The sequence below is a fragment of the Misgurnus anguillicaudatus genome, chromosome 4 (genome assembly GCF_027580225.2).
Source record: "Misgurnus anguillicaudatus chromosome 4, ASM2758022v2, whole genome shotgun sequence".
Taxonomy (NCBI): domain Eukaryota; kingdom Metazoa; phylum Chordata; class Actinopteri; order Cypriniformes; family Cobitidae; genus Misgurnus; species Misgurnus anguillicaudatus.
The window spans coordinates 31020624-31072149 of NC_073340.2; the positions used below are offsets into that span (position 1 = coordinate 31020624).

Consider the following 51526-nt stretch of genomic DNA (forward strand, 5'->3'; position numbering starts at 1 on the left):
TTGAAGAGACCGAGAAACAATTATATATGATAACATTGCAAAAGCAACAAATCTAATTCTGGCAAGATGGACTTTTGCACAGTACTGTATATAAATTAAAGTTTGTTTTATGTTATAGAATTAAGGAACCTAACGTTTTTTATGTGTTTTTGTAAATGTAGACTTGTTCCAGATAGGCTATATTTTATATTTACGTACAGTATAGGTACATATAATCATTTAGAGCACTTTTAAAAATGTGTTTGTTTTGATGTAGCAAGGCTGTGAACTGTGTAATGTGTTTAACCTTATTGTTTAATATTTTTCATAGCACATTTGATATAAGAGGATGAACTTTACACATAGAGTATGGATGTTCCATTTCACTTAATGCATCGACTTTTCAATTTTTCATCAGTTCCTTTCTCCACTCTGAGCGCTGACCCCTGCTACGACTATATCTATCTGGACGATCCTTGGAGAGCTATTGACTTTTCATATAACCAGCATCCATCATGTGATTATAATGTGAACTGGGATGGATGGTACAGGCTTTTCCTTAACGGACAGGATGCTCACATGCCAGAGTCATGTGTTAGCAATGGGATGTGTGGATCTTATTATCCAATGTGGCTCAATGGTCGTCACCCACAGATTGAAGATGGAGTGGTCAGCCGGGGAGTTTGTAGTCCCACATTGTATGACTGCTGTGGTTATAGCTCTTATCCCATAAATGTCAAAGCTTGTCCTGGAAATTTTTATGTTTATGAGTTTGTCAGTCCACCGTACTGTGGAACATATTGTGCAGGTAGACTCCTTTCCTCTTACACACCTTGTACATGTATATTTTAGGGTGTCTTTGAATATTATTGATGTGTAATATAAGTATGTTCCTGATACCAGATGTTTTAGGTCTTAACCCTTCATCAGAGCCCACAACAGTGCCACAAACACCACAAATCTTCACAGGTAAAGTATAATACTTTCTCTCGTGCCATAAAAACTCTGAATCTTTGTATATGATTTTCCTGTTTAATCTTCTTGTACATAAGGATGTAGTACATGGGTGGGTCCAAAACATTTACTAGAGTAGATGCCATTTCCTAGTATTCTGCTATTTTTTGATTAAATGATTGCATTTATAGCCTAAAAACTTTGCATAATTGGCTCACGGGGGTGTATTGGGCAAAAGTAGTGAAAACAAGAAATTAAGTTTAATGGAATTGATTTGAGGAAGCAGCAGCGTGGAAGTCAAGGCTGGAGCTAAAACACGGGTTTAATTTATCATGGTATTCCTATATTGGAATGGACTTGACTGACAGCATTTTGACAAATGAATAGACATACAGTATGCGGTAAATTAGATAAAAAGTGACTGGGTCCAATGTCATTGGTCTTAAAAAGTGTGTGGTTTTCAGTGTTGTGGGTAACGCATTATAAGTAACGTGCATTACGTAATAATATTACTTTTCTGAAGTAACGAGTAAAGTAACGCATTACTTTATAAATTTACACGTTAATATTTTAGTTACTTTTTAAAAAAATTACTGAATTAAACTGAACATATTAACGTAGAATTACGCATTCTGTGCGCATGAGCGTGAACAGTTTGAGTCAGAAATGGAGATGGCAGGCCATAGCTTGACATTTTTGCGATCATAAAAAACACCTGCAAGGCCTGAAAGAGATCAAGCCTCAGCCAAGAAAAAGTCATGCAAAAGTAACTTAAAAGTAATGTAAGCATTACTTTCCATGAAAAGTAATTAAGTAACGCAATTAGTTACTTTTTTGGGGAGTGTGGTGATAGTTGTAATTCAGGATACGTCCTGTAGGTGGCAACACTGTGTTTGATATGTTAAGATATATATATCTAAGGGAGATCAGATGAATAACTAGACACACGTGAAGTAGTGAAATAATAAAGAGGCTACACGCCAGTTCATTACATTAAACTCTAGTGTGCTTATGACTAAACACAACAGGGAGTAACTTAATATTGTAATGCATTACTTTTAAAAATAACTTTCCCCAACACTTGTGGTTCTTATCCGCCCATATAAATTATTGGTAACGCTTTGGAGTAAGGTTGTATTTGTTTACATTAGCAAATGCATTCGCTAACATGAAATAACAATAAGCAAGTTTTCCAGCATTTATTTAACTGAATCTCCACTTCCGAGAAGAATTGAATTTCATGAAGCAGATGTATGATATTGAAAAATTTATTTTCCAACAGAGATTTTCCTCATTGATCCTTGTGATAGCTACACCGTGTTGGATGAGCCGTGGAGAGCCACCAGCCATAGATATGCTGCCAATTTAATGTGTGACGCTTATGTCAGCTGGTCCGGCTGGTATCGTCTCTTCATTCGTGGTCAGAGCGTTCAGATGCCAGACACGTGTGTTGATGAATTAAGCTGTGGTACTCATGCACCTATGTGGTTGAACGGACCACACCCAACAGTTGAGGATGGCGTGGTCACTCGAGAAGTCTGTAGTCACTGGAACAACAACTGCTGTTATTTCTCATTCAATACTATTAGAGTAAAAGCCTGCCCAGGAAATTATTATGTCTATGAGTTTGTCAGCCCAAATTTCTGCTATGGGGCATATTGTGCAGGTAAATACATTGTTGTATGTCCTAATATACATTTCATTAAATACATTTATAGTCCAATCTTGCCCAATCGAAGTTGCCCAAAAATTACCCCTCTCTCTCTCTCTCCATCTCCCCTCTCTCTCTCTTTCTCTTTCTCTCTCATTGTTTTTACTTTTATATATCTGTCTGCAAAAAATTGCTATAAGACATTTTTATTTTTTTCATTTGTATGAATATTTTGTTTTGTTTTTAAGAGGACAGGAACATCATCATTCCTACTGTCAGTCCAACAACAACTGGTAATGTAACATTATGTCCTGTATTGATAACAAAATGGCAATGAGAAATGTAGTTGTATACACACTGACATTTATCTTAACACCTTAAGAAAGTATAGGGCAGTTTTCAGACAAGGATTGGATTAATCCAGGACTAGGCCTTTGTTATATGAAGTAGTTTCTTACAAACATACATTACAAAAAACAATACTGGTGTGCATCTTTAGACAAAACAATGGCACTGTTTTTTTTAAGATAGATGTTCAGATAAGACAACTCAAACATGCTTATTAGGCTTATGCAATGAAATTAATTTTTACGTTTAGTACACATGCATTTAATAGTTATTTGTACCGCCACTATGTTTCTAAAATAAAATGAATTTTTATGTTTAGTAATCAATACACAACCCCCCCCCCAAAAAAAAAAAACAAACAAAACAAAATGGAAACCGACCCTACAAACAAAAAGCGCTTCATTGTTTTTTTGGTCCTGTATCAGCACTGTTGATGCCTTTTATCAAGTCAATGTCTGAAACTGTTTTGTATTATAATTTGCAAATGTGAATTTTGACCCAATCAACTATGTCAGTGATGATTATTGGAAAATTATCCATTGACAACCTGGCTGGAATTGATCTTGTTTGATGTTTTCCAAACTGACTCTCTCATCGCTGACCCCTGCTATACGTATACATTGCTGGATGACCCTTGGAGAGCCAGTGGACAATATAACTATCAGTACATGTGTGATTCCCTTGTCAACTGGTCCGGCTGGTATCGTCTCCTTATCAACGGTCAGAGCGCTCAGATGCCAGAAACATGTGTTGATGTGTTCAGCTGTGGCACTTTTGCTCCACTTTGGCTAAATGGTCCTCATCCAAGAGTCGAGGATGGTGTGGTAAGCCGACACGTCTGCGGTAACTGGGAAAATGAGTGCTGCCATTTTGAATTCTATCCTATGAAAGTAAAGGCCTGCCCAGGCGATTATTATGTCTATGAGTTTGTCAGCCCAACTTACTGCTATACAGCATACTGTGCAGGTAAATGCATTTGCCTAATGGTTTGTCTAAGGCAGTGTTTCCACATCCTGGTCGTTGAATTCTCCCTTCTTGGAAGTTTTTTGATGTCTCTTTATTTAAGACACCTGATTCAACTCATTCACTTGTTAGGAAGACATTCTGGAAGGAAGCTGATAAGGTGTTTTATAAAAAGAGATAACTTTCTGGGGGGGAGGGGTACTTGAGAACCAGGATTGGGAAGCACTGGACTAAGTTATATTTGTTTATTTTTTTTAATTAACTAGTCTTAATTAAATTTTTTAGTTCTCAGGGACAGTAACTATACGCTTGGCACCCCACAGATCCCCACAACTGGTAAGTTATGAGTTGTGTCCTTTATTTGTTATGCTAATTTTAGGCTGAATGCATAAGCAGACATGTAGTCATGGAGCTACTGATATGGAAATCTACAGCACTACTGATATAAAATATTATAACCTTATATTTTAAGGTAAATGATTGCATTGCAACAATGATTGAATTGGCCTCAAATACACTTAATAGGTTAATGGAGGGGTCTGAAATTGTCATCGTTGGTGCAGGTCCACTGTGAGAGACATAATAAAAAAATCCAGAATCACGTATGATTTTTTTAACTATTTATTTTTATGATACAGCTGCAAATAAGTATTTGAACACATGTCTATCAGCCAGAATTCTGACCCTCAAAGATGTGTAAGTCTGCCTTTAAAATGTCCACCTCCACTCCATTTATTATCCTAAATTAGATGCACCTGTTTGAGGTTGTTAGCTGCATAAAGACACCTGTCCACCCCATACAATCAGTAAGAATCCAACTACTAACATGGCCAAGACCAAAGAGCTGCCCAAAGACACTAGAGATACAATTGTACACCTTCACAAGGCTGGAAAGGGCTACAGGAAAATTGCCAAGCAGCTTGGTGAAAAAAGGTCCACTGTTGGAGCAATCATTAGAAAGTGGAAGAAGCTAAACATGACTGTCAATCTCCCTCGGACTGGGGCTCCATACAAGATCTCACCTTGTGGGGTCTCAATGATCCTAATAAAGGTGAGAAATCAGCCCAGAACTACACGGAAAGAGCTGGTCAATGACCTGAAAAGAGCTGGGACCACCATTTCCAAGGTTACTGTTGGTAATAAGACGTCATGGTTTGAAATCATGCATTGCACGGAAAGTTCCCCTGCTTAAACCAGCACATGTCCAAGCCCGTCTTAAGTTTGCCAATGAACATTTGGATGATCCAGAGGAGTCATGGGAGAAAGTCATGTGGTCAGATGAGACCAAAATAGAACTTTTTGGTCATAATTCGGCCGTCGCTCAGTGGTTCCTGTAGGTTGTCTACAAACCGGAAAGTTGGTGGTTCAATCCCCGGCTCCACCGGACCAAGTGTCGAGGTGTCCTTGAGCAAGACACCCAACCCCAACTGCTCCCGAAGAGCTGGCTGGTGCCTTGCATGGCTGACACCCCCGTCGGTGTATAAATGAGTGAGTGAATGGGTGAATGTGAGGCAAATTGTAAAGCGCTTTGGATGGCCATAGGTCTGTTAAAAGTGCTATATAAATGCAGTCCATTTACCATTACCATTTACCATAATTCCACTAAACGTGTTTGGAGGAAGAAGAATGATGAGTACCATCCCAAGAACACCATCCCTACTATGAAGCATGGGAGTGGTAGCATCATGCTTTGGGTGTGTTTTTCTGCACATGTAACAGGGTGACGGCACTGTATTAAGGAGAGGATGACCGGGGCCATGTATTGCGAGATTTTGGGGAACAACCTCCTTCCCTCAGTTAGAGCATTAGAGATGGGTCGAGGCTGGGTCCTTCAACATTATAATGACCCGAAGCACACAGCCAGGATAACCAAGGAGTGGCTCTGTAAGAAGCATATCAAGGTTCTGGCATGGTCTAGCCAGTCTCCAGACCTAAACCCAATAGAGAATCTTTGGAGGCAGCTCAAACTCAAAATAACATGCTTAATACACTTTTACCACAAAAGCATGGTTAATTTTCCTAATGATAAACAGGGCAAAATTTAGTCTGTACATTTCATAGACGTCTAACTATAGAAAAAAAGTTACCAAATTTATTTGGTTTATTGGCTAAAAGTAGGTTACCAATTGGAGGACTATATTGGTTCAATTGAATAGACTGTGAAATGAGGGGTATTGCTTGATTAGGTATGCATAACCCAAATATTAATGTTGACTCTATAATCTGTAAAACACTTTTACTAACCCTTAATTGTTGTCTCCATTGATTCTGTTATCTTAGCACCTACAACTCCTATTCCCGATCCATGCTATAATTACAACACTCTTGATGACTCCTGGAGAGACATCACTCAATACCAAAACCCAAGCTATGGACAAAATGACTACCTTGTTGACTGGAGTGGGTGGTATCGAATGTTTTTGAACAGACAAAGTGCTCAGATGTCCGAGTGGTGTGTGACCTACACCTCGGGATGTGGAGGCGATACTGGACTTTATCTCAGTGGTTCTCATCCACGACTTGAAGATGGAGAGGTGACGCTTGAAGTCTTAGGAACATATATGTGGTACCCTAACATGTGTGGCCAATATAGATCCAATCCCATTCAAGTCAAAGCTTGCCCTGGAGATTATTATGTCTATAAACTTGTCAAACCTGATGTGTTAATCCCTCGGCCAGCATACTGTGCAGGTATGGTTTTGCTTTGACTTGTAGAAGTCTGACCCTGAACAAATTACATAGATATTATGTACACTCTTAAAAATAAAGGTTACTCACAAAGCCATAGAAGAATGATTTTTGGATGGTTTCATAAAAAATCTTTAACATCTGTTGCACAAAAGGTTTTGATTATCACAGTTGTGGGCTTATAACCCAAAGGTTGCTGGTTTGATTCTTATAGATGGCAGGTAGCGACTGTGGTGTTAGAGCCTTTAATTTAATGGTTCTTTGAGGAACCAGAAATGTTTCTTCTATGGCATTGCTGTGAAGAACCTTTTAAGCACATTTATGTTTAAAATGTTAATTTACAATTCCATTAGATCAAGTGTCAGTATTAAACAATGTTTCTCTCCATGGCAGTTGCTTTCAACAGCATTAGCAATGATCCTTGTTACAACTATGAATCTCTGGATCGTCCCTGGAGAGCCTCAAATGAAATTGGATTGGCAATTTGTGACGAGTCTTTCTCCTGGAATGGCTGGTACAGACTTTACAACAATGGAATGAACATTCGGATGCAAGAGAACTGTGTTAGTGCATACAGCTGTAATACTCAAGTTAGTCTGTGGCTTAATGGTCCTCACCCTCAGATAGAGGATGGAGTGGTGACACGAGAGGTCTGTGGAGATGTAGGGAATGGCTGTTGTAGTTACAAGTCAACGCCCATCAGAGTCAAAGCCTGCTCAGGAGATTATTATGTCTATGAAATTGCAAAGCCACAGAGATTTTGCTCAGGATATTGTACAGGTGGGTTTTTTATTTGTCGTTGTTATTAAATGCTTTCTAATTTTGTTTCTATTTAAATGTTGTTTAAAATTATTTTTTAGATCCAAACACAGTATCCCCGACGGTTTCCCCAACTCCAACAGGTGCCTTTACAGGATCTTTGAGTAGGTTTCCACAGTAAAAACACTTAAATCAATCACAGTTGGTAACAATTGCATGACAAATCGGCAAAACAATCAACACATTTCTTTTGTGCAGTTATAAGAATGACAAAAAAATGACATGCATTGGTGACCTGAAAATCTCCTACTATTGCATTACTGATTCAGGCAACTTCTTTCTCAACAGCTACAGTTAACACGGATTACGACGCCTGCTATAATTACAACATTCTCGACCACTACTGGAGAAGCGCACTCAATATCTGGCAACTGTATGGACAGATATCTGGAAATGATGACACAGTTGTTGAATGGGATGGGTGGTATCGACTCCTTCTTAATGGATCCAATGCTCAGATGCCTGAATGGTGCGCAACTTTAATGTCATGTGGAGGTTTCAGTTCTTTGTGGCTTGGTGGTCCTCATCCTCAGCTAGAAGATGGAGTTGTTACTCGTGAAGTCTATGGTACTCAAAATGACCAGTGTAGTTACTACAGATCCAACCCAATCCAAGTTAAAGCTTGTCCTGAAAATTATTACGTCTACAAGTTTGTAAAGCCAAGGCAGTCAATCCCATTGCCTGTATACTGTGCAGGTACAAAATTTTTTACTAAATATGTTTTGTGACCTCTCGCGTTACACACTAATTGGCTTTACAAATTCAAATTTTTTTCAATTTGTCATTAGTTCCTTCTAACACTCAGAATTACGACCCATGCTATGACTATACCAGTCTGGATGACCCTTGGAGATCGACCAGCTTTTCTGATGTCAATGGAAATTGTGATTATAGTGTGAACTGGAATGGCTGGTACAGGCTTTCCATCAATGGACAAAATGCTCACATGCCAGAGTCATGTGTTAGCAGTGGCATGTGTGGATCTAATAACCCCTTGTGGCTCAATGGTCCTCACCCACAGCTGGAAGATGGAGTGGTCAGGCGGGAAGTCTGTGGTTCCACATGGAATGATTGCTGTGGATACAAATCTGTTCCCATACAAGTCAAAGCTTGTCCAGGAAATTATTATGTTTATGAGTTTGTAAAGCCCCTGTATTGTGCAAGTTATTGTGCAGGTATACTATTTTCCTTTTTATATAATTTGTCAATTTACATAATTGAAAAATATTGCTGATCTTTTTTTAATCATTTTCTGACTCCAGATGACCCAAGCTTTCACATGACATCTACAACAACGTTGACAACAGTTCCCATCATTGGTAAAGTATTATACTGTTTCTCTTTCCATTTCATCTTTTTTTGGCAAATTAGTTAGAATGGATTTACACCAGTCAGTGTTTGTGTACCAGGCAAAACATTATTTTGTGCACAAGTCTTTGAACATTTCCAGCAATTGTCATGTCTAAATGAAGAGATACCAAATCTTTGCTAAGTTAAACTATTTAAAACTAGCTATAGGACATTTTAAACTATAGGACATATAGTAGAGCTTAACTCTTTTTTATCTTTCCATAACAGCAGTTCCTTCCTTAGACCCCTGCAACAACTACAATGTTTTGGATGAGCCATGGAGAGCCACCAGCAATTACGTCAACTATTTTGATATGGCCAATGTAAGGTGTGACACTTATGTCAGCTGGTCCGGCTGGTATCGTCTCTTCATTCATGGTCAGAGCGTTCAGATGCCAGACACATGTGTTGATGAATTAAGCTGTGGTACTCATGCACCTCTGTGGTTGAACGGACCACACCCAAGAGTTGAGGATGGCGTGGTCACTCGAGAAGTCTGTAATCACTGGAACAACAACTGCTGTTATTTCGCAACCAATACTATTAGAGTGAAAGCCTGCCCAGGAAATTATTATGTCTATGAGTTTGTCAGACCAACTTTCTGCTATGGGGCATATTGTGCAGGTAAATACACTTTTGTATGTAAACTCTGTGCCCTTGTTGATGTTTAATAGTAAACACCATCTTCACAATATACAGCATCCATCCAATCCTATTAAAGGAAAGCTTGTCTAGTCAACTATTATGCCTATGCTATTATGTCTATGCCAGCATAATGTGCAGATAAGCAGATTTGCATGTGCATTACTTCACTTTGTATATTCAGTATCTGCGTCTGTGTTGATTAATATTTAGTTTTTTTTGCAGATGATAGCACCATTGAGACAACTGTCAGCCCATCCACCATCCCAACTGGTAATGTGGTGTGGCTTTTTCGGCTAAATTAATAAATGTAATGTATGTGTCATAAACAGGAAAGTTTGAGTATTTGTGTTTAGTAAAGAAAGTGTATGCAATGTGCACACCACATTTTAATGCACTGTAAAGCCAGGGTCACACTACAGAATCAAATCTTTATGCTTCATTAATTGTCATTAATGAAACATTAATGAGTCATTAATTGTTATTAATTGCATTTGGCACTACAGAACAGTTTAAACTGGTAGTTCAGTATGATACATTTTGTGCCAATCTGTAAGCTAAAAACCATAAATTACTTTTTTTTAAGCAGTGACATCCAGTGACCCATGCTCTAATTATAATATGCTTGATGACTATTGGAGAGACATACACCAAACCCAATCCAATAACTTGGGAAATGATGACCGGCTGGTTGAGTGGAATGGCTGGTATCGTCTGTTTATAAATGGACAAAGTGCTCAGATGTCTGAGGTGTGTACAACTTACACAGGATGTGGGGGTGATACTGGACTTTATCTTAGTGATTCTCATCCACGAATTGAGGATGGAGAGGTGACGCGTGAAGCCGTGGGAACTTTTATCTGGTCCTTTTACATGTGCGGCGCCTACAGCACACATCCCATTCAAGTCAAAGCGTGCCCTGGAGATTATTATGTCTATAAATTTGTCAAACCTGATATGTCCATCCCTCGACCCTCATACTGTGCAGGTACAGATGTGTGTATAAATAACATGGTTATGTAAACATTACATCAAATTTAACTAACAAACACTTCTTTGTAACAGTGGCGTTCAACAGCATTGACAATGATCCTTGTTACAACTACGAATCTTTGGATCGTCCCTGGAGAGCCTCAAATGAAGCAGGATTGTACATTTGTGATGGGACTTTCTCCTGGAATGGCTGGTACAGACTTTACCACAATGGAATGAACATCAGAATGGCAGAGAGCTGTGTTAGTTCTGGGGGCTGTAACACACAATACAGTCTGTGGCTCAATGGTCCTCACCCTCAAATTGAGGATGGAGTGGTGACCCGAGAGGTCTGTGGGGACTCAATGGTAGAGTGCTGCTTATATTCGTTTATACCCATCAGAGTCAAAGCCTGCCCAGGAGATTACTATGTCTATGAATTGCCACAGCCACATCAAGACTACTGTACAGGATATTGCACAGGTACGGTTAATTTAAATATTGTAAATGTTCGAAATACTTGAAATAGTGTTTTAAATTTTGTTCTTTGTTTGTAGATATCAACACTATATCTGCGGTAGTTTCCCCTACAACTCCAACTTCAATTAATGGATCTATCACAACATTGAGTAAGTTTATGCTGGCAGAATAATTTTTGATATTGGTTAACTCATTTCCCGCCAGGCTTTTTTTTTAAAGTTGCCCCCCAGCATACAAACAAACAAACAAACAAACAAAAAAACAAACAAACAAATGTTTTTTGAGAAAAAGTTTCCAGGATTTTTCTCCATATAGTAGTTTATAGTTTCAGTGCAAATTAAAATTGCAGCTTTATTTTGAACTAAATTATGGGATGGGATGAGACAGAAAACCATTGTAAATGAAACCGAACAGGAGTGATATGCCTGTGATTTATTGCAACCTGGCAATGGTTTTAGTAGGTTGGCCGCTGTTCGAATTGAGGGGGCTGGGGTCGTCTTACCATCTATAAAGCACAAAAATATACATTTGGGGGGTTTCCTTGTTTTGGGTAAAATTAGATTACAACATGAATTTAAAATTATCATGTTGCGCTGTCACAAAGTGAATCTGTCCATTATTTGACCCAATTTCAAACTAAACTAATCCAAAAGATTTCTGTCTGAAATAAGCATAAACTCTCAAATGCGCCTCAAGCTGTTTTCTGGAGAGGTTGACAGATTGTTAGATTAAAGATTAAGTTCGGCATTAGGGGCTTTTAAAAAATTCTTCTCAAACTATTATTTTACACTAATTCGAGGGGTAAAAATGGTTAGGGTTTGAATTAGAGGTAATTTAGGGTTTCTTTGATTAAAACTTTGATCTAGGACCAACAAAAAATGTTGATCCATGATCACATCTTGTGAAAATCCTGTATAAAAAGTGTCTAAAATACAAAAAAGTTGTATTTTCTTTTTTAATCGTTTATTGTTTGTTTGTACGTTTTACTGATGTTCATTCTGATCAACTTTTACTTTTTTGATATTAATTTTATGTCAAATGTTTTCTTATCTCAGAAGCAACAACAACAACAATGACAACAACAACAACAACAACAGCAGCAGCAGCAGCAGCAACAACAACAATAACAAGTAAATTGACTTGTTCTTAAGAGCATAATCTTAGGGTGGTGGAGCATGCTTAAGACTCTGGGGTTAACTGCGGCGTGGACATACAGATATGATTTATGATTTATATCATTTAAAACGTTAAAGTGTCTAGTTTTTTTCTGTCCACTCTCAATAAAAACAGAATGTTGTGCTTTTCACAAAATTAAGAAAATAAACATGATGCGCGTTTTGTTCTCTCTCCCTCAGTGAAGTCCTTTCAGAAACGAGTCAGAAAAATTAACTGTAACTTAATGAATACTTGTCATAGAAACAAAAGATAAATATCTACATAATGCTTGGAATGTCTGCTTTTAAATGATGTAAGTGTGATCGAAAGCAAATATTCTCATACAGTTTACACTGAAGGAGTAGAGGGACCGTCTTTCTCCTGTTACCTGTTTATCTGTAATGAGATGAGATCGCCTCACCCCCGCACCATTGAAGTGAACGAGCAGAGACATCCATACGCATAACTTGTGCCTCCTGTAGTCAATGGATACGCAATTCACAATCCAGTCTCTCCATTCATTGTTGTTTCATCTGAGTGCACCAAACATGACATCTAAATCCTTATTTACTTGCGTATGTGTGTCACTATCTCCAGACGCAAGTGTTTTCTTTGTTCTTCTGTCAAACAGTTCACGCGACGGGAACGCACATACACAAACACACGAGTCAGGAAATTTGACGCGCTTTTTTGTATTCTTATAAAATACATAATTGCAAACAGTACAATTCTTATTTACTTGCGTCTAAGCTTATATCTCCGCACAGCAAGTTTATTAAACACAGGATCGCTCGCATGTGCACATTCACTGCTTTAGATCAACACATGAGGGATTAATGGCAGTGGTGGCAGGTGTAAACAAACATTGATAAGTTTAACATGCTTGTCTCTTGTTGTGTTTCTACTATAATGATTACAAAAACACAAATAAGAGTCCAGACAACGATAAGCAGTTCCTCTTTTAAACTTTTACTGTACAAAAGTAAACCTCTCGCTGGCCAACCAAACACTAACCCTGTGTTCATTTTTTCGATGGCCAAACAGTACCTTTACCATGATTAGGCTACTATGGTTTTTAAAAGGTAACTTATACTTGTAAAATTAATAGAAAAAAAAATATAGATATATATATATATATATATATATATATATATATATATATATATATATATATATATATATATATATATATATATATATATATATATATATATATATATATATATATATATATAATGTGTGTGTGTATTTACATTATATTGGAAATTTTTGTTTTTGTTGTTTACTTCCCAAGTAAACCTTATCATGGTTTTACTACAGAGAAAATTACATTCCTGTTGAACATTCCTACAAGGCTCATTATGTGGCTCATTATGTGGCTCATTATTCAACTCTTTTGTTCCTCAGCTGTCAATCACCGATTATTCAGGAGCTTTCCCGCCTCCACACATACGGCCTATCCCAAGCAAAAGTGTCTTAGAAATTGTAAATCAATATATTGTTTTATGTGAATGAGTAGGCCGAATGATTTTCACATCATTTGATGAAGAAAAAACTCCAGACTACTAGATCCTGTTTTAAAAAGTCTTGGGAAAACATGTTTAGAATGAGTTTTGTGGACTTATATCAGTGACTTAAAAATTTAGCTTTTTCAAAAACCACACATAAACATTTTTCTCTCAAAAATACAAACATGTACATACATGTTGATTATATGATATTGTAGCCCAGTTAGTGATGAACACAGTGTTATGAGACTTTTGCCATTAATATGTTTTTAAGCAACTGAAAAAAGCACAAATGTCAGTGCAGGTCAAAACTTACCCAGGGCTCTAAAAACCCCTTATATCCCAGAGGGTTAAACAGACAATCTGAATATTATTTCCTGAACAGACTGTCCTTTATAAAAAATACAATTTTTAGCTTAAAATTCACATATAAAGATAATACCCCATACTGCATAAATATATATATACAGTACTGTGTAAAAGTTTTAGGCCACCATCACCAGCTTTGTTGTTTTAGCAAAGTTTTCATGTCCATCCATATTTATTTTTTACTCTTTTTTAAGATACAAACAGAAATACAGGAATTATGTAAACAAAATTAAAAACAAAACAATTTTCAGAACTAAATGTCTTCTTCAGGCATCAGTCAGTGTGTGACCTCTCTTGGCACGAAACACATCTTGAGCTTTTTTTGGGAGATTGAAGTCCTGAAGTCATTTGATTAGAATTAGAAATTAGGATTTAATTTGCCTGCTATTGCTCAAAAAAGTTTTATTTTCTTTTTTATCAATTTCCAATTACACAGATTACAATCCGTGCTATAACTACAACATTCTAGACGACAATTGGAGAAGTGCACTTATGTATTCAAATGGAAATGCATCTGGACATGATGACACACGTGTTGAATGGCACGGCTGGTATCGACTCTTTCTTGATGGATCCGATGCTCAGATACCTGAGTGGTGTGCAGGATACATGTCATGTGGAGGTTTCAGTTCTCTGTGGCTTGGTGGTCCTCATCCTCAGCTAGAAGATGGAGTTGTTACCCGTGACGTTTTTGGCAGTCGGTATGACCAGTGTGGTTACTACAGATCCAACCCCATCCAAGTCAAAGCTTGTCCTGAAAATTATTATGTCTACAAACTCAGAAAGCCATATCTATCGATACCTGTCCCTTCATATTGTGCAGGTACAATTTCTTGCAATCTTGCTATACTGTAACTATTTACAGATATAAAATATGATGTCTGATACAAAATGTATCAGCATTCTTTGGAGGTTTCAATTGTCATTTTTTTATAAGCATATTTTATATCTTTCCCATAACAGTTTCTATCTCGACTCCGAGCATTGACCCCTGCTACAACTACACAGGTCTGGATGAGCCTTGGAGAGCCACCAACAATCCTTATTATAATAATTACTTTGGTGTAATGTGCGATTATAATGTGAACTGGAATGGATGGTACAGACTTTTCATCAATGGCCAGAATACTCAGATGCCAGAGTCATGTGTAAATTATGGCATGTGTGGCACTTATTACCCACTTTGGCTCAATGGTCCTCACCCTCAGGTGGAAGATGGAGTGGTCACTCGACAAGTGTGTGGTTCCTCACCATATGACTGCTGTGCTTACAACTCTTATCCCATACAAGTCAAAGCGTGTCCAGGAAATTATTATGTTTATCAGTTTGTCAGTCCGCTGAGTTGCTCAGCATATTGTGCAGGTTTGTACGTTTTACTGATGTTCATTCTGATCAACTTTGTACTTTTTTGATATTGATTTTATGTAAAATGTTTTCTTATCTCAGACGCTACAAACTTCATCCAGACAACAACACCTACAACAACAACAACAACCACAACAACAACCACAACAACCACAACAACAAGTAAATTTACTTTTTAAATTTAAATTTCAATTCAGTTTTATGTATATAGCGCTTTTCACAATTGTTTAATTGTTTCAAAGCAGCTTTACATTAATAGATGCAGGAAAAAACACAGAAAAATCATAAAACATAAACATCAGAATACAGTGGTTAAGATTAACCATACTAGTGAGCGTAGTAACGTATGTAAGAGAGTGTGAAGTTAAGCCAATGTCAGCAGACTCCCCAGGGGTTGAAAAAAAACCCCTAGGAGAAAAACCCTGTGGGCGAAAAGTCCCAGGAGGGGAAAATGTTAGGGTGGTGGAGCATGCTTAAACAGCCAATCAAAATATTATACAGACTGTCCTTTATGAAAAAAACGAAACTATTTTTAGTTTTAGCGATTGACTGGGCCATTCAAGCAACTTGATTTTCTTTCTTTGAAACCACTTAATTGTTTCCTTGGCCTTGTGTTTGTCCACCCTCTTTTCATTTTCAGCTTTCTGGTAGATGGCAGCAGATTTTTATCCAGAATGTCCCGATATATTTTTCCATTCAGCCTGCCTTCAATAATATGAAGTCTTCCAGTACTCATTGCTGAAAAGCAGCCCCAAACCATGATGCTTCCACCCCCAAACTTAACTGTTGGTATGGTGTTCTTGGGGTCTTGGGCAGTGCCATTTCTTCTCCAAACATGGTGTGTAGAATGGCTGCTCAAATGTTCAATTTTGCTTTCATCTGACCATACTATAGTCTACCAATAATCCACATGCTAAGTTCTCCAAATGCTCTTTCGCACACTTTAACAGAGCCTCAACATGCATTTTGTTCAGCAATGGAGTCTTGCGTGGTGAGCGTGCATGGATGCCATGGCGGTTCAGTGCAATGCTTATAGTTTTCTTTGAAACAACAGTACCTGCTGATGCAAGGTCTTCCTGAAGTTCTGCCCGAGTGGTTCTTGGCTCTTAGAGAACTCTCCTGTTTATTCTTTGGACTCCTCGGACAGGGATCTTATGTGGAGCACCTGATCGTGGCCGGTTTATAGTGAAGTGATGCTCTTTCCAATTCCGGATAATGGCCCCCACAGTGCTCACAGGAACATTCAGGATTCTCAAAATGCGCCTATAACTATTCCCCCATTCAACGACAGGATTACAAAGATCTTGAGAGAGTTATTAGACCCATCATGAAGTCTTTCCTGTGTGCCTCCTGGGTAATTAGAAGAGTTTATAGGCCATCAATTAGGATTAAAGCAGCTGATATTAATTAGTACTGATAGGGGGCAGGGTTTCTCTCTCAATACTGACAGATTTCAGGTGATCTCCTGGCTTTCTATGCCATTTTGCACCTTGTTATCTTCATTTGTTTAATACTTATTCCCTGTGTCATTTCACTTTATTTATTATGACTCAACTTGTATACTTAAATGTTCTGATTTTTTGTACGAATTCAATATTTGGCTTAATGGCTAAATCTGGTGGAAATTTTGTGTCAATAGCCCACTTAGAAATCCTCTTACTGATAAAATGCTGAGATGCCCAAGGAATTTGTATTTTTTTGCTGTATGGGACACACAGCAAAATAAATCACACGCATGTTGATCTGAGGGAGTGACCCCCCCATTGCACCCTAATTCTGACTCATTTTCTGTTGTTTTAGCTGTGAGAGATCCCTGCTTTGAACTCAACTGTACTGAGGATGAGTGGTGTGGAGAACAGAATGGTGTTTACGGCTGTTTCTGTAAAGGAGATCACCCCACATCTGACCCTGGCAATTTCGGTTTGTTTTACTTTATTATAAACCTATAACAAACATGTAATGCATTAACTGTTTCTATTTAATCGATGTCAATAATCTGTTTATCCGTTTTACTCCTCAGATGTCTATGAGACTTGTGAAAGCAGCTCTGGGTTCGTGTCTTTGTCTCGTTGTCAGCTCTTTGAAGCTGGTTTTCCAACTGATCTCTTACACCTGAATGACCCCAGCTGTAAAGGAACTGTCCAGAATGGCAGACTTGAGTTCAGTTTTGATAACAAAGAACACATCTGTGGTACAAGTCTTGTGGTAAGATTCACCAAGTACTCTACTATGGAAAAATTACCAGTCTTACCTACCAGCATGGAGCCTGCGTGCTGCCATTTTAGATCCTTCAAAGCTTACAATGTTGTTTACATTTAACCATGACTTATTGATCTCTAAATATTCTAAAAGAAACTGATTGTTTTCTTTCACAAACGTTTTTGGTTTATTGCTTTGAGAAAAACAGTAGCTGCATTTCCATTACAGATTTGCATAAAACTTTAGCATTATTTCCTAAATGTCGAAAAAAAAACTATTATAAAAATGATGGCGTTTTCATTAACCTATTCGACTTTTTCCTCTTGCAATTATCGTTCCAAACATCACGCCAACTGATATAGGTTTACTATTGCTGCGTCCGAATCCACCTACTTCAATACTATAGTAGGTGAAAAGCAGTAGGCGAGGCGAGTAGTATGTCTGAATTCATAGTACTCCAAAAACAGTAGACGAAATGTCCCCGGATGACATACTCCTTTCGGTTAGATTTGGAAGTGTGCTTATAACGGACACTTCACTATCCCATGATGCCCCGGGAGAGGAGTTATCCAACAAAGAAGAAGAGGCATGCGGCTGTTTTTGCACTGGAATGACATGACGTGATGACAACGTATGTCACGTGATGTATGAACATGGCAGATGTAGTATGTCTGAATCTCATTCATGCTACCAGAATTCATACTATATACAGTACATACTGTTTTAACGGTCAGTAAGTAGGTACTTTATCTCATTCAGTACGTACTGTACAGTATGCGGTTTCGGACACCGCCTATCACATCCACCGCACTAGGTATGGTTTTTAACCAAAGGAGACGTAAAACGCAAAGTCAATTTGCTTTAAAGGATAACAGAAATGCAGCTAGCGTCAGTCAATGCATTCCCTGGGAATCAAACCCAGGACTCGTGTATGGCTAGTGTTATGCTCAACCAATACAAAAAGCAAAGCAAAATATCTGTGCTCCACAGGCCAATGGTACTCACTTCATCTATGAGAATTTTATCACGGGACAGCCAGGCCCATCTGAAGGTGTCATCAGCAGAGAGAGAGGTCTGAAGCTGTCTTTCAGCTGTATCTACCACCAAACCCAAACAGTCTCCATGGACATCAACCCTCTGGAGAGGTAGTGCGCACTTAATTTAACTATTTCCCTGCCATGGACGAGTAATTCGTCACTTAAGAGAAAACATTTGCGTGAAAAAAAAACGTGTTCCTGATGAGTTTTTATGTTAATCTGTAATACCGCGATTATCCACTAAATGGTGCACTTACCCAATTTATATAAAAAATGAAGCAAAAAGTTATTTATTGATTTTACACTCTGTGTATGTTTTGATAATCATTCTGAATCTGATCTCTAACAAAATTTCTTCATAAAAATGCAATTATTTCAGTGTTTTGCTAAAAAATTACTATATTGATTTATTTAACTCATCTTTATTATGAACCATTTTGACAGCCGAATACACAGAACATTTCAGGGTGAAGGGACGTATCAGGTCAGGATGGTTCCTTATCTGGATGCTGAATTCTCAGTTCCCTTCAATGGAAGTGTGGGTGTGCTGGTGAATGAGGAGGTTTTTGTTGAAGTTGGTGTTTATGGAGTTGACAGTGATCAGTTTGCCTCAGTGATTGACGGATGTTGGGCTACACCTGTGAATGATCCTCTGTCATCTCTCCGTTGGGATCTCATCACTGAAGAGTAAGACAATGATTTGTGTTTTGTAAAAGGTCATCATTTCTATGATATGTTTTGATATGTTGGTTATCAATATTCTCAGGTGTCCCAATCCACATGACAACACAGTGAAGCTTCTGCAGAACGGCCTCTCTACATCCAGCCGTTTCTCCTTCAGGATGTTCGTCTTTACTGCAGACTCCAATAAGGTTTACTTGCACTGTAAAGTTCACCTTTGTCTCCGGACCAACAATGACTGCTCAGCTGTAAGTTCACAAATCCTCCTACCGTTTAATTAATGAAATGTTTATTTGGTCATAACATCTCCTAAAGATGTACTATAATTTCGAACAAAAGGTCAGGTACAGAGATGTATTTTTGTGTTGCAGGGATGCAGCATGGTTTCTTGTTTGGCTTCTTTTTAGTTAACAGTATTATTGTGTAGGCTAAGTTTGGAGATGACATAGACTTCAGACTTCAATGTGTTAAATTGCAAAAAATCAGATCAGATGCATAAAATTTAATGACATTGTATTCAGATGATCTATTTAAATCTTTAGCACTGTTACCCTGGACATCACATGAGAGGGCACAGATCTGTTGACTTTCATGACACTGCCTCCATATCTATGGGTCCACTGGTCTGGTCTAAAGGAAACTCAGGTAAACATTTATGCTGAGTCCCAATTCGCCTACTTATATTACGACCTAAAAGTATGTACTGTTTTTGTGAGGAAAACGTACATACTTTTGAGTGTGTAGCAAAAAAGTATGCACGTTCTGGGACATACTTCGATGACGTCATGCAACGTGAACGAAAACGTGGTTGCCTAGTTAGGCACACCATGACTGTTAACAATATTTCATTCATTCTTATAACTTATGTCCAATATAATTTTATTTACTATTCCCATTTTTTTTCCGCATCGTTTTTTCACAATACATTTTACAATGTGTTCTACCAAGTTGAGGGGTGAAGCAGAGTGTCATTAGACCCAAACGCAGGTCGTCAGGGAGGCAGCTGGTTCTGACGTTCATGTCAATGTGTGTAACGAAAGCTATTTATTTTTAAGTCAAAATAGTTTATAGTATAACTATTGTTTAACGTATTTTATACTTAATTTTATACTTATGTATATAACTCAAAAAAACCCAGATGAAAATGAACCATGCTTTTACTATAGTAAAAGTGTAGTAACCATATTTCTTTCGTTGGACTAATAAAGTATTACTACAAATATGCAAGAAGGTCAGTGAGGTTGCTACTCCCTCTCGCACGCAATGGGTTGTGGGCAATATTAGCCCTTAGTGTGTGCATTGATCTGCACTTCGAATTCTAACCGGAAATAGTAGACCATCCGGGTATCTTTGGGATACTCATTTCAACATACTACAATTTGGGACGTACTAATTTTAGTTTCGAATACTATTTAGGACGGATAGTATTCGAATTGGGACTCAGCATTAGTTTATGTTATGACTGTGTCTGATGCTTTTATCAAAGCAAAGGTCAGTGCTTTCATGTTTTACATTCTTATCTGTATTGTGTTCACTGGGAATTAAAACCATGACATGTATGCCTCTACAGAAATTCTTCATTCTTTTTCTATTATTCTCCATGCACATTATTATGGTACACTGTAAAAAATAGCTGTACAGTAATTATGCAGCTGGTTGCCAGTAACTTACTGTAGAAGATAAAGACTAAAAATGATTAATGTTCATTTAACTTTGAACAAACTGTTGCCAGTAAATACCATAAATGTAAAATCTACAGTAAGTTACTGGCAACCAGCTGCCAGTACTACTGTAATTTCTACAGAATCTTTTTAGAGTGTACAGATTATGCAGATTTTAAAGAAATATTTATTTCTGTTTTACACATTTGTCATGTGTTTTCTTTTCACAGATATTTTCGCCCCATGAACCAATGAAAAGATCTCGGATTATGTTACTGATTATTTTGTTTAGTTTTGAGTGCCTTCTTTATCTTCTAGCAGAATTTGACAAAGAAAGACAGAATTATAATTATTTTCTGCTTTAAATGCATATGCATTTTTGGTTACTCATATCTGTTGATATTAATAATATATAAAGAATTAATAACCTAATTAAACTTTTTGTTTAATTGATTTGCATTGATAATGTTATTGATAATGGGCTTTACGGAAAGTCCTGGGTCATAATTTGTTTAGTATGGTGATATAAGATTATTGTTTTTATTTTTTCCAACTTGTAACACTTTCTTTTCAAACACTTTGTCAAATAAAATAACTTACTATCATTATTAATACTTACGTTTTTGTAAAAGGAGCAGGATTGGTCTATAATAATGTACAATATTGGTTGATACTGATGGTAGTAATGGAAATTATTAATGCTTTTGCCATTTTCATATAGTCACCATTAAACACCTGTGATTTTTTTAAACCTTTTTTATTGAACAATTTACAGTAATATAAATACTACAGCAGTGCATCCAAATAAAAACTCGCCGAAAAACAAAACAAAAAAATCACAAAATTAGATAATTTAAAAGAAAAAATAAAGACATTGTTGCTGGGTGGGAAATAATATATAAAAAGCTGAAAATAATGACATGCCTTTAGATGCCCTTAAATACTCTAAAGCATGTAAACATTAGTGAATTGGCGAACGCAAACCTTACTAAATCGCATTGCGTGATTCATTTAACCTTCATAAACACAGATTTTCCTGTTTACATAATAATTCCGTTGGGGGTAAAATGACCCCAGAAATTGAAAGGGTGCTAACAAAAATATATACATTTTTAATGATACAAATAATATAATGTTTTCCATCCATACATTAATGCTGCGTGTTGGGAGATACAAACTAATTTTATACCCGTTTACCACTAAAGTAATCAACTACACCATTAGCTTGCATGTAAATTTGCACCTAAATTTTCATCTTAATTTGATTTAAATAGTTTGAAGATATTGATCTAGATGTTATGTGTTGAATTCAGCCATCTGCTGTTTAGAAAAAAAAAACATAAAAGAATTACAATTTAGGAAATAAATCATTTTGACCAGCAGAGGTCCATAGAGACCTATTCATTTCACTGGATGTGGCCAACTGCTCACATCACTACTTTAGTGATACATTTTGTGCAGTCTCTAGTAATGAGCTGAAGATTTAAACCAGGTTTTTCTAATGAGGGAGACATGCAAAATGTGCAGTACCAGTGGTCCTCCAGGACAGGTTTGAAAACCCCTGCATTAGAGCACACCACTTTACATAAGGGTTAAAGGATTAGTCAATTCAAAAAAAAAAATCCAGATCATTTACTCACCACCATGTCATCCAAAATGTTGATGTCTTTCTTTGTTCAGTCGAGAAGAAATTATGTTTTTTTTTTAGGAAAACATTCCAGGATTTTTCTCATTTTAATGGACTTTAATAGAACCCAACACTTAATACTTAAATCAACACTTAACAGTTTTTTTCATCTGAGTTTCAAAGGACTCTAAATGATCCCAAACGAGGAATGAAGGTCTTCAGCAGGAACTGGTACTCTCTCTCATGATCTCTCACTGTTTTCCTTCACATTTGAAGGTTTCCCAGTGATACAGGCATAAGGAGGCAATGGGAAGTTGCTATAAAACGGGAGGGTTTTGTTGTGACAGAGTCGTCAAAACTCTGTAGCAAAGAATATAGAAGAACAAGAGGGGAAACTCTGATTCGTTTTTGGCAACAGCTATTTGGAATGAAAATTCTCACAGCCAATTCATTGAATTGAATTTAATACCTAATTACATAAAATACATAATTACGTAAAAATTACATAAAAATTGTGTACTTTTACTTTTCTTTAGTAAAAGTACTAAAGTACTTTTTAAGTAAAAGTAAAAAAGTAGATGTTTAATGTACTTAAATGTTAAATATAAACCAAAAACTTGAAATTATGAAATGTAGTGGAGTAAAAATTATGATAATATGCTTTGGAATATAAGTTTTCCAAAGAAAAACACTGATAAAATACAGATACTTAAAAAATTACTTCATGTAGAAAGTAAAATATTTTAGAAAAATTAGGGGAGTTATGATTATTCCTCATTAGAAATGAATGCAAGGGAGCGCACTGGAGACCCATCCAAGATGGCGGCCGCGTGATACGTCAGCTCCAATAGGCAGCTTAGTCTACGAGGTTTCTACGTATATAATGTCTATGCTCAGAGTCATGAGTGTTTATTCCATTGCTAGGGTGCTCATATTTGGTTGCTGTGGACCTGCCTTAATACCACTTGGCATCCACTAGTGATTACCCTCCGAGTCACAAATAAAACGGTCCAACCCCCGTGTTTCTATGATGTTCTGATGCAGAGATATAACGATTTGTTTATTCCGTTGCTAGGGTGCTCATATTTGGTTGCTAGGGGCGTGGCTTGGGAGTGGCCAATGATGTGGCAAGTGATTACACTCCGAGTCACAAGTAACCCCTGTGTCTCTATGATGTTCTGATGCTGAGATATAACTGTTTGAATTTTATGTTGCTACGGTGCTCAAAAGTGGTTGCTAGGGGCGTGGCTTAATACCTATGTAATAATCCTGAGAGACTGATTGGATGCCTGAGTAAAATGAGCCCACCCCCATGTCTTTATGACACCCCCTTTCGGAAATCCTTCATCCGATCGCTTATAAAAGATATAGCACCCATCCCGTCAATAAGCCGGTCGATTTGAGCCCTCTTTCGTGCGACTACAGCAAACCGTGCAGGACGAGTTACGCGCCGAAATAAGAATAATAATATCCCTGAGCAATAGCAATAGTGATGCTTTGCATAAATGCAAGCACCAATAATGAATTTAGTGCTTTAGTGACAGAGAAATACCAGACATCGTTGCAGACTGACTGAGAATGTAACCGTGTCTTGAAAAAAAATATTTTTGAATTCTTTTTGATTCTTTTTGCAATATCACTCTTGTAGTTGTGAGATATGGCTATATGCATCAGCATTGCGACCTCACGCCTCTAGCCTAATCACAGCCTTCCTGGTATACAATTACATGACTGCTCTAGTGATACTGAGTTCTTATACACTTATACAACTGTTTAATGCACAAGTTTGTAGATAAATCAAAAACATTAAAAGCCTCTTTTGTATGAAACTACTTCCTTTCTCCATGGCCTTGAAGCCCATGATGACAGGTAACTATTTCAGCCATTTTTTGAATGTCATAACTTACTGCGCAGGGGTGAGCATGTTTACAGCACATGATGGAACCAGGAAGAACACGAGACTGCAGGCAGCTGAAAAATGATCTCTCAGATATGCGTGAAAAACAAATTGGTTTAGCTGTGCTAATAGCTGGTAGCATAAAGTGTCAAAAAAGTGTCTCCAAAATTGTCACCAATTTTATGTAAAAAATACTCCGCAATGGTGTTGAAAGACGAATTTGCATTGCTTGCCTTAAAGCATATTAAAAACACTACACAGACATAAAAACATATACCAACTTAACGGTACAACACATTTGGATTTTAATTAATTGATCTGCTGTGAGCATACTGAGGTGTGTATGTATTTTAGTAAGCTGCCATTGTATTTACAGTTTTCATCAGGCAAAAAAGTGACTCAATTATCGTTAAAGGCATATTAATTTTCTTAAAAGAAAAATCCAGATAATTTACTCACCACCATGTCATCCAAAATGTTGATGTCTTTCTTTGTTCAGTCGAGGAGAAATTATGTTTTTTGAGGAAAACATTGCAGGATTTTTCTCATTTTAATGGACTTTAATAAACACCAACAATTAATACTTAACTCAACACTTAACAGTTTTTTCAACGGAGTTTCAAAGGACTATAAATGATCCCAAACGAGGCATAAGGGTCTTATCTAGCAAAACGATTGTCATTTTTGACAAGAAAAATAACAAATATACACTTTTAAACCACAACTTCTCGTCTAAATCCAGTCGTGATGCGCTAGCTTGACCATACGCAATACGTCATCACGTCAAGAGGTCACAGAGGACAAACGCAAAACTCCGCCCCAGTGTTTACAAGTCTTGAGAAAGAGGACTGTTCCTACGTTGTTGTATGTCAACTGATACTAATTAATGTCTTTGTGTCAGTTTATTGTTTAAAATGGTCCGCAAATGTGCGTTTTATATATGTAACACGTGACCTCCCTACGTCACTATGCATTTACGTTAGGTCGCGCTGGACCGGACCTAGACGAGACGTTGTGGTTTAAAAGAGCATATTTTTATTTTTCTTGTCAAAAATGACAATCGTTTTGCTAGATAAGACCCTTATGCCTCGTTTGGGATCATTTATAGTCCTTTGAAACTCCGTTGAAAAGAACTGTTATGTGTTGAGTAAAGTATTAATTGTTGGTGTCTATCAAAGTCCATTAAAATGAGAAAAATCCTGCAATGTTTTCTTCAAAAAACATAATTTCTTCTCGACATCAACATTTTGGATGACATGGTGGTGAGTAAATTATCTGGATTTTTCTTTTAAGAAAATTGAATATTCCTTTAACACTTTTTATTGTAATAGGTTGTAGTTAACATTAGCAACTAACATGAACAAACAATGATCAATATAGTTTTTTAGCATGTATAAATTCCTGTTAATGTTATATGTCAATATAGCTGTTCATGTTCGGTCATGGTGCATTAATTAATTTAAACAGTTGCTTGATGCTTGATTTTATAAATGTATTAGTAAGTGCCAAAATTAACATGAACTAAGATTAATAAATGGCATAGAAGTATTGTTCATTGTTTGTTCATGTAAGGTAATACATAGCTAAGACAAATGCAACCTTACTGTAAAGTGTTACCAAATAATCTTGAATTACCTGTTACTTCAGTTATGATTAATCTACATTGTGTTGTCATGCTGTTAAAAGCTGCTTGGCAGCATGTGACTCCTGTTCTGGTAAAAAGAGACTTGCTAAGTGCTTTAATGTTTTTTAAATGACAAGTGTCAGATTTCTGTTCATCAATTAATGACCAATGCATGAATGAACAATGCTGTTGTATTTACATTATATAAACTAATAAATGCTGTAAAATATGTTGCTTATTGTCATGTTAGCTAATTAATGTTGCTCATCATGCCAAAAACAAAAAACAAAAAAAAAACAATTGGCAAAAGAGCATTTATGTTTGAAGCCCCAATAGATTGGAATAATTAACATGCAGACATTAAATCTATTAAATAATTTTGGTTGTTTAAAGGATCTTTAGCATCTTAACACATGCTACCATTGAAACGGTCACTGTTATTATCTTATATATTTTTTTTTTTTTATTATTACTGGTATTAGATTTGATGTTTATTTTTAATTGTATTTTGTTGATTTATTACTGATTATTTGTGTACCTTGATGGGGTAATGTTTGTCTTTGTTTGTTTTGTTGCTTGCTTGTTTGTTGTTTGTAACTGTAATTTTAAATTAAATGATTGTAAATGTTTGTAAATGTAATTGTGTACATTTGTAACTGGTTATGTAACTTTGAATGTTAAGACCCCCTCAAAAGTGAAATGGTACATCTCAAGGGGTTTATCCAAACGATGTTAATGAATGAGAGCTGGTATTACCGTGTTAATGTGTGGTATCTAAGGCTGTTCAAGGAAGTAAACTTACTTAATTCCAGGGATGTCAGACACATTCAGGACTGTGTACGCGTGAAAAAATTCACTTTTTGTAAAGAGGTACTTCTGTTCCCGTAAAGATCCTCCCACATTATTTAAAGAAAAAAACAAAGAAACATCTAAGACCCAAAAAAATCAGCATCACTTTTTATTCTGGAGAAACAGCTGAAGAGAGATCTCTGTGAGGTTGCTCTGCAGGGTTTGTATCTCAGGTAAAGTCTTGGGTATAGTTTTGTATTAGTTTATCTCATACATGCTTTTGTTGTTTAATATTTTTCAAAATAAAATTATAAGATTACTTGAAATAAGTGAACTAATGTAAATGTGCAGTGCAGGCAGTAAAAACTGTACTTTATACATACTGGGGTGGTAAAAAATGTCTTATGAATTTATTTTTAATTATATTTCTTTTTGTAATATATTTAATTTGTAGTAGTTTTCACAACTTTAATTTATCTATCCATATAATTTTTATTAATTGCTTACTGATTATTTTTTATATGTAGAATGTGAACAAAGTAATGAAAAAGAGAAAATAAATTGCAAACTTTGTTTTTACAGATCGGTTTGAGATCTTCAGAAGAAATCTGAAACAATGAGGTTTCTAATCTCATTGTGTGTGCCGCTACTGTTGCTGATTTATGGTGAGAAGAATATACTGTATCACATTTTAAAACAAGACATTGTTGAATGTGAAATGACTGAATGTTGCTATTAAAATTAATGCTTGGATTTTACATTTTTAACAGGTGAAACAACCAATGGGCAAACATCAGGTACAGTAGGCTAATCGTTCTTCTTACTTTGACGTAATTTATTATTATTTGATTTGATATCATTTGAATTTGATTAGATTTTGTTATCAAATTGGATAAAAATACATTTCCTACAAAGATTGTAGCTCAAATGTGAAAGCATATTTACCACATACCATACCTGGACGAATTCTGGAAAGGCTGAATGTGAAACAGATTAACCTAGATTGTTATCAACGTGTTAAACAGGTTTAACATCTATATGCCCATTGTTTCTGCGTTCTGGATGCTTTTACTTTTCAGTCGCACAATCACACGCAAGTTTGTTGTGGCAGTGTGAACATGAACCTGTTTATGGGTTTCAGACATGTGATTTGTATTGTTGTGCCGCTGTCTTTAGAACCCACTCTGTGCAAAACGCATTCGTGATGAATCTACAACCACAATTAAACAAACCATTTAAGACGCATGAGAACTGAATATTTGGTTTATTGATAAAATTGCACTAAAATAAATATGAAAGCATGATTTATATTTTTTATTTTGCAACAGATCTGCATGCAACCATACTAGATACAAATGCATAAAAGTACAGAATAACTTGCATGTATTTTATAATCAATGTTTAATTAATTGTATAATATTTTCCCTTATTTCTATAACGTCTCATTCTACTTGTTGTTCTAAAATATATTTTCTAAAAAAATGTCTGTATACTCCCTCTGCAATATGAGCCAGTTTTAACTACCATTAGGTAGCCCGACTGGAAACATTAAACAGGTTATTTGATATGTTTGTGTTTATGTAGAAAACATATTTTATACAAAACTATATACATTTACATATTAAATTAAAAGTTTGGGTTATGTTCTAGAATTGAGAACCCTAAAGTCTTATTGTTAATGTAGTTGTAACACATATATTATTTTAGGGCACTTTTATGAATGTCTTTATTTTAATGTAGGGAAGCTGTATGAACTGTATTTGTTTAACTTTACTGTATTGTTTAATATTTTTAATTTTCAATGCACTTGATATTCAATAATAGAGAATGAACTTTAGAGTATGGATGTGCCATTTCACTTAATGCATCGACTTTTCAATCTTTCATCAGCTCCTTCCACCACTATTACTGACCCCTGCTACGACTATATCTATCTGGACGATCCTTGGAGAGCCATTGACTTTTCATATAACCAGTATCCATCATGTGATTATAATGTGAACTGGTATGGCTGGTACAGGCTTTTCCTTAACGGACAGGATGCTCACATGCCAGAGTCATGTGTTAGCAATGGCATGTGTGGATCTTATTATCCAATGTGGCTCAATGGTCGTCACCCACAGATTGAAGATGGAGTGGTCACCCGGGACGTTTGTAGTCCCACATGGAATGACTGCTGTGGTTACAGCTCTTATTCCATAAATGTCAAAGCTTGTCCTGGAAATTTTTATGTTTATGAGTTTGTCAGTCCATTGTACTGTGGAACATATTGTGCAGGTAGACTCCTTTCCTCTTACACACTTTGTACATCACTTTATTTATACATGTAGGGCGTCTTTAAAAATGACTGATGTGTAATATAAGTATTTTCCTGATACCAGATGTTTTAGGTCTTAACCCTTCATCAGAGCCTATAACAGTGCCACAAACACTACCACAAATCTTCACAGGTAAACAATAATACTTTCTCTCGTGCCATTAAAACTCTGAATCTGAATTTCCTGTTTAATCTTCTTGTACATAAGGATGTAGTACATGGGTGTCGGAAGCAAAAAAATGTGGGTGGGTCTATTCGAATGGACTTGACTGACAGCATTTTGACAAATGAAGAGACATATGAGCTTAATTAGATAAAAAGTGACTGGGTCCAATGTAATTGGTCTTAAAAAGTGTGTGGTTCTCAGTGTTGGGGGTTACGCATTATAAGTAACGTGCATTACGTAATAATATTACTTTTCTGAAGTAACGAGTAAAGTAACGCATTACTTTATAAATTTACACGTTAATATTTACACGTTATATTTTTAAAAAAAGTAACTTTTTAGCTTAATGAATTCAATTTAAACATAAAATAATGTACTGAATTAAACTGAACATATTAAGGTAGAATTACGCATTCTGAACAGTTTGAGTCAAAAAACGGAGATGGCAGGCCAGAGCTTGACATTTTTGCGATCATAAAAAACACCTGCGAGGCCTGAAAGAGATCAAGCCTTAGCCAAGTAAGATAAAGTAATGCAAAAGTAACTTAAAAGTAACGTAAGCATTACTTTCCATGAAAAGTAATTAAGTAACGCAATTAGTTACTTTTTTGGGGAGTAACTTAATATTGTAATGCATTACTTTTAAAAATAACTTTCCCCAACACTTGTGGTTCTTATCCGCCCATGTAAATTATTGGTAACGCTTTGGAGTAAGATTGTATTTGTTTACATTAGCTAATGCATTCGCTAACATGAAATAACAATAAGCAAGTTTTCCAGCATTTATTTAACTGAATCTCCACTTCCGAGAAGAAGCGAATTTCATGAAGCAGATTTATGATATTGAAAAACTTATTTTCCAACAGACAATTTCCTCATTGATCCTTGTGATAGCTACACCGTGTTGGATGAACCATGGAGAGCCACCAGCCATAGATATGCTGCCAATTTAATGTGTGACGCTTCTGTCAGCTGGTCCGGCTGGTATCGTCTCTTCATTCGTGGTCAGAGCGTTCAGATGCCAGACACGTGTGTTGATGAATTAAGCTGTGGTACTCATGCACCTATGTGGTTAAATGGTCAACATCCGAGAGTTGAAGATGGCGTGGTCACTCGAGAAGTCTGTAATCACTGGAACAACAACTGCTGTTATTTCTCACCCAATAATATTAGAGTGAAAGCCTGCCCAGGAAATTATTATGTCTATGAGTTTGTCAGCCCAAATTTCTGCTATGGGACATATTGTGCAGGTAAATACATTGTTGTATGTCCTAATATATATTTCATTAAATACATAGTCTAATCTTTTTAAAGTTGCCCAAAAAATTACCCCCCCCCATTCTCTCTCTCTCTCTCTCTCTCTCTCTCTCTCTCTCTCTCTCATTGTTTTTACTTTTATATATCTGTCTGCCTGCATGTTGGCATGCCGTACATGCAAATACGTTTAATACATTTGCTATACAAGTTAATTGTTATTTTGTTTATTTGTATGATTTTTTTGTTTTGTTTTTAAGAGGACAGGAACATCACCATTCCTACTGTCAGTCCAACGACAACTGGTAATGTAACATTATGTCCTGTATTGATAACAAAATGGCAATGAGAAATGTAGTTGTATACACACTGCCATTTATCTTAACATCTTAAGAAAGTATAGGGCAGTTTTCCAGACAAGGATTGGATTAATCCAGGACTAGGCCTTTGCTATATGAAGTAGTTTCTTACAAACATAAATTACAAAAAACAATACTGGTGTGCATCTTTAAAAAAAAACAATGGCACTGATTTTTTTAAGACAGATTTTCAGTTAAGACAACTCAAACATGCATTTTAGTCTTATGCAATGAAATGAATTTTTACGTTTAGTACACATGCATTTGATAGTTATTTGATAGTAGTAAAAATATGGTTACTGATGTAAAACCATGGTTTTGCTTATAGTAATCAATACTGCCCTACAAAGCGAAAGCGCAGTAACTACGCATTTGGTCAAAATTGAGTTAAGGGTTAAAATGGGCTTTGTGAGATCTGTTGTGTCTTGTGACAAAGTCTCCTGGTTAAATTTTGTCCCATTTCAGAGAAATGTGTGTGCCAAAATTGCAGTAACATGTTTGACTGGCTGGTGTAAAAAACTTTAAAGCCATTTTTCTCAGTTTCAGTGTTTGCGTAGATACTGCACTTAGCCTTTGGAGGGCAGAATACACACACAAAAAACCCGAAACCGCCCTTATGTTTCTAAAAGAAAATGAATTTTTATGCTTAGTACGCATGCATTGATAGTTACACCAAAAATGTTTACAAATTTGAGCCATCAGTTTATTAAGATATTCGGCAGAAGTTTTATCCCATTGAATGTTTATCACTAACAGTACCAAACAAAAAGCGCTCCATTGTTATTTTGGTCCTGTATCAGCACTGTTGATGCCTTTTATCAAGTCAATGTCTGAAACTGTTTTGTATTATAATTTGCTAACGTGAATTTTGACCCAATCAACTACAGTGTCAACCTGGCTGGAATTGATCTTGTTTAATGTTTTCCAAACTGACTCTCTCATCGCTGACCCCTGCTATACGTATACAATGCTTGATGACCCTTGGAGAGCCATTGGACAAATTTACTATCAGTACATGTGTGATTCCCTTGTCAACTGGTCCGGCTGGTATCGTCTCTTTATCAACGGTCAGAGCGCTCAGATGCCAGAAACATGTGTTGATGTGTTCAGCTGTGGCACTTTTGCTCCACTTTGGCTAAATGGTCCTCATCCAAGAGTCGAGGATGGTGTGGTAAGCCGACACGTCTGCGGTAACTGGGACAACGAGTGCTGCCATTTTGAATTCTATCCTATGAAAGTAAAGGCCTGCCCAGGCGATTATTATGTCTACAAGTTTGTCAGCCCAACTTACTGCTATACAGCATACTGTGCAGGTAGATACATTTGCCTAATGGTTTGTCTAAGGCAGTGTTTCCCAATCCTGATCCTCGAGTACCCCCTTCTATAATGTTTTTGATGCCTTTATTTAAGACACCTAATTTAACTCATTCACTTGTTATGAAGACATTCTGGAAGGAAGAAGATAATGTGTTTTACAAAAAGAGATAACTGGGATGGGGGTACTTGAGAACCAGGATTGGGAAGCACTGGACTAAGTTATATTTGTTTATTTTTTTAAATTAACTAGTATTAATCAAAAATTTTTAGTTCTCAGGGACAGTAACTATACGCTTGGCACCCCACAGATCCCCACAACTGGTAAGTTATGAGTTGTGTCCTTTATTTGTTATGCTAATTATAGTCTGAATGAATAAGCAGACATGTAGTCATGGAGCTACTGATATGGAAACCTACAGCACCACTGATATAAAATATTATAACCTTATATTTTAAGGTAAATGATTGCATTGCAACAATGATTGAATTGACCTCAAATTAACTTAATGGGTTAATGGAGGGGTCTGAAATTGTCAACGTAGGTGCAGGTCCACTGTGAGAGACAGTGAAATCCAGAAAAATCCAGAAATCACAATGTATGGTTTTTTAACTATTTATTTGTATGATACAGTTGCAAATAAGTATTTGAACACCTGTCTATCAGCTAGAATTATGACCCTCAAAGACATGTTAGTCTGCCTTTAAAATGTCCACCTCCACTCCATTTATTATCCTAAATTAGATGCACCTGTTTGAGGTCGTTAGCTGCATAAAGACACGTGTCCACCCCATACAATCAGTAAGAATCCAACTACTAACATGGCCAAGACCAAAGGGCTGTCCAAAGACACTAGAGACAAAATTGTACACCTCCACACTCTTACGAAAATGAACCATGGTTTTACTACAGTTAAAACCAAAAAAACATGGTTACTGTAGTAAAACCAGGGTAACCACAAAATAACCATGGTTTTGACTACCATGGTTTTCAAAAACCATAGTTAAACCATGGCTAGTGTAGTAAAACCATGGTTTTGCTCATAGTAATCAATACATCAAAAATTTTTCGTAAGGGCAAGGCTGGAAAGGGCTACAGGGAAATTGCCAAGCAGCTTGGTGAAAAAAGGTCCACTTTTGGAGCAATCATTAGAAAATGGAAGAAGCTAAACATGACTGTCAATATCCCTCGGACTGGGTCTCCATGCAAGATCTCACCTCGTGGGGTCTCAATGATCCTAAGAAAGGTGAGAAATCAGACCAGAACTACACAGGAGGAGCTGTTCAATTACCTGAAAAGAGCTGGGACCACTGTTTCCAAGGTTACTGTTGGTAATACACTAAGACATCATGGTTTGAAATCATGCACGGAAGGTTCCCCTGCTTAAACCAGCACATGCCCAGGCCCATCTTAAGTTTGCCAATGACCATTTGGATGATCCAGAGGAGTCATGGGAGAAAGTCATGTGGTCAGATATAACGTTTTGGTCATAAATCCACTAAACGTATTTGGAGGAAGAAGAATGATGAGTACCATCCCAAGAACACCATCCCTACTGTGAAGCATGGAGGTGGTAGCATCATGCTTTGGGGGTGTTTTTCTGCACATGGGACAGGGCGACGGCACTGTATTAAGGAGAGGATGACCTGGGCCATGTATTGCGAGATTTTGGGGAACAACCTCCTTCCCTCAGTTACAGCATTAAAGATGGGTCTAGGCTAGGTCTTCCAACATGACAATGACTCGAAGCAGACAGCCAGGATAACCAAGGAGTGGCTCTGTAAGAAGCATATCAAGGTTCTGGCGTGGTCTAGCCAGTCTCCAGACCTAAACCCAATAGAGAATATTTGGAGGGAGCTCAAACTCTGTGTTTCTCAGCAACAGGCTAGAAACCTGACTGATCTAGAAAAGATCTGTGTGGAGGAGTGGGCCAAAATCCCTCCTGCAGTGTGTGCAAGCCTGGTGAAAAACTACAGGAAACGTTTGACTTCTGTAATTACAAACAAAGACTAACATTGACTTTCTCAGGTGTTCAAATACTTATTTGCAGCTGTATCATTCAAATAAATAGTTAAAAAATCCTACATTGTGATTTCTAGATTTTTTATGTCTCTCACAGTGGACTTGCACCTACGATGACAATTTCAGACCCCTCCATGATTTCTAAGTGGGAGAACTTGCAAAATAGCAGGGTGTTTAAATACTTATTTTCCTCACTGTATATATATGTATTGCTTATAGTAATCAATACACCAAATATAACATGCTTAATACACTTTTACCACAAAAGCATGGTTAATTTTCCTAATGATAAACAGGGCAAAAATTAGTCTGTACATTTCATAGACTTCTAACTATAGACAAAAAAGTTACCACATTTTTTTTGGGTTATTGGCTAAAGTAGGTTACCAATTGGATGACTATATTGGTTCAATTCAATAGACTGTGAAATGAGGGGTATTGGTTGATTAGGTATGCATAACCCAAATATTAATGTTGACTCTATAATCTGTAAAACACTTTTACTAACCCTTAATTGTTGTCTCCGTTGATTCTGTTCTCTTAGCACCTACAACTCCCATTCCTGATCCATGCTATAATTATAACACTCTTGATGACTCCTGGAGAGACATCACTCAATACCAAAACCCAAGCTATGGACAAAATGACTACCTTGTTGACTGGAGTGGGTGGTATCGAATGTTTTTGAACGGACAAAGTGCCCAGATGTCCGAGTGGTGTGTGACCTACACCTCGGGATGTGGAGGTGATACTGGACTTTATCTCAGTGGTTCTCATCCACGACTTGAAGATGGAGAGGTGACGCTTGAAGTCTTGGGAACATATATGTGGTACCCTTACATGTGTGGCCAATATAGATCCAATCCCATTCAAGTCAAAGCTTGTCCTGGAGATTATTATGTCTATAAACTTGTCAAACCTGATGTGTTAATCCCTCGGCCCGCATACTGTGCAGGTATGGTTTTACTTTGACTTGTAGAAATCTGACCCTGAACAAATTACATGGATATAATAAACATAAAATTGGGAAACGCTGTTCTATGGCATCGCTGTGAAGAATCTTTTAAGCACCTTTATGTTTAAATTGTTAATTTACAATTCCATTAGATCAAGTGTCAGCATTAAACAATATTTCTCTCCATGGCAGTTGCTTTCAACAGCATTAGCAATGATCCTTGTTACAACTATAAATCGTTGGACCGTCCCTGGAGAGCCTCAAATGAAAGTGGATTGGCAATTTGTGATGAGTCTTTCTCCTGGAATGGCTGGTACAGACTTTACAACAATGGGATGAACATTCGGATGCAAGAGAACTGTGTTAGTGCATACAGCTGTAATACTCAAGTTAGTCTGTGGCTTAATGGTCCTCACCCTCAGATAGAGGATGGAGTGGTGACACGAGAGGTCTGTGGAGATGTAGGGAATGGCTGTTGTAGTTACAAGTCAACGCCCATCAGAGTCAAAGCCTGCCCAGGAGATTATTATGTCTATGAAATTGCAAAGCCACAGAGATTTTGCTCAGGATATTGTACAGGTAGTGTTTTGTTGTCGTTGTTGTTATTAAAAGCATTCAAATTTAGTATCTATTTCAATGTTGTTTAAAATTATTTTTTAGATCCAAACACAGTATCCCCGACGGTTTCCCCAACTCCACCAGGTGCCTTTACAGGATCTCAGAGTAGGTTTCCACAGTAAAAACACTTGCATGACAAATCGGCAAACAATCAACAAATTATTTTAAGAATAACAAAAAAAAATGACATGCATTGGCGTACCCAGTTGTACATGACCTTGAAATTCTTCTACCATTGCATTACTGATTCAGGCAACTTCTTTCTCAACAGCTACAGTTAACACGGATTACGACGCCTGCTATAACTACAACATTCTCGACAACTACTGGAGAAGCGCACTCAATATCTGGCAACTGTATGGACAGATATCCGGAAATGATGACACAGTTGTTGAATGGAACGGCTGGTATCGACTCCTTCTTAATGGATCCAATGCTCAGATGCCTGAATGGTGTGCAACTTTAATGTCATGTGGAGGTTTCAGTTCTCTGTGGCTTGGTGGTCCTCATCCTCAGCTAGAAGATGGAGTTGTTACTCGTGAAGTCTACGGTACTCAAAATGACCAGTGTAGTTACTACAGATCCAACCCGATCCAAGTCAAAGCTTGTCCTGAAAATTATTACGTCTACAAGTTTGTAAAGCCAAGGCAGTCAATCCCATTGCCTGTATACTGTGCAGGTACAAACATTTTCCTTTATATTTTACTTAATATGTTTTATGACCTCTCACATTACACACTAATTGGTTTACTAATTCAGCATTTTTTAAATTTGTCATTAGTTCCTTCCAACACTGAGATTTACGACCCATGCTATGACTATACCAGCCTGGATGACCCTTGGAGAGCGACCAGCTTTTCTAATGTCAATGGAAATTGTGATTATAGTGTGAACTGGAATGGCTGGTACAGGCTTTTCGTCAATGGACAGAATGCTCACATGCCAGAATCATGTGTTAGCAGTGGCATGTGTGGATCTAATAACCCCTTGTGGCTCAATGGTCCTCACCCACAACTAGAAGATGGAGTGGTCAGGCGGGAAGTATGTGGTCCCACATGGAATGATTGCTGTGGATACAAATCTGTTCCCATACAAGTCAAAGCTTGTCCAGGAAATTATTATGTTTATGAGTTTGTCAAGCCCCTGTATTGTGCAAGTTATTGCGCAGGTACTATTTTCCCTTTTATATAATTTGGCAATTTACATCGTTGAAAAATATTGCTGATATTATTTTTAATCATTTTCTGACTCTAGATGACCCAAGCTTTCACAGGACAACTACAACAACATTGCCAACAGTTCCCATCACTGGTAAAGTATTGTACTGTTTCTCTCTCCAACATTTACACCAGTCAGTGTTTGTATACCAGTCAAAACATTATTTTGTGCACAAGTCTTTGAAGATTCTTAATTCAGCAATTGTTTGTCATGTCTAAATGAAGAGATACTCTTGCTACCAAATCTTTGCTAAGTCTTTAAAAGATTTAAAACTAGCTTATCGGATGTACATTAGAGTTTTTACAAAAACTCAGTATAAGAAATATATGATACATAATTTCTCAACAATTTCCCATCACTGTTCCTTCCTTAGACCCCTGCAACAACTATAACGTGTTGGATGAACCATGGAGAGCCACCAGCAATTACGTCAACTATTTTGATATGGCCAATGTAAGATGTGATTCTTATGTCAGCTGGTCCGGCTGGTATCGTCTCTTCATTAATGGTCAGAGCGTTCAGATGCCCGACAAGTGTATTGAAATCCTAAGCTGTGGTACTCATGCACCTCTGTGGCTAAATGGTCAACATCCAAGAGTTGAGGATGGCGTGGTCTCTCGAGAAGTCTGTAATCACTGGAACAACAACTGCTGTTATTTCTCAACCAATACTATTAGAGTGAAAGCCTGCCCAGGAAATTATTATGTCTATGAGTTTGTCAGCCCAACTTTCTGCTATGGGGCATATTGTGCAGGTAAATACCTTTTTGTATGTAAACTCTGTGCCCTTGTCGATGTTTAATAGTAAACACCATTTTCACAATATACAGCATCCATCCAATCCTATTAAAGGGAAAGCTTGCCTAGTCAACTATTATGTCTATGCTATCATGTCTATGCCAGCACTGTACAGATAAGCACATTTCCATGTGCAATTTGTATACTAAACTTTGTATATTCAGTATCTGGGTCTGTGTTGATTAATATTTTGTATTTTTTTGCAGATGATAGCACCATTGAGACAACTGTCACCCCATCCACCATCCCAACTGGTAATGTGGTGTGGCTTTTTCTACTTCTTTTTTGGCTAAATTAATAAATGTAATGTATGTTTCATAGGCAGGAAAGTTAGAGTATTTGTGTATATGCAATGTGCAAACCACATTGTAATGCACTGTAAAGCCGGGGTCACACTACAGGATCCGGGACAATTAGGAAATCTGATTGCAGCACACATAAGGAGAATCTTTTTTTGCTTAAATCTTAAACATGGTCACACTACGAGATTTGAAAGTCATTGTGCATCACACGCTACAGCAGGGGTGGGGATTCCTGGTCCTGGAGGGCCACTGTCTTGCAAAGTTTTGCTCCAACCCTAATCAATCACACCTGAATGTCATTTCCAAATCCTACTAAAGCCTTTGATTGGGATTTTTAGGTGTGTTTGATTAGAGTTGGAGCTAAACTATGCAGGACAGTGGCCCTCCAGGACCAGGAATGCACCCCTGCACTACAGAATAGTATTCAGATTATCACGCAAAAGCAAGCGCTTCACATCACCTCATGTGTAGCGAATGTAAACGAATGGAGATTGTGAAACATTTATTATTACCTTTAATGCTTACATTTGCTTGCTAGTACGCTAACAGATTTCAGGTAACGGATTTCGCTAACAGACGCTAACTCACCTGGTGTGTTTACAACCGAAGTGATTTCTCATCAGCTCTTGTTTTTTTAAACGTTTTCACGGATGCGTTATTCAGGCAGTCTTGTTGTTTTCTCTCTTTCACAAGCTGTTTTTCTGACTCCACTGTCGACCAGACCTGCACACATCTTGTTTCACAATTTCAAAAATCTGTTGACCAATCTGTTGATCATCAAAGACCATTTCAAAAGATCTGTTGTTAGCCTCTGTCTCTCATTGGCTATTGTGAAAGTACAGATTGTATCTTACCCTACCTTAAACATGTTTGATATGATCAGGGTGGCCCTGATATGCTTGTGAGCAGTTCAGGAGGTGTAAGATGTTCTGTAAACATCACACATTACATGATAATCTGAGCCAAACATCAGAACCGATAAATGGACCCTGATTTCTCTTGCATTGTCGGGAGGGAAAAATCTCGGGATAAATTGGGCCGAAAATCCTGTAGTGTGAGCCCCACATAAGTCGATCTGAATAAAAGCGTCTGCCAGGTGCATTCATGTTAATGTAAACATAAAGACCTTAAATACAATGAAATGACACGCAGTAGTTAATTGAGACCATGGTCATAGATGCTCAACAAGTCATTTCAGATGGCAAAATCATCATTATAAAAATTAACCATGGTTTTACTACAATAAAAAAAACCATGGTTAGTGTAGTTAAACCATGGTTTTGCTGATAGTAATCAATACACCAAAAAAAACATGGTTAATTTTCGTAAGGAATGGTCAAATCATATAGTGGACATAAGTGATGTTTAAAGGGATGGTTCACCCAAAAATGAAAATTCTTCCACTGTTTCTCATCCTCGTGTTGTTCTAAACCTGTATGAAGTCCTTTTTTTTCTGATGAACACAAAAGAAGATATTTTGATTAAGGATTGTGAGCACGCAGCTAATTGTAACCATTGACTTCCATAGTAGAAAAAAACAAATATGATGGAATTCAATGGGTACCATCAACTTTGTGCTTTAGAATCTCTGGAAATCAAATCTTTATGCTTCAATAATTGTCATTAGTGAAGCATTAATGATTCATTAATTGTTGTTAATTGCATTTGGTACTACAGAACAGTTTGTACTGGTAGTTCAGTATGATACATTTTGTACTAATCTGTAAGCTAAAAACCATAAGTCACTTTTGTTCTTTGTTTTCTAAAAAACTGTGACATCCAGTGACCCATGCTCTAATTATAATATGCTTGATGACTATTGGAGAGACATACACCAAACCCAATCCAATAACTTGGGAAATGATGACCGGCTGGTTGAATGGAATGGCTGGTATCGTCTGTTTATAAATGGACAAAGTGCTCAGATGTCTGAGGTGTGTACAACTTACACAGGATGTGGAGGTGATACTGGACTTTATCTCAGTGATTCTCATCCACGAATCGAGGATGGAGAGGTGACGCTTGAAGCCTTGGGAACTTTTATCTGGTACTTTTACATGTGCGGCGCCTACAGAACACATCCCATTCAAGTCAAAGCTTGCCCTGGAGATTATTATGTCTATAAATTTGGCAAACCTGATATGTCAATCCCTCGACCCTCATACTGTGCAGGTACAGATGTCTGTATGAATTACATGGTTATGTATAAATTACATCACCTTTAAAATTCTAACAAACACTTCTTTGTAACAGTGGCATTCAACAGCATAAGCAATGATCCTTGTTACAACTACGAACCTCTGGATCGTCCCTGGAGAGCCTCAAATGAAGCAGGATTGTACATTTGTGATGGGACTTTCTCCTGGAGTGGCTGGTACAGACTTTACCACAATGGGATGAACATCAGAATGGCAGAGAACTGTGTCGGTTATGGGGGCTGTAACACACAATACAGTCTGTGGCTCAATGGTCCTCACCCTCACATTGAGGATGGAGTGGTGACCCGAGAGGTCTGTGGGAGCTTATGGGGAGACTGCTGCTTACATACATTTATACCCATCAGAGTCAAAGCTTGCCCAGGAGATTACTATGTCTATGAATTGCCACAGCCACATCAAGACTACTGTACAGGATATTGCACAGGTACGGTTAATTTGAGTATTGTAGTGTTCTAAATACTTGAAATTGTGTTTTAAATTTTGTTCTTCGTTTGTAGATATCAACACTATATCTGAGGTAGTTTCCCCTACAACTCCAACTTCAATTAATGGATCTATCACAACATTGAGTAAGTTTATGCTGTCAGAATAATTGTTGATCTTGGTTAACTCATTCCCCGCCAGTCTTTTTTTTAAGTTGACCCCCAGCATATTTTGTGATTTTCACAACTAACTACTAATCCAAAAGATTTCTGTCTGAAATAAGCGTAAACTCTCTGATGCGCCTCACACTGTTTTCTGGATAAGTTGACAGATTTAGCATTGAGTTCGGCATTAGGGGCTTTTAAAAAATTCTACTCAAACTATTATTTTACACTAATTTGAGGGGTAAAAATGGTTAGGGTTTGAGTTAGAGGTAATTTGGGCTTTCTTTGATTAAAACTTTGATACAGGACCAACAAAAAATGTTGATCCAGGATCACATCTTGTGAAAACACAATGACCCTATAATGACGGGGTGGGGGGCTTAGCTAAGGAACCCCCATAATCTTTGGCATAATTTGAACTCTGAGGCCAATGATATTCTAACGTTAAAATCCATAGTTATCTGTGCAAATAAATAAAGCTGTTAACAAGTGTCTGAAATACAAAAAAATTTAATTTTCTTTTTAATCAACATGTTCCAATGACACAGATTATGATCCGTGCTATAACTACAACATTGTAGACGACTATTGGAGAAGTGCACTTATGTATTCATATGGAAATGCATCTGGACATGATGACACACGTGTTGAATGGGACGGCTGGTATCGACTCTTTCTTAATGGATCCGATGCTCAGATACCTGAGTGGTGTGCAGGATACATGTCATGTGGAGGTTTCAGTTCTCTGTGGCTTGGTGGTCCTCACCCTCAGCTAGAAGATGGAGTTGTTACCCGTGAAGTTTTTGGCAGTCGGTATGAGCAGTGTGGTTACTACAGATCCAACCCGATCCAAGTCAAAGCTTGTCCTGAAAATTATTATGTCTACAAACTCAGAAAGCCATATCTATCGATACCTGTCCCTTCATATTGTGCAGGTACAATTTTGCTTCCACAATCTTGATATATTGTAACTATTCACAGATATATGAAATGTGATGTCTGATACAAAATGTATCAGCATTCTTTGGAGGTTTCAATTGTCAATTTTTAAATAAGCATATTTTATATCTTTCCCATAACAGTTTCTATCTCGACTCCGAGCATTGACCCCTGCTACAACTACACAGGTCTGGATGAGCCTTGGAGAGCCACCAACAATCCTTATTATAATAATTACTTTGGTGTAATGTGTGATTATAATGTGAACTGGAATGGATGGTACAGACTTTTCATCAATGGCCAGAATACTCAGATGCCAGAGTCATGTGTAAATTATGGCATGTGTGGCACTTATTACCCACTTTGGCTCAACGGTCCTCACCCTCAGGTGGAAGATGGAGTGGTCACTCGACAAGTGTGTGGTTCCTCACCATATGACTGCTGTGCTTACAACTCTTATCCCATACAAGTCAAAGCATGTCCAGGAAATTACTATGTTTATCAGTTTGTCAGTCCGCTGAGTTGCTCAGCATATTGTGCAGGTTTGTACGTTTTACTGATGTTCATTCTGATCAACTTTTTACTTTTTTGATATTGATTTTATGTAAAATGTTTTCTTATCTCAGACGCTACAAACTTCACCCAGACAACAACACCTACAACAACAACAACAACAACAACCACAACAACAACAAGTAAATAATAAAAAAACAAGAAAATGCTGTTCAATGTAGTTAGTACCCAACATCTGTGCGTGCTTTAGAGCAGGAAATGTAACGTAACATAACGTTAATTCAATTTCAATTCAGTTTTATTTATATAGTGCTTTTCACAATTGTTTAATTGTTTCAAAGCAGCTTTACATTAATAGATTAATTTCTACAATTAGAAATTAATTTGTTGCCTCTGAAATACCTTTTTAAATATATTCTCATATATAAAGGTTAAAACTATATATATTTTCAAATTCAAAATATATTTAATTAAGCTTTACTTTGTACAAATGTATTTAGCATACAGCATAAGTATTTCACACATCAGCATTTTTATCAGTAAGGGGATTTCTAAGTGGGCTATTGACACAAAATTTCCACCAGATGTCGCCATCAAGCCAAATATTGAATTCACACAAAGAAATCAGAACATTTAAGTATACAAGTTGAGTCATAATAAATAAAGTGAAATGACACAGGGATAAGTATTGAACACACTTTATTTAATACTTTGTAGAAAAGCCTTTGTTGGTGATTACAACTTTTAGACACCTCTTTTTTGGAGAGACCAGTCGTCTGCTTTGCCAGGAGTGATTCTGGCTCATTCTTCCACACAAATGGTCTTTAAATCTTGAAGGGTCCTTGGGCCTCTTTTATGAACTTTGATCTTCAGTTCTCTCCATAGATATTCTATGGGATTTAGGTCAGGAGATTGACTGGGCCATTCAAGCAACTTGATTTTCTTTCTTTGAAACCACGTCATTTTTCCTTGGCCTTGTGTTTGTCCACCCTCTTTTCATTTTCAGCTTTCTGGTAAATGGCAGCAGATTTTTATCCAGAATGTCCCGATATATTTGGGGTCTTGGACAGTGCCATTTCTTCTCCAAACATGGTGTGTAGAATGACTGCCAAAAAAGTTCAATTTTGCTTTCATCTGACCTTACTATAGTCTCCCAATCATCAACAGGCTTCTCCAAATGCCCTTTCCCAAACTTCCCAAACCGAGCCTCAACATGCTTTTTGTTCAGCAATGGAGTCTTGCGTGGTGAGCGTGCATGGATGCCATGGGGGTTCAGTGCATTACTTATAGTTTTCTTTGAAACAACAGTACCAGCTGATGCAAGGTCTTCCTGAAGTTCTCCCAGAGTGGTTCTTGGCTCTTAGAGAACTCTCCTGTTTATTCTTTGGACTCCTCAGACAGGGATCTTATGTGGAGCACCTGATCATGGCCGGTTTATGGTGTAGTGATGCTCTTTCCAATTCCAGATAATGGCCCCCACAGTGCTCACAGGAACATTCAGCATTCTTGAAATGCGCCCTCTAACCATTTCCCCATTCAACAACAAGATTACAAAGATCTTGAGTGAGTTCTTTGCTTTAACCTATCATGAAGTATTTCCTGTGTGCCTCCTGGGTAATGAGAAGAGTTTATAGGCAATCAATTATGACTAAAGCAGCTGATATCATTTAGTACTGATAGTGGGCAGGGTTTCTCTCTCAATTTTGACAGATTGCAGGTGATGACCTGGCTTTCTATGCCATTTTGCACTTTGTTATCTTCATGTGTTTAGTGCTTATTCCCTGTGTCATTTCACTTTGTTTATTATGACTCAACTTGTATACTTAAATGTTCTGATTTCTTTGTATGAATTTCTTTGTATTTGGCTTGATGGCTACATCGGGTGGAAATTTTGTGTCAATAGCTCACTTAGAAATCCCCTACTTATAAAAATGCTGATGTGCCAAATACTTATTTTTTTGCCCGAGGAATTTGTATTTTTTTGCTGTATGGGACACTTGTAATAGCACGTTTTATTTAATAAATCCCTATCACATTCATGTTAATCTGAGGGATTGACCCCTCCCAATTGCACCCTAATTCTGACTCATTTTCTGTTGTTTTAGCTGTGAGAGATCCCTGCTTTGAACTCAACTGTACTGTGGATGAGTGGTGTGGAGAACAGAATGGTGTTTACGGCTGTTTCTGTAACGGGGATCACCCCATATCTGACCCTGGCAATTTCGGTTTGTCTAACTCCATTATAAACTTATAACAAACATGCAATGAGTTAATTGTTTCTGTTTAATCAATGTCGATAATCTGTTCATGGGTTTTACTCCTCAGATGTCTATGAGACGTGTGAAAGCAGCTCTGGGTTCGTGTCTTTGTCTCGCTGTCAGCTCTTTGAAGCTGGTTTTCCAACTGATCTCTTACACCTGAATGATCCCAGCTGTAAAGGAACTGTCCAGAATGGCAGACTTGAGTTCAGTTTTGATAACAAAGAACACATCTGTGGTACAAGTCTTGTGGTAAGATTCACCAAGTACTCTACTATGGAAAACTTACCAATCTTACCTACCAGCATGGAGCATGCGTGCCGCCATTTTAGAGCCTTTAATGCTTACAGTGTTGTTTACATTTAAACATGACTTATTGATCTCTAAATATTCTAAAAGAAACTGATTGTTTTCTTTCACAAACGTTTTGGCTTATTGCTTTGAGAAATATAGTAGCTGCATTTCCATTACAGATTTGTACAAAACTTTAGCATTATGTCCTAAATGCAAAAAAAAAAAAACTATTATAAAAATGATGCCGTTTTCATGAACCTATGTGACTTTTCCTCTTGCAATTAGTCGTTCCAAACATCACGCCACCTGATAAAGGTTTTATTATTGCTGCATCCGAAACCACCTACTTCAATACAATAGTAGGCGAAAAGCAGTAGGCGAGGCGAGTACTATGTCTGAATTCATAGTATTCCAAAAACAGTAGGCGAAATGTCCCCAGATAACATACTCCTTTCGGTTAGATTTTGAAGTGTGCATATAACGGACACTTCACTATCCCATGATGCCCCGGGAGAGGAGTTATCCAATTAAGAAGAAGAGGCATGCGACAGTTTTTGCACTGGAATGACATGACGTGATGACAACGTATGTTGTGAACATGGCGAAAGTAGTATGTCCAAATCTCATTCATACTACCAGAATTCATACTATACAGTACCTACTGTTTTAACGGTCAGTAAGTAGGTACTTCATCTCATTCAGTACGTACTGTACAGTATGCGGTTTCGGACACCGCCTATCACATCCACCGCACTAGGCATGGTTTTTAACCAAAGGAGACGTAAGACGCAATGTCAATTTGCTTTAAAGGATAACAGAAATGCAACTAGTGTCAGTCAATGCATTCACTGGGAATCAAACCCAGGACTCGGGTATGGCTAGTGTTATGCTCAACCAATACAAGAAGCAAAGCAAAATATCTCTGCTCCACAGGCCAATGGGACTCACTTCATCTATGAGAATTTTATCACGGGACAGCCAGGCCCATCTGAAGGTGTCATCAGCAGAGAGAGAGGTCTGAAGCTGTCTTTCAGCTGTATCTACCACCAAACCCAAACAGTCTCCATGGACATCAACCCTCTGGAGAGGTAGTGCGCACTTAATTTAACTCTGTCCCTGCCATTGACAAGTAATTTTGTCAATTAAGAGAAAACACTTCCTGATGAGTTTTTATGTCAATTTGTAATACCGCGATTATCCACACTGTGCACTTCCCCAATTTATAAACATTTATTTAACTCATCTTTATTATGAAACATTTTGACAGCCGAATACACAGAACATTTCAGGGTGAAGGGACGTACCAGGTCAGGATGGTTCCTTATCTGGATGCTGAATTCTCAGTTCCCTTCAATGGAAGTGTGGGTGTGCTGGTGAATGAGGAGGTTTTTGTTGAAGTTGGTGTTTATGGAGTTGACAGTGATCAGTTCGCCTCAGTGATTGATGGATGTTGGGCTACACCTGTGAATGATCCTCTGTCATCTCTCCGTTGGGATCTCATCACTGAAGAGTAAGACAATAATTTGTGTCTTGTACATACACTGTAAAATATTTGCTGTAATTTTGCAGCTGGTTGCCAGTAGTTCAGTAGTAAAGTTCATTATTTCTATGATATGTTTTGATATGTTGGTTATCAATATTCTCAGGTGTCCCAATCCACATGACAACACAGTGAAGCTTCTGCAGAACGGCCTCTCTACATCCAGCCGTTTCTCCTTCAGGATGTTCGTCTTTACTGCAGACTCCAATAAGGTTTACTTGCACTGTAAAGTTCACCTTTGTCTCCGGACCAACAATGACTGCTCAGCTGTAAGTTCACAAATCCTCCTACCAATTACTTCATGAAATGTTTGTTTGGTCATAACATCTTCTATGATGGTTTATATATGCATTTACAGTACACTAGGAGAATACATTTTATTTTATTATTTCTAATTTTCAAGCAGTTGTTGTTCTCAATCTTTATAAAGACCATTAGGGCACAGGTTTTTGCCGTTTTTACCCAACACTGGGTTGAAAATAACCTTGCATTTTTTTTAGTGTAGGGACTGCCATATAAGACTTCAGGATGTTTAAGAAGAACAAACATAAAGCTTCACGCTTTTTATTTTATATTTACAACATTGCATGTACAGTATGTAAGCTCACCTTAATAAGATTATTCATTTCAATCTTTAGCACTGTTACCCTGGACATCACATGAGAGGGCGTAGATCTGTTGACTTCCATGACACGTCTTCAATATCTATGGGTCCACTGGTCTGGTCTGAAGGGAACTCGGGTAAACATTGATTTCATATTTGCATATTTGGCTTTAATCCAATGCAACATACAGTGCTTTCAAGGTTTACAGTAGGCTCCCTGGAAACAAATCCATGGCTGCGTCCGAATCCGCCTACTTCCATACTACATAGTAGGCGAAATGCAGTAGGCCAGGCGAGAGTAGTATTTCCAAATTCATAGTATTCTAAAAACAGTATAGGCAAAAGTACCCAGATGACCTACTACTTCCGGCAAGATCCCGAAGTGTTCATTTGATGGACACTTTGCTATCCCGTGAGCTCCTGGAAGAGGTGTTATCCAACGAAGAAGAAGATGAAGGGGCGTGGTTTTATTCAGAAATGTTCAAAAGCGGTGACACAGCTCTATTCAAATGCAAATACCTATATTAAACAGCTGTCCCTTGTGGTTAAATTGCGCTTTAATGTCATTCTAGTTATCGACTAACTTGTTTAACGTCATTCTAGTTAATGACTAAATTGTTGTTATGACGATGTATGTCACTTGATGTATTAATTAACATTGCAAATGTAGTACATCCGAATCCATTCATACTATCCATATTTACAGTATTCTATATAGAATGTACCGTTTTAATGGTCAATAAGTATGTACTTCATCTAATTCAGTACCTACAGTCACAGTTTGCGATTTCGGATGCAGCCCATGACTTTTGGACCGCTAATGCAATGCTATACTAACTGAGCTGCAGAAACTCTTAATTCATTTTTTACTTTATGCAATATTTACACTCGGTCCTCACATTATTACTTCTGTTTTAAAGAAATATATACTTTAGCTTAAATATTTATCATGGACTAAACTATATTCTGTTCCCTAATCACAGATATTGTGGCTCCAGAACAAATGAAAAGATCTCAGGCCTCAGGTCTGTGCGGCTCAATGATGTTACTGCTTCTTTTGTTTCTGAATGCCTTCATCCTCTTCTAGAAGAATCTGACTGATTTAGAAAAAGTGTGTGTACACATTTGGTAATGCTCATATCTTATCTGTTGTCTTTTTATTGATTTTCAATGAGACCTTAATGATAATGTTAATGGGTGATAGCGGGTACTGTATGATTGCAATAGGATTGCATTTGTTTTTTATTGATGATTATTGTTTTTAAATTTCTTTTCAAGTCAGTGTAAAAATAAATAGTTTCCTGGTATTATGTATACTTGTAATGTCATCTTTATTGTTACTTAATAGTTACTGCACCAATGATAACAATATTAGTTGATCACTATATACTATATGCACTTTCTATTTATATGACAAAATTAAATAGAAGTGATAGAAACAGGTACAGTTTATAATTGTGTACAGACTTTTCTGTGACATTACTTTAAACATGCATGAGTCAATGAGCTTTTTCACTCAGCACAAATTTATATATATTGTTTTTCGTGTTGGTTTCTCCAAAAAAAAAAAAAAAATTAACACTGTCCATTGGGGAATGACTTTGTTACATTTCAGAAATCCTAACCCAACCCCCAAATCTACTTTAAGTATTGAAAAAAAATTAAAAAAACAATACATAAAATTACACGAAAAAGACATTTGTGGTCATTTGTGCACACATAAAAAGAGGAAAATTGTGGCAATGAAATATTTTGTGACTGTACCACGAAATGCATTAATATAGGTTTGGAATGAGAGGAAAGAAATGTTTTGTGCATAAAACAAGCAAAATAAATCTGCCAATGGGGTAAGCACATTTTTCTTGATTTTATTCTTGAATTCAAGATTTTTTTGCTTACCCCATTGGCAGATTTTTTTCTTGGGTTGTTTTGCTCATCAAGAAAAAGCATCTTAATTAAGAACTTTTAGATATTTTTACTGAAAACGAGACAAAAATACAGAGAAACTTTTTCTTGAAAATCTTTTTTTTTTGCAGTGTGTACTGTATAACAGAGTCAAACTGACTTTAGCCCTTCTGTGTTATAGACCTCAGCAAGATCATTGAAATCTAAAAATAAAAATGTTTTACATTCAGACACAGACTAAAGAATCTTGATATGTTTAACATGTTCACATTTTATTAAAAGCTGCTTTGCAGCATTTCTGACAACCCTCTTGTTTTCGTAATAAGATACACTGACTGTACATATTTACAGGAATTTCCATTTCCTGAATGCTTCAACAACTGCACGTATACCAACATGATGTCAACATCTTATTATCACGTATACATCAGGTGAACATAATCCACTCGTGAGGTGTGTCTTTCTTTGAAATAAAATAGGCCTATAATGATCTGTATAAAAGAAATAGCAGCGTGCTGCACTGGTCTTATTTATGTCAATCACATCAGTGCCTTGGATATTTTTGTTTTCAGTATAGGCCTATTATAATATCTAAAATATATATTATATTTTTTATATCTTTTACAGTTTATACATTTCTGTCTGTTCTTGCTTTTCAGGGGTATTTATTTAAAACGTATAAGAGGCAATATTCTTTTTTTTAAATAAGAAAGTAAAATATATGTAAAAGTAGGAAATGACAACATTGAATAACTGAATACAATCTTATTTTGACACCAGAACAAATGAAACGATCTCAGGACCCATGTCTGTGTGGCTCCTTGATGTTATTATTTGTTTAAAAAACGTTGGGCTGTTTTTCAACCCAATTGTTGGGTTGAGTTGGGTCATTTTATTGGGTTATTTTATCAGAGTTAGATAGTAGTTTCTGTGTAACCCATATCATTCCACAGATGCCTTAAATGAACTCCTCCTGCTTCACCACAACGCTACATTGTAAAACATTTCTGTAGAAATGAAAGTATTACTGGGTAACTAGCTGCGAGTAACTTTCTGTAGATTTTACATTTATGTTATTTATTGGCAACAGTTTGTATAAAGTTAAATGAACATGAAGCATTTTCAGTCTTTATCTTCTACAGTAAGTTACTGGCAACCGGCTGCATAATTACAGCAATTTTTTTACAATGTACCTGACGCAGGAATTTTCTATCAACATTTGGTACAGGTTTTTTGTCAACTTATCTTTTATTTATTTAAAGGAACAAGGTTTGTATCAGTGTTTTTAAACCAACTATTAAACCATTTCTGAATGCAAAAGTATGCTAAATGACAGTTTACAGGACATTGTCAGTTTCCATTTGCTAGTCAATGTTCAGTAGATCTTAACTGTTCATGCCTGCTTTTACATTATTTAAAGGAGTCATATGACCTTTTTTCATGTTTTCCTTTGTTTTTAGAGTGTTAAAAGATGTCTGTGCACATAAAACATCTGTAAACTTGGAAAAATTAAAGATTAAAATCCAAACAAATCTTCTTTTAAAAAGTAAAGCCTCATCCAAGCCTACCTAAAACGGTTCGTTCAAACACATCGATTCAATTAGACTTCATACTGGTTTGAACATTTGCATAACACCACCTTAATGTAACCTAGATAGAGGGTGCAACTTTCATTTGTGGTGTAGTTTTGTTGTTTACGCCATGTCAAGCAGACACTGTGTGTTTTGTTACGAAAGGCAAACTACTTTGTATGGCCTTCCAAAAGAGTAAACATTAAGAAACCAGGGGTTAGGTTTTATTTATTTATTAAATTTAGTTTGGTTCGATTTTGTGCTGCCATTTTATGGAGGACTACTTTCTAAATATACTGGGGAGTTACAAGGCTGGATGTATACAAAGGCTTTGTCTAAAAAGTCAAGCAATTCCAACTTTGCAACTTCACTGCAAAAAATATTATTGTCTTGTTTTCAGTAGAAATATTTACAATTCTTAAGATTCTTGATAAGCTAAATATATATATATATATATATATATATATATATATATATATATATATATATATATATATATATATATATATATATATAAATATATATATATATATATATATATATATATATATATACAAAAAATATACAATTTAAGTGAATTTATGAAATAAAGTTTCACGGCCGGTGGGTTGCAACTGTGTTGGCACCTTAACCTAATTGCTCCCCGGGCGCTGGGATAGTTTCCATAAGCTTTCCCAAGCAGTGCGCACCAGTGTGTGTTTTTGCAGATCCCCTTCTAAATAAAATCTGTGTAGTTATTTGTCATGCTAAGGTAATAATTCATGTTGATGTTCATATGTTGACTGTGCAACTTTGTGTTGATCTTGTTACATTGACCATTTCTTATTACACAGGTCTCTAAAATGTTAGATTCTGATTGGCCAGTTGTGACATTGCAAGGTTTGTCCATTTCAGATAACAATGCTCAAAACTAAAAACCCTGATGCTGCAAATCATTTTACAGTTTAATATTACACAGAAATTATATATAAATGTCAATTAATAACAAATCTGACATTATATTTACAAATGATTA

At 36.8% G+C, this 51526-nt stretch overlaps 1 protein-coding gene across 5 annotated transcripts; it reads left to right on the forward strand.

Moving 5' to 3' along the window:
* The first annotated feature begins 424 nt into the window (after positions 1 to 424).
* On the forward strand, positions 425 to 48347 carry LOC129420802 (uncharacterized). 5 transcript variants are annotated; one of them, XM_073867141.1, is made up of 33 exons: positions 2218 to 2599; positions 2833 to 2878; positions 3519 to 3898; positions 4181 to 4231; positions 6176 to 6586; positions 6977 to 7363; positions 7444 to 7506; positions 7691 to 8098; positions 8191 to 8577; positions 8665 to 8721; positions 8981 to 9376; positions 9620 to 9667; positions 34736 to 35146; positions 35339 to 35725; positions 35807 to 35869; positions 36036 to 36443; positions 36546 to 36932; positions 37019 to 37063; positions 37332 to 37736; positions 37986 to 38028; positions 39850 to 40253; positions 40335 to 40724; positions 40798 to 40869; positions 41436 to 41822; positions 41970 to 42368; positions 42453 to 42521; positions 44445 to 44564; positions 44665 to 44849; positions 45825 to 45979; positions 46159 to 46401; positions 46538 to 46700; positions 47070 to 47172; positions 48019 to 48347. In XM_073867141.1, exons 1-33 carry the CDS (start codon positions 2302 to 2304, stop codon positions 48120 to 48122), a joined length of 7875 nt encoding a protein of 2624 aa, XP_073723242.1. In that variant the 5' UTR covers positions 2218 to 2301; the 3' UTR covers positions 48123 to 48347. The 5 variants fall into 5 exon arrangements, with proteins under 5 accessions (XP_073723246.1, XP_073723245.1, XP_073723242.1 ...); XM_073867142.1 differs by having other exon boundaries at positions 42453 to 42518; XM_073867143.1 differs by lacking the exons at positions 2218 to 2599; positions 2833 to 2878; positions 3519 to 3898; ... (7 more) ...; positions 8981 to 9376; positions 9620 to 9667 and adding exons at positions 26874 to 26991; positions 27341 to 27423; positions 27529 to 27555; ... (4 more) ...; positions 31782 to 32167; positions 32442 to 32492.
* The last annotated feature ends 3179 nt before the right edge of the window (positions 48348 to 51526 follow it).

Bases quoted from the DNA above. Each gene is read 5' to 3' on its own strand.
- LOC129420802 (XM_073867141.1), top strand. From the start codon at position 2,302: ATGTGTGACGCTTATGTCAGCTGGTCCGGCTGGTATCGTCTCTTCATT. The intron at 7,507-7,690 runs GTAGGTTTCCAC...CTTTCTCAACAG, and splicing joins TGCCTTTACAGGATCTTTGA to CTACAGTTAACACGGATTAC. The intron at 37,064-37,331 runs TTCCCATCACTG...TTTCTCAACAAT, and splicing joins TACAACAACATTGCCAACAG to TTCCCATCACTGTTCCTTCC.